General features: G+C 35.2%; 2 protein-coding genes across 3 annotated transcripts; one reads left to right on the top strand and one right to left on the bottom strand.

Annotated features, from left to right (window-relative positions):
* The first annotated feature begins 21,684 nt into the window (after positions 1–21,684).
* Positions 21,685–39,457, top strand: LOC129870242 (DExH-box ATP-dependent RNA helicase DExH10-like). Of its 2 annotated transcripts, none has more exons than XM_055944943.1 (16): positions 21,685–22,773; positions 22,852–23,166; positions 23,275–23,379; positions 23,462–23,530; positions 27,086–27,253; positions 27,333–27,404; positions 27,487–27,603; positions 28,879–29,103; positions 29,238–29,396; positions 34,017–34,106; positions 34,248–34,340; positions 34,698–34,851; positions 35,449–35,597; positions 35,670–35,765; positions 37,099–37,191; positions 38,994–39,457. In XM_055944943.1, the coding sequence occupies exons 1-16, from the start codon at positions 21,847–21,849 to the stop codon at positions 39,084–39,086; spliced, it is 2,925 nt and encodes a 974-aa protein (XP_055800918.1). In that variant the 5' UTR covers positions 21,685–21,846; the 3' UTR covers positions 39,087–39,457. The 2 variants fall into 2 exon arrangements, with proteins under 2 accessions (XP_055800918.1, XP_055800916.1); XM_055944941.1 differs by having other exon boundaries at positions 38,976–39,457.
* Positions 39,458–56,141: 16,684 nt separating this feature from the next.
* Positions 56,142–59,415, bottom strand: LOC129871670 (FCS-Like Zinc finger 14-like). Its single transcript, XM_055946629.1, has 2 exons — positions 58,737–59,415; positions 56,142–56,424 (listed from the first exon to the last, which is right to left on the bottom strand). The coding sequence occupies exons 1-2, from the start codon at positions 59,234–59,236 to the stop codon at positions 56,265–56,267; spliced, it is 660 nt and encodes a 219-aa protein (XP_055802604.1). The 5' UTR covers positions 59,237–59,415; the 3' UTR covers positions 56,142–56,264.
* Positions 59,416–72,089: the final 12,674 nt, after the last annotated feature.

Raw genomic sequence — 72,089 nt, 5'->3', positions numbered from 1 at the left:
ACTCCTTGGACACCAAGCTTGAGACACCAGAAATAAACTTGCTCATTCTAGCTCTTAGGTCGGAGACCATGAAGGGAGCATACTTTGACAACTTAGTGAATTTGAGAGCATACTCCCTCACGCTCATACTTCCTTGACGGAGGGCTATAAACTCTTGGATTTTGGCCTCCCTTAGCTCCAATGGGAAGAAGCGGTCTAGGAAGGCACCTTTGAACTCTTCCCATCCTATCGACCCTATTTCTTTATCCCTCTCAACAATTCATTGTTCGTACCACACTCAAGCCACACCTTTGAGTTGATAGGCCACTAGCTCGGCCTTCTCATTTGGTGGCACACCCATGATAGCCACAATCCGGTACACCTCATTAATGAACTCCATAGGGTCCTCATCTAGTTTAGAACCATCGAACTCGGGTGGATTCATCCTTTGGAAATCCCAAATCCTAGAGGCTGGATTTTGCATTTGGGGAGGAGGAACACCTATATTCCCTTGGTTAGCTACGACTTGGGCTAACAAAGTAATAACACTGCGAAATTCAGCATGGGTTACCCCGTCCTCATGATGTTGGACATTAGGAATCAGAGGAGTTTGGTCCTCATCACCAACCCTTGCTCTTCAAGGTGGTCTTCCACGAGTCATTATCTAGAGAACACAAAATGGGTCATTAGTTAAAGGAAAGCTTAGGACACTCTAAGGCACGACATGAATTTGAAAGAAGTGAAAACTTTCCTAAACGCCTCATAGTCTCTTATTCATAATTGTGGCGTGCTTCACAACTATGAAAAAGACCCTATTCAACGCGGTATGTTGGACTCCAAGGATCATTCAAAACCTCGGGCTCTGATACCAAGTTTGTCACGACCCAAGCCTAGGGCCTAGACGTGACATGGCGAATGAGAAACCCGAAAGTATCTCAAGCAAGCCTCTTAGCATTCTTTTAGCCTTTCATAGGTAATGATGATAAATAAACAAGCGGAAATCATAATAAATCTTCAACTTACATATGTCCAACAATACCTCTAACTATTTGATTTAACGGGGCTAAGACAAGTCCCTAGCTCACCCTCAATCATAATAGAAGAAATTTCATAGTAAAACGTCTTAACATATCATAAGTTAGAAATATAAAGGAGTATTGTTCCCGGAACATGGGAACTCACCAAAAGTAGTCTTCAAACGAAGTCTCAACTAGCCACGTGGAGGAGAACGAGGAGGAGCACTGATCCCTATATGGTGATATCATGTAGGCAAAAGAGTATGCGTTAGTACTTTGAATGTACTAAGTATGTAAGAATGCATGAACATTGAGGAAACATTAAAACATTTATGTAATATGGAATATAATTTAATGTATGCATAATAAATCATATATATATCCTTTAAAACATTCATTTTGTGAGAAATTAACCATAACCGACATTTAAGACCATGCGAGCTATTACATGGAATCCAACATAACCCCCTATGTTGGCCGGGGAGACTACTTGCCAGGTAGAACTCCGTCAACTTCATTCATTTCTTTAACTTTAACTTTAAGGGCTATTTATGGATCCATTAGCCTAAGCCTACAAGGGCTCCTATGTTGGCACATAGTTAATGAGACAAGGGGTTGCTACTAGGATTCCCTTACCGAATCCCACCTCAATGCCTCATTCGGTGCTAAGTCAATCTCACGGAATAGTTTAATACTTCAAAATATCCATAGCATATAACTTGAGAATTCAAACATCATATTCGGTAGAATAGCTCATTAAAACATTTGATAATTCAAATATGCAAGAATTGTCCTTATTGCATAAAGAATCCATCATTCATATCATTTCATCATTCTTTCATTTCATAAGACTCCCTTTTTGATCATAGATATTGCTTTCATAAACATTTATTTGGAGTCAAAGCTTTCAAGTCAAACTTTATTAAAAATATAGTAAAATTAGGTGGGTTCGAATCACTTCAACTTGCAAATATGTATGTAAATAAATATACATAAATACTTTGAAATCCATTAATTAAAAATCATGCTTTAAACAACCCACCATGAGTTTCAAGAATATTTAAATAGATAAATAGAGGAATTACTTGTAAACCATCAATTCATACATATGAAATTATATTGCATCAAAATAGAACAATAATCATTAGTTTTACCATGATTCATACTATTAAGTAAAATTAAGTATTACCATAAGAAAATATTACTTGAAATCAAGAGACTTAATTGAAAGAGTTTTTAGACTACATGGGTGGAAGAACCCATGGATAAATACACACATAACTTAGAGTAGAGCTTAAAGAAAATAAATATAATTTATCATATAATCAAAACAATTTAGACATGAGAGTGGAAGGAATACTCTCATTAAAGCCTTACATACCTGGAAACCGAAGCTTTAGTTGGTACCGAAAGAGTTAATAAACACTCTTGAGTCCTAGCTTCTCTCCTCGCCGGAACAATTTGTGTACTACCCGGAGTATATGAATCACCGGAATAGTATTTCTTCACTACTAAGAACTAAAACTATATTTGAGAATGTGTAAAGAAGTGTATAGAGAGAAGATTTGCTTGAGAAAGCTTGATGAATAAAATGAGGAAATAAGGTGGGTATTTATAGGTGAGAAAGAGGGACCTAACAATAAATAAAATAATTATAAATAAAAAATCTGAAAATTTAGTAGAATATATTGATGTCATGGATGATGTTAAATGGAGGACAATTTATGTCATTAGTGATGTCAAATGTATCTACATCTTTCTATGGTAGGTGAAATGAGTTATCTTTGACAGAATACTCTTTTTGGGAGCTGCGTTTGAATAAGATAAATTCCTTATTAGGATTTGGTGTCTTCATAAGAATTGTCGATATGGAAGTCTAGTTTCATATCGTTCAAGAATCAACCAATTTGGATAAACCTACAGTGAGATATGAATTTTCTTCTATAAATACTCATTTCTGTCACAGCATCCTACCTTACAAAAATTAATTTATTTGACCTACTTAACATCCGAATCTTAAAATATGGTCTTCATAAAAGTTGTAGGTAATGATCTTGTGGTTACTTTCAAATTTGAATCACTCAATTTGGATATTCCTATGAAAAGTTATTACCAAAATACAGAGGTTGTATCATGTTTAGACAAAAAATTGAAACATCGTATATAACGTTTTTAGGGGATGTTACAGTCAAGTCCTATCATTTCAGGACAATAAAATGGGAAACATCCGACTTTAACGGTTCGATCCCATGGGAAGCATCCGACTTTAACGGTTCCATCCCTACCTACGTTGGCGGCGTAGTTTCTGGGGTTCGAGTATGGACTGTACTCTCACCCGCCTCGGTGCTCGATACTCCTCCCATGACTCCATGCTCATAAAACTCCTCCAATCATCTCAAACAAGCCCTCACGGCTGGTTTCATGTGGTACATTGCCACCTCATCAACTCTGTTCTCATTTCAACTCAATTAACTCATAATGACAAGTCTTATTTAGGACCTTGTCCACTCATCAATTTCATCCTCAAATCAACTCAATCAAGCCTCATTGGACCTTCTTTCAAATCGACTCATATCCAATCATCAAACTCTTCTCTTTAAAAATTTATACAATCTCAACTCAATGAATGCAGAAAATATTATGTACATTAAAATATAATTTCAACTCCTCAACTCAAACTCAAAATAGATACTTTAATGTAAAAAAATACACAACTCATTTAAAGGCTCCTCATACTCAACTCATACTTAAACTCCTTTCTAAATCAAAGATGAAACTAATAATTCTTTAGACTCAAAATAGTGTATAAGTAGTTTATGCAAAAAGGTTCACAAATAATTTATTTAAAACTCCTCCTCAAAAGATCATTTATTTTCAAAATATTTCTAAGACTCCAATCAACTCAAATTATGCACATCACATACCATAAAATCACATTAGACTCCAATCCACTTCATCACATAACATCCTCATCAATATACCCCTTCGTCAACCATTCTACATATATTAAATAAGCACCATTCACATCATCACTCACATCGTCATCAAAACATCATCATCACATCATCATCATATATTATCATTTACATCATCATCAAACATTATCATCACATCATTGTCAAGTATCATCATCACATCAATCATCAAACATCTACTCCAAAATCCTTATTCTTGCCCTATGTTCATTTTATAGAAGCAAAGGGACATTCTTAACTAATCAATTCATTCTTTTTATTTCAATCAATACATATATATACACACAACTATCCATCTCAACCTCAAGACATTTATGACAAGAAATCTCATCTTGGGTTCATGTGAATGAAACATGAACCCATACTCTCAACAAAACTCAACTCAAGAATATCGTCAATACCTATAAATCTATATACAAAGATACATTTGTAGTTAATAATATGAAAAATAACTATTTAGCAACTCAAGTCATTAAAATCATCAATCAACCATTTGTATCTAAAAATATTCCATAGTTTAGGGAAAACTTTCAAGAAAACCTTTCTAGAAGGTGCAACTCTTTCACAACTCCTAACCAACACATCTATGGGCATATGAAAGAACTCAATCCATATTTTAGGCTACCCTTACATACCTTAGTGAAGACTTGAAGAAAACCTTGTGGTTGGGCCTTTAATGGAGGACTCAAATCTTGAAGCTCTTGGACTCTTTTTGTTGGAAATGGAGAAGAAGAAGAAGAAGAAGAAGAAGAGAGAGAGAGAAGCTCCTAGGGCTTTTTAGAGAGAGAGTGAGGCTGAAAAATGTGTTCCCAAAAGACCAAGGGTAACATATATATAATTTGGGTAAGTTCCCAAATTGCCCCTCCTCAAAAGTTCTGAAAAATAGGCAAAAACGCACCTGGCGCGATAGTGGCGCGTCGCGCCATTGCAGCGCCAAGACAATTATGCCTAAAACTTGCAGACCTCGCAGTGGCGCGCCGCGCCAAAGACCGAACTACTAAGGCATGTTTCTGGCGCGATAGTGGCGCGTCGCGCCCTTACAGCGCCAAGGCCAAAATTTCTGGTTTCTGGAAAATTGGCCTAAAAAACCCTGCATAACTTTTAGCGGCGCGTCGCGCCAGGGGCCAAACTACTGAGGCATGTTCTTGGCGCGATAGTGGTGCATCGCGCCACTACGGCGCCAAGCCTAGATTTCCAGTAGTTGAACCCTAGGCCTGAAAATCTCGATTGTGCTCGCTCATCTTAGGATCGCCATATCTTTCGACTTCGAACTCCAAAATTTACATTCTTGATGGCGTTGGAAAGAAGACTCGACGACCATTAATTTAATAGGTCATGGGCTACCCAGATCGTCATATATCAAAAGATAGGGTTGTTAGAAGTCTACCCCTCATGCAAACTCTTCCTCAAACTTAGCCACGATGAACCTTTTGGCTTGATTTGGTCCTAGGGGTCCTTCATGACCCCACATCACCTCTAACGCTCTTTAATTACTTAGGAACTCATCCTAACTCATGTAAAAAATTTCAAGTCCTCCGGTCCGAGTCTACACTCACGTGAAGAAATGTTTGAATTTTAGCGAAAAAAATTTCGGGACGTCACATAAGAGGTAAAGCTAGTATGGTAATAACTTATAAAATATTAAATGATAATACTAGAACAGATGCATAAAAGTTACCTAACAAAAAATGAATTAATTAATAGGATGTAAGGTAAAAAGTTATTTAGTAAATTCGATTGTAAATCAGAATATTAGCAAGTCAAAATGTACCTAGAAAGTATAGAGTGGACAACATTCACTTACCCTGAGGGACATTTTGAATGGTTAGCTATGTCTTTTGGTTTAAAAACAGCGCCTCCTATATTTCAAAGAAAAATGGATGATATGGACGGAGACTATAAAAATTTTGTATTAGTTTACGTAAATGATATTTTAGTATTTAGTCAAAATATTCAAGAACATTTAGAACAATAAAACAAATTTTAGATTATTTGTTAAATATGGAATAATAATTAGCAAAAAGATGAGTAACTTTAGGAGATGGAAAGATAAAACTTCAGCCACACATAGCAAAAAAGGTATTAGATATGCCAGATAAGTTAGATAATACAAAAGATTTATAAAAATTTCTAGGCCTTGTTAATTATGCAAGAAATTTTATTCAAGATCTAGAAAAGATAGCAGACCTCTTGTATGCGAAGACAGAAAGTAAAGGATAGAAGCACTTCAATATGGAAGACATCAAATTAAACCAACAAATTAAAGAAAAGATTAAGAATATACCGAATCTAAAGATACCATTAGAATCTGGTTATTTAATTGTCAAAACAGATGGAAGTAGGTTAGGATGAGGAGCTATTTTAAAAGCTAGACCTAATAAATATAGCCATAAGAATAAAGAAAAGATTTGTGCCTATCAAAGTGGACAATACAAAGAAAAAGGAAATATGAGTAGTATAATACATAGGTATTAGCAATAACATACAGACTAAATAGTTTTAAATTATATATTTTAAATAAAGATGGAGTATTAGTAAGAACAGACTGTGAAGCCATAGTTAAGTTCCACCAAAAAATAAATAATAAAGCTAGTAGTAAGAGACGGTGGCTTAATTTCATGGATATCATATCCATATATAATAATATTATTTTTGAATATGTAAAAGGAAAAGATAATGATCTATAGAGCAACTAATTAGATTACAAATTAAAACTAATTAATATAACATCTGTTTCAGCATGAGACCAACTGGCCAACTGCAATAGACAAAAGCAAGGGCATAGCCCCAGCTCCAGACTCATACGCTCAGACATTATTAGGTAATATAAATTTTAGACACAAAGTTCAGTAGAAATGATGGAACGAATTCATTTTGGTAAGTATAATTTAATTTCTTATTCTCAATGTAACTTGTCATTTAGAATACTACTAGACTGTACCTTGGATAAATCTCAGAAATGCTTAGTAGACAATTTATGGATAGCATATAATAAAAAAGACACTAAACATTTTATTGTTGCAACAAATGCACTATACCAATATTTTTTAGACAAAAGTAGAGAAAATAAATTTAAATATTATGTGGTCATACATGGAAAGACTAATGGTGTTTTCAGACATGGATTGAAATAGTAGACTCTATAAATGGGGTAAAAATCCACTTTTTAAAAGTTTTAATAATTTTAATGAAGCTTTAAATTACGCCAGAGGAATCCCTGGGCCAAATTATTATATCTCTCCAACCCTCACACAAAGTCCAAACCAAATTTTCCAATACAATATCCAAAAAGATACAAACAAAATATTTTTTTGTGATCACTGTTCATCCATGACCAAGGCTTTCAAAAGAATTAATGCTAGAAATGAGGTCCTCCTTCAAGAGAATGCCAGACTAATAGAACAAGTAAAGAAACTCAAGAGCAAGTTCACCTCTCAGACAGATGCTAGCACTCAAACTCCAGAATCGAGTTTTCCATCTCAAGACAAAATGGATGAGAATGGTGTGCATTCCCCACTGAATGCTAAGAAATCCACTATATCGGATATAGATGCAGCTAGTCCGGCTCAAACAATAGCCAGTAAAGACTTATCAAATCCATTAATGACTGTCACTTTGCCAAAAAGTGAGGATGAAGGATGTTCTTTATCAAGAAGAAGATTACCCAAATCTTTATTTCAAAAGGATATTTCTAGGAAAAGTATAGTTTCAAAAAAGAAAAAAAATGAAAAAATAGAGTCCATAATAAAACAGACTTAGAACAATTTTTTTCAGAATCAAGAACAAGACAAGCATGTTGTTAGTAAATATAGTCCAAGTCGTAGTGCAGAAAGATTGGTGCAAAACACATACGAAGTTAATAGTCCAAACAGAACTCCAAGTTCACGAGAAGATGAGCCCTATGGAGACCATTCCTATTATCAAGACACTCAAGATCCGTATGAAGATGATGATTCAGAAATAAGTTTTGATTCCATTGCGTTACATAACTTGGATACCTAAAACGGACGAAATGAGTGAGAAGAACCAAAGAACAAGATAAGAAGATAAGATAGAATATGTGGCAGAATTACTACCAAATATTATGTAAATAATAGTGTGCCATGTGGGTATGCCCACATTTATCCTGCAAGTGTGCTTATTTTATCACTACCCTCCAAAAGGAAAAAACTGTTTGAGTACGCGTCTGTCAGTCAAAAGAAAGATGTTAATAATGTATGTGATGATGGGGTTCATTGCGCACCTGACTTGCATTATTAAAGAATCTTATCTTAGTTTGTCGGCCATTTATCTTTGTACCACGTTGCTTGTTTAAGACCATTAAATCTATTATCTTATGCATATATAAGAGATAGTTGTGTGTGCGAGAGAACCAGAGCTTTGAGGAAAAAAAAACAACCAACCCTCAACATTATTAAAGAATCTTATCTTAGTTTGTCGGCCATTTATCTTTGTACCACGTTGCTTGTTTAAGACCATTAAATCTATTATCTTATGCATATATAAGAGATAGTTGTGTGTGCGAGAGAACCAGAGCTTTGAGGAAAAAAAAACCAACCAACCCTCAACATATTCCCTTTCTCTTTCCTTTAATGTTAAATACTCCTACACAAAAACTAATTATCCTTGGTATGTAATCAAGCTTGTATAAATAAGTGTGTTTTAATAAATATCAAGTTTTTGCAAGTTCTTCGGGGGTTCCCGAAAGGAAAACCTCTCTCGGTTGAATCATGTAAGTATTTATGATTTCTTATACCCAAATTTCCCTCAAAAATACTTTATTACCTTCATATATGTAAATAATTATATTCATATGTAAATTTTTGTTGTTTTGTTTTTAAAGCTTTACCCTTAGTACATGGTTAACCTCTTAACTTCTTAATAACAACGATGAATTAACCTGTAAATTTCTAGGACCCTGGCCTTGAAAGTTTGCTTAAATAACAAAGGACATATTTTTTGCCAGACAGATATTGGGAGTGTGGTTAAAGACGAAGTTGTTAAGAACATAGGTTAAGAGAGACAGATGAACGGGGTAAGATTATAAAAAAGTAAAAACGGAGAAATCTAGGATAAACATTTAAGGACAAACATGGTAAGACTAAATGAGAGAGGAAGTACTGAGTAGGATTTACAACATATTTGATTAAAAATATTTATTGTATCTAAATAAATTTCAATTGATATCAGAGCGAGAAGTTTTTGGGAAAACTTAAAACAATAAAAAATTCATGAAAAGACACCCGACATATCACGATATAAGATCTAGATATTGAACTTTGTGCCAAGAATATAAATCAAAATAGACCGCTATAAAATTATAAAATAAGTTAGAAGAATATTCTAAAATAGTTGAAACAGTATATAGCTTAGATAAAAAGTATAATCACTTTAGGAAAGAAAGAGTTGTAAACCCAGAACTTCTAAGTACTTTAAAGTGGAAACTACATAGTTGTCAGAGTGACATAGAACATTGTAATAGACGAATAAAATTTATACAAGAATGTATTAAACAAAAAGCTTTTCTGTTAGGATAAATTAATGCAAAATCAACATTTATTTCAATGAGTAAAATGAGTACATCAGTGGCTTCAATAAGAATTACATCACAAATCGAAATTAAAGAAAATAGAGAGTAATCTAAGACAACTTTATTCATCTCTAGAAGAATATACATCTACACAACTAAAAATATATTAACAACGAGAATTAGATAATATTGAAAGAGACATAAGCTATTCTAATATTAGAATTAGGCGTTACCAAAACATACTTCAGACAGTTCCGTTAGGCTAATATCATTTATGCCTCTTGAATACATAAATAGAATAAGATTAAGATATAGTTGGTTTTACGATGAAATACAATATAGATCTGAGCTTAGAAAATCGTTAAAACGTTTGAAAGAACATTTCATCTAGATAGAAGAACAACTGAGTAAAGATATATTTACAACTTCATTTACACAATGTCTTACAAGACATCAAACTAACCTAATTAAAGCAATTAACAATATTGAGTTAGACGTAGGATATTGTACTAATAGAATAAATTACTACAAAAAGATTTGTAAGATTACAAGTCCTCTAGGATAATATTACAAAATAAATTCTCTATAACACCTTGAATATTTAGATCTAAGAATTCACCCTGAAAATAAATATAGATCATTACATGAAAATAGTATCATAAGGTGTAATTTCGCAAGAAGAGAACATATATTACATTCTGAAGACAAACAATACAATATTTTAGAAAACTTAATAATAAATTTCAGTGATAAAGTTCAACAACAAGATAAAACCACAATAAGACTCTTAGAAGCAATAGAAGCTACTCAAAATAAGCAGAAAAAGGTGCAAGATAGATTAGAACAAAACTTTGATTTCTTAAAATCTCAAGAATTAGAAATAGATAGAAAGTTTCAACATTTAAATACAAAGTTTAAATTAGAAAAAAATACCCACAAAAATTGAAATTGAAAAAGTAATTAAGAAAATAACAGAAAAGCCTAAAGAATTAGAAATTAAAAAAACTCAAGTAGTAATAAAAATCATAGAACAAGTACAAGTAATAACTACTGATATAAGTGAATTAAAAAAAATAATTCAAAGACTAGAACAAATTTCACTTTCATGAGTGAAGAAGACATATATTACAAAAAATTATTAGAATATACAACAAAATTTCACACCGAACCAGAAGGATTTTCAAAATATATTCCGTCAAATCAAACAGATAAGGTCATACTAAAACAAAATAATACAATAATAGCTTTACTAATAGAATTAAATATACAACAACAACAACAACAAACCCAGTATATTCTCATAATGTGGGGTCTGGGGAGGGTAGAGTGTACGCAGACCTAACCCCCACCTTGAAAGGTAGGGCGGTTGTTTCCGAAAGACCCTCGACTTTAAGAGAGGACAAGATAAAAGGTCAGATAGGAGCAAATATATAGAAAATAAGATGAAAACAGAAATAGCAAAAGGGAAAGTCGTGGTAGAGTGGTACGGGAAGAAAGAGGCATAACTACAATAAATAAATAAATAAGATAAGATAAGATATATAAGACAGTCAAAGTACAACGGCGCCACAACTATAAACAACAATACAATGTAGAAATCAAAAGGCAATAAACAATGGACAGAACTACAACTACTATGGAGCAAAAGATGAATCACTTAGCCTTTAATCCTAATCTGGGTCCTCCACGAAGGAAGTTATAGTGCGCTAATGCGCCTACTAGTAGGGTAGGGTAACGCGACTATGTACTAGCCTTCTACCCGAATGCGGGTCCTCCACACACTCCTATCTAAGGTCATGTCCTCGGTAAGCTGTAACTGCGCCATGTCTTGTCTAATCACCTCTCCCCAATATTTCTTCGGCCTACCCCTACCTCTTCTGAAGCCATCCATGGCCAACCTCTCACACCTCCTCACTGGGGCATCCGTGTCTCTCCTCTATAGAATTAAATATAAAGATAGATAAACTAATTAAAGAAAAATAATTTGAAAATCAGCTACCTAAGAATACAGAAATAGATGAATTAATTACTCAATTAAAGAAAGTTGAAATAACCCCACAAAAAGATAGACAAAAAATAACTCAAAAACCACAAAAATGGACTTTCTTTCAAATAGATCAAAAAGACCCATCGAAGAAGACAGACCAAGAGTAAGTTTTTCAGACAATAGAATTGTAAATAATATTATTTCTAGAATATTATCAAGGAGACACTCTGATGAAGAGAAAAGTCAAAAATTAAATGAAATAATAGATATAGACAAGATTTACACATTTTCCAGCAGAATCAATTAAAATTGTTAAATCCAAAGACATTATATAATGTAAAATATTTTTTTCGAGACAATCAATTATACAAAAACTATAGAGAAGAAGAGATATCGGCAATAGAAAAGAACTTTTCAACCCTAAATTTAGTAAACCTTGAATTCCTAAAAGCAATAAGAAATTCAAAAATGATGTTAATGCATATAGGCTAATAGTCATAGGGATTAAAGGACTAACTAGAAAGAACTTAGGATCTAAATTTTTAATAGTACTATATGATGATAGATGGTCAGACCTAAAGAAATCTATAATTGATTTAACAGAAGTAGATATGACTAATAATGGAGAAATATTTTATATTAGCCTAGACTTCTTAACAAATCTAAAAGAATTTGGAAAAAATATTAAAATAGGAATTCAGACTAACTGATATGAAGAAATGAATAATGGGAATAATTTATTAATGTGTGTAGGTTTTATAGGAAAAATGACTCTAAGTAGTAATACAAAGTTTAAACTCCAAGTAAACAATGTAGTTGAGGTAATGGGAAACAAAGGAATAAAATTAATAAACCAATAAAAATAAATCCAGAAGAATATGTAGGATTAGAATGGAATTTAGACAAATTTAGCAAACCAAAAGTGTTTACATCAGAAGCTCATTTAATGTATACTAGTTCAAAAGGAGAAATAGCATTCAGATTTACCGACTATACCTATACAAGTTAAAAAGAATTAGATGATAATGAGACAGAAAACACTATAGAAATAGAACAAGAAGAATTAATGAATATAGAAATAATACAAGAAGGGTATGAAGTTGACAATGCCATAGAAGAAGCAAAAAGATTATACGAAGAAAATAATTATAATTATATATATATATATATATATATATAATATGAAACTAAAAACTTTACTTCTTTGGAAGTTTCTCAAACCAACAACCATTACAATGAGCCTCGTGATGATATAATGTCTTGACCACATTACCAGATCCATCATATACCTTACCAGAGAATAGGATAACAACTCAACTTATGAATCCATCTAGATAATAAGTTCTCTTTTGGGATTGAAGATAGGAGTCGCTCGAACTAACGGCACGATCATATAGACACTGACAGCGCAGGTTATGAGATTTGAGTTATCTTAACTCGTAGGCGAATTGTCCTCAATAATTCTCCCAAAATATGCATTAATGTTCATATAATAACTATGAGTAAAATACTCAAAATATTTCTCTTAAGTTTCATTGAACCTTACTCTGACTGGCTCAAAGTCTTTCTTAAATTCTTTATACTTTCTTTAAAACGTAAACATACTTCTCTAATACTAGTAAATGAATTCATTTATAATTATTCATGTTCCTCAACCACGTTCTCAAAATAAAAGTAATGCATAATGCTTTTAACTTACTCAAACTCTGAAAAATCATGCAAAATAATTAGTAATGCAAAAGCTTCACAATTCAAATAATGCACTTGGGACACTCAATACTCTTCTTTTACTCATGATTTTGAAATGCTCTTTCTTTAATTGAAACTATGCATAACATGAAGTAATGTAATAACTCAATCATGGTTCATGTGAAAATAAGCAATAACTATAATTCAAGGATCAAAAATATATAATTAAACACAATCCCAATAAACGTACATCAAAACTCAATGAAAAGGAGCATGACTCATTTGAAATACTCAATATAAATTGGGTTAAAACCATAACATAACTTCGTACTGATTGAAATTAGATGTAGGGCGTGAGGACGAACTTAGTCCAATATTATGATTAGTCTTACATATATGGAAGAATAATGTTCTTGAAGAAACTTGAAGAACTCGATAAATTCCCTTTAACCCTTGCTTCTCCTCTTGGAACCTTACACTAAGTCTTGAGAGTGATTTTGAGGAGGAAAGGGTTGAATGACACTGATAAGAGACTTAATGAGGTCCCAAAACATCGAGGCTTGGACCGGAAAAGATGAAAAAAGACCAAAATACCCTATATTAAAACTATTAAAGTTGTATATGATGGGTCATCTTTGGTACGTAGAAGCTTCTACGAGCTGTAGAAACCCTCTCATGGGAGCTGAACGGAAGCTGGGGGTTTCTGAGGTTTGGGTTCATGGACCTTTCTACGGGTTGTAGTCCTTCTATGGCTTGTCCTACCAAGTGGTAGAAGAAGTTCTGAGGAAGAGGTTTCGGTACATTGGGTCTACGGTACCTTCTAAGATCCGTAGACCCTTCTACAAGTCGTAGGAGGCCCTCATCCTTTACCCTTGGATTTCCAAGTATCAGGACTTGGTCTATAAGTCAGTTCTACAGTCTATATAAGCTTTTACGATTCCTAGAGTTGGTCCGTAGACTTCAAACCCTAAGACGGTGACTAAGGTTAAATTCATGAGCCCATTTATGGTCCGTAGAAACTTCTATGGGCCATAGGTAGCATCCATAGGAGGTCACCTGAATTAAAACTTAACTTTTTCTCTTGGCTTTCTGGACTGATCTAAGTTAGAATATTGGGGTTTACAACATCTCCCCCTTGGGATCATTCGTACTTGAATGATGACCAAGCTAATAATTTATACAAGGCACGAATGCAATGCAAGAAATAAAACACTCAAACACATGAATAGATACTAAATCAGATGGGGGGAAAGTATTACCTTTAACATCAATAACAGGAGGAACGAATAGATTAGGTATCAAGCTTTCATATCTTCTTCGGCTTCTATGTAGCCTCTTCAACAAACTGATTCCTCCATAAAACCTTTAGTAATGCAACCTCTTTGGTCCTTAATTGGTGAATTGGACGATCAAGAATTTGAACCAAAATCTCCTCATAAGACAAACTACCTTTCACACTAATACTTTCTGTAGTGACAATGAGGGAAGGATCTCCTAGGCACTTCTTAAGTAGAGATGTTAAATACAGGATAGAAAACTGCTAACTCTAATGGTAGATCTAACTCATAAACCACATTACCAACTGTCTTTGAAATATGGTAGGGACCAATGTAATAGGGATTGAGGTTTTTTTCTTTCCAAACCTCATGACACCCTTCATGGGTGAAACTTTCAAATACACCAATCACTCACTTCAAACTCTAAATCTCTTTGCCTAGTATATGTGTAGGACTTGTGATGACTTTGCGTAATTTTCAACCTTTTTTGGATGATTTTCAACTTTTTCATAGCCTGATGAATCAAGTCTGGCCCTATCAACTCAGCTTCACCAACTTTGAACCAACCAATAGGAGATCTACACCTTCGCCCATAGACAACCTCATATGGATCCATTTGAATACTCAAATAGTAGCTATTATTATACGCAAACTCTATGAGCGGCAAGTATTTATCCTAATTACCTTTAAAATAAATAATGCATGCCATAAATATGCCCTCTAAAGTCTGAATCGTATACTCTATCTGGCCATATGCTTGAGGGTGAAAAGCGATACTAAGGTTCACCTTCAAACCTAGACCTTTCTGAAACAATTACCTCTATCTGAAATGATAGACAATAGAACTCTATAAAATCTGACTATCTCGGGGATATACAATCTGGCATAGTCCTTTGTTAAATCTATAGTTTTAACTGGCAAGAAATGAATTGATTTAGTCATCTGATCTACTATCATCCAAATTTAATTATGCTTTCAGCGAGATTGCGGTAAGTCTGTAATGAAATCCATGTTGATCATCTCCTATTTCCACTCAGGAAGCTCTATATTTTGAGCCACACCATTTGTTCTTTGGTGCTCAACTTTGACTTGTTGACTGTTCGGGCATTTAGAAACAAAATCTGCAATATCTCTCTTCATGCCACTCCACCAATAAAATTCTATCAAGTCATGGTACATTTTTGTGCAATCCGAATGAATTGAATATCTGGAGCTATGGGCCTCTGCCATGAACCTATCTCAAAGAACATCAATATTTAGAACACATAATCTACCTTGATATCTCAACACACCATCTCCCTCTTGAGCAAAAGCCATCACCTTCTACTTATGAACATCTTTCTTTAACTGAAGTAGGATAGGGTCTTGATCTTTCTTTTCCTTCACTTCCACCACTAGTGATAATTCAACCCCTGTCTGAATAATATCACCTCCTTCATCTTAGTCCACAAGTCAAACTCCCAAATGTGAAAATCAATACACTTCCTTAGTCAACTCCTTTTTTCCATCCATAACATGAGAAGTACTACCCATGGATAACCTACTAAGAGCATCAACAATAATATTAGCCTTACTTGAATAGTAGACAATGCTCATATCATAATTGTTGGGCAACTCAAGTCATCTCCTTTGCCTCATGTTTAGATTTTTCTGACATAAGATATATTGAAGACTCTTGTTGTCAGTAAAAACATCTACATGCATGCCATTGAGGTAGTGACATCATATCTTCAAAGAAAATACCACTGTCATCAACTCGAGGTCATGACTCAGGTAATTTCTCTCGTGGTTTTTAAGCTGTCTAAAGGCATATCCTATAACCTTACCTTTTTCATCAAAACACAACAAGGCCCAACTCTGGCCGTATCACAATAAACAATAAAACCATCTTTTCCCTCAGGTAGGTCAATATGGGCAATAGTCAACCAAGTTTTCAATTCCTAAAAACTTTTCTCACAAGCTTTAGACCATTGTAACTTAGCCTTTTTTTGGGTCAACTTAGTTAGTGAAGATGATAAAGATGATAATCCTTCCACAAACCTTTTGTAGTAACCAACCAAACCTAAGAAACACCCTATGTCAGTCAGAGATGTGGGTTTAGGCCAATTCTTTACTGCCTCAATCTTTTGCGAATCAACTCGGATATGCTCTCCAGATACAATATTGCCCAAGAACGCCATGGATGCTAACCAAAACTCATACTTCAAAAACTTAGCATATAACTCAACATCCTTAAGAGTCCGTAGAACAATTCTAAGATGGAAGGCATGCTCTTCCTCATTTCTAGAGTAGATCAAAATGTCTTCGATGAATACGATAATAAAATATCCAGGTACTGCTTAAATACTCAGTTCATGAGGTCCATAAATACTGTAGGAGCGTTAGTCAACCCAAAGGATCTAACAAAGAACTCATAGTGACTATAACGAGTTCTAAAAGTTGTCCTTGGGATATCACTTTCTCTCACCTTCAACTGATGATAGCTGGATCTGAGGTTTAATTGGAGAAACAAGTGGCACCCTAAAGTTGGTTGAACAAGTCATCAATTCAATAAAGGGGATATTTATTATTTATGGTGACCTTGTTTAACTGACGGTATTCGATACATTTCTTTAAGGGAACTATCTTTCTTTCACACAAATAGGACATAAATACTTTAAGGTGGAGAATAAAACCCTTATATAAGAGATCTTTTAACTCTTTCAACTCAACTGGAGTCATTCTATATGGCAAAATAGAGATAGGTTGCATATCAGGAAGGATGTCGATCTAAAGTCTATCTCCCCATCGGGAGGACTCTAGGTAAATCATCAAAAAAGACTTTAGGAAACTCATTCACAAATGGAATTGTGTCTCAACACTAGAGTCTCTAACACGGACTAGCCTTAAAGTAGGAAATAAAACAACCCTTAGGTGTTGCTAGGCTACCTTTCCACTCCAAGATTGACTTATTTGGAAATTGAAACTTGACTACTTGAATTCTACAATCAATTAAGATATAATAAGCGTGAAGCTAATCCATGTCTAGAATGATATCAAAATCCACCATGTCTAACCCGACTAAGTCAGCCATGGTGTCTTTATGATAAACCAAGATAGTGCAGTTTCGATAAACTCTCTTAGCAAGAGCAGACTCACTAACATGAGTAGATACGCTGAAAGGTTCGAGAAGGCTTTCGGGATTAATTCCAAACTTAATTGCTATATAAGGAGTCACAAAATACAAATTTGCACTAAATAAAGTAAGGCATAAATATCAAGGTTAAGACTTTAAGCATATCAGTGACAACATCTAGCAAGTTCTACTGGTCTTGGCGATTAGCCATAGCATAAGACAGTTTGAATCTCTGCCTGCTCCTGAAGTAATACCCCTTTGGGCCACTCTACCTGATGGTGATACTGATGAATATTGGACATTATTGATCCTATTACTCTGGTTCCATATCAGATAATCCTTCAAGAAGTGACCCATCTGACCATACTTGTATAAATCATTTGTGCTAATAAGGCACTCTCTCGGATGGGGCCTACAATATTTATTACAAGGTAGGTATTGACAAGACCCTTGTGCCACGCTACCATGGGACTAAGAACCCTGATCTTTGAAGTTTTGGATGTGCTGGTACCTCTGATTATTTCTGTTATTCTGCGTTGGTGCACTTGCTGGCGATGGCATATGACTAGAAGACCTCTTATGGAAGAACGACCTATTGTCGTTACCATTTTTCTGGTGATTAGGCTCATGTCCTGCCGACTTTTCCTTCTTGTTCTAATGTTCCTCCCTATACTTCTTCTTATCCTCCTCAACCTGTTATGCATAAACCATAAGCCTGGAGATATCCATGGCTGAAATCAGCAAAGCGGCCTAACACTCTTTTTTCACAGACCAGAGACAAATTTTCTCATCTTAGAATTCATATCTGGAACCATCTCTGGAGCATATCTGGGTAGCTAAATGAAATTGAGATTGTACTACTTTATTGTTAACCCTTCCTACTTCAAATTCACAAACTCTTCCACCTTCACCTCCCTTAGTTCTTGGGGAAAGAAATAGTTCAAGAATGCCTACTCAAAATCATCCTAAATATCTGGTTCAACATCCTCACCACGACTTTCCTCCTACTGATTATACCAAACATTAGCTACATCCTTGAGCTGGCAAGAGACAAGTTCAATTCCATCAATCTCGGTAGCATGCATAGCCTTAAGAATTTTCCACATCTCAGCAATGAAGTTCTGGGGATCTTCCTCTACCTTGGACCCTGTGAACGCTGGTGGATTCATCCTCAAGATATCTCTAATCCTCATAGGAGCTGAAGATTCTTGGAAACTGGAACTAGAGACTGGTGTGCGCTGATGGCCTGACTGAGCAGCCATCTACTAAGTGAGCATCAGAATCACTCCTTTAAATTTTGCCTCAGAGGTGTGGGAAGTCTGAGTAACATGCATCTTTGGAACCCCTGTAGTGCTAACAGGCACATCTTGAGTTCCATTATCATTGCCTTGACCGGCTACACGAGCTTCATTCCTACTTTGCATGCTTGAAGGTGGAGACATAATAGTAGCTGGGACCTTAATACTAGCGATATTCCTCTAACTGACGGTACACTTTGAAGGCATGACCTGTAAGCGCATAATGTATGAGTTAGAATGAACTTTTTCAGAGTTAAACTTTATACACGAATCTGGAGTATGAAAGAAGTGAGAAAATTCCTAATGTACTGTAGTCTCCCCATTATAGATGTGACGCCCTTCACATTGATAAGAAGGACTCTACTAGACATTGCTTCATATACATCCTAAGACACTTGAACTCTGTGCTCTAATACCAAGTTTGCCATGCCCTGAGTCTACACTCTAGGCATGGTCGACACTCAAAAATCATTGTTGGTCCCAAGTGAACTCTTGGCCTAGTTGACTACTTGGCGGAAGACTAATCTTAATAGTAGAAATGTTTAAAAGGATGAGCATTTAAAATACTTAAATGTAAACTCATGCATGTTTGAAATAATCTCTAAATAAAATGAAAGTAATGTTTATGACACAGTCTGGAAAGGCTGGATAATCTCAACTCTATTTATGAAGCCTCTAATAACTATGAGTAGATGCCGGGACAAACTCATAGCTACCTCAAAAGAACTACTAATACTAAAATAAATAACTGTGAAAGAATCCTCCGAAAGCAAGGAGGTCTCACCAAAAGCTAATGTGATCACAATAGAGCGCCTATTGATAATCTCAAACACCTGTATCTGCATCATAAAATAATGCAGTGTCGAAAATTGTTAGTACATGGAATATACGACATGTAAAATGGCTGAATGAAACAACAATGAACTAAAACAAAACACTAATAATAACTTGACTAAAATGTAGAGCATGAATGTAAAGTAAAACATGTAAAAATTTCACAATTGAGATGATGCAATATATATATATATATAAACTCTGAAACTAAATACTTTACTTTTTGGGGAGTTTCTCTAATCGACAATCATCACCATAAGCCTTGTGATGATACAATGTCTTCCCCATGTTTCCATAGTAGAGGACAACAACTCAACTAATGGATCCATCTAGATAACAAGTCCTCTTTTGGGACTGAAGAGAGGAGTCACCCGAACTAACAACACGATCCTATATATATTCTCTCATTACTAGTAAATGCGTTCATTTAGAATTATTCATGTTCCTCAAACTCGTTCTGAAAATAAAAGTAATGAATAATGCTTTCACTTACTCTAACTCTGAAAATTATGCAAAATAGTTAGTAAGGCAAAGCTTTACAATTCAAATAATGCACTTAGGACATTTAGCAAATACGTTCATTTAGAATTATTCATGTTCCTCAAAACTCTTCTCCACATGATTTTGAAATGCTCTTTCTTTAACTGAAATTATGCATAATATGAAGCAATGTAACAACTTAATCAGGTTCATGTGAAAATAAGCATGAACTACAATTCAAGGATCAGAAGTATTTAATTAAACACAATCCCAATAAACGTACATAAAACTCAATGAAAAGAAGCATGACTCATTCGAAAAACTCAATACAAACTCGGTTAAAATCCTAACTTAACCTCTTACTATTGAATTTAGACGTAAGGCGTGATAACACACTTAGTCCAACACTATGAGTAGCCTTACATATCTGGAATAATACTGTTCTTGAAGAAACTTGAAGAACTCGATGAATGCTCTTGAACCCTACCTTTTCTCCTGTTGGAACCTCTAAATCTTGAGAGTGATTTTGAGGAGGAAAGGGTTGAATGACAATGATAAGAGACTTAATTAGGTCCCAAAACGTCGAGACTTGGATTGAGAATGGGTGGAAAAAAACCAAAATACCTTTGATTAAAACTGTTAAAGTCGCCTACGAGGTGTCATCTACCGTCCGTGGAAGCTTCTACTGGCCGTAAAAACCCTCTTGTGGGAGCTGACGGGAAGCTGGGGTTTTCTAAGGTTTGGGTTTATGGACCCTTCTGCGGGTCGTCCTGGCAAGTCGTAGAAGGAGTTTTGAAGGTGGGGTTTCAGGAGCTTGGGTCTAGGGGACCTTCTATGGGTTGTAGGAGGCCCTCGTCCTGCACCCTTGGTTTTCCAAGTCTCAATACTTGGTCTACGAGTCATGTCTATGGTCCGTAAAAGCTTTTATGGTCCATAGAGTTGGTCGATAGACTTCAACCCCAAAGATAGTGACTAAGATTCGACTCTATGAGCCTACCTACGGTCCGTGGAAGCTTCTACTGGCCATAGGTAGCATCCGTAGAAGGTCACCTGAAGCGAAACATAACTTTTTCTCTGGGTTTCAGGATTGATCTAAGTTAGAACATTTTAGGCATTGCAATTGTATTATTGGGTAAATTAATAAATCATTAACACATTAATAATTTATTATTTTACCCCAACATAAATATTAAATATTAATATCAGTACCTTATTGGTTAATCCCTAGTCAATGGTATTGTTGGAACGGTCATTCACCTTAGTCTTTCAATTGAAGTAGACAACAAGAATAAGATATTAATATTAATATTTAATATTTATATAGGGATAAAATAATAAATTATTATTATCTTAATGAGTTATCAATTTATCTAATAATCTAATATTAATAAATCAATATCGAATCAATAACCAGATAATTTTTGGAGTAGAATTAACACCCGTACATTTAGCTGTCTCAGCAAGCTACAAAAATATAGAATATGTAAAATGCCCCCTTTACAAAATAAGAAATAAATTGTTCTTCTCCCCCTTGTATACAGCAGCAAAGAAAAATATGAAATCATGACCAGAGTAGCCGATTCAAATTGATATTCGGGGGACTCAATTTGCTAAACACTGTGTGTTTTTACTTCTTTTGTGCTTGTAGAGGGGTTAAAAGTTGAAAATGGTGGAGTCCCCCACATTGAAACGGAAACTAGAGGAGGAGAATGAAGCAGAATCTGCTTCCAAAAGGTCAAGAACTTGCCTGCACGAGGTAGCAGTTCCCAATTGTTACACTTCAACCAATGATGAATCACTTCATGGGACCCTTTCGAATCCTGTTTATAATGGTAAAATGGCCAAAATTTATCCATTTAAGCTTGACCCATTTCAGGAAATCTCAGTAGCGTGTTTGGAGCGAAAGGAATCAGTTCTTGTATCTGCACATACTTCTGCTGGTAAAACTGCAGTTGCAGAATATGCAATTGCTATGTCCTTTAGGGATAAACAAAGGGTAATCTATACTTCACCTTTGAAAGCTTTGAGCAATCAGAAGTACAGAGAGTTGAGCGAAGAGTTTTCTGATGTGGGTTTATTGACAGGAGATGTTACAATTTCACCAAATGCAACTTGTTTGGTGATGACAACTGAAGTTCTCAGAGCTATGCTCTATGCGGGTTCTGAGGTATTGAAAGAGGTTGCTTGGGTTATATTTGATGAAATACATTACATGAAACATCGTGAGAGAGGGGTTGTTTGGGAAGAGAGTATTATATTCTTGCCACCAGCTATTAAGATGGTTTTTCTTTCAGCAACAATGTCAAATCCTATGGAGTTTGCTGAATGGATTTGTTATATTCATAAGCAGCCTTGTCATGTGGTTTACACTGATTTCCGACCTACCCCTTTGCAGCATTATGCGTTCCCTATGGGTGGTTCTGGATTGTATCTCGTTGTTGATGACAATGACCAGTTTAGGGAAGACAATTTCTTGAAATTACAAGACACTTTCACCAAGAAGAAGCCAGGGAGCTCCAATGCAAAGGCTAGTGGAAGAAGTGGAAAAGCTGGTTATGCTTGTGGTGTGTCCGACATCTACAAAATTGTCAAGGTATTCTCCAATGATTAGCTAAAATGGAGTGATACTTATCTTTCATATGAGTTAAGTGTTTATTTCTCGTTGTTTCAGATGATCATGGCACGGAAGTTTCAGCCTGTCATTATATTCAGTTTTAGTAGAATAGAATGTGAAGAACATGCAATGTGTATGACCAAACTTGATTTTAATACTGAAGAGGAAAAGGAAGCTGTGGAACAGGTATTCCATAGTGCAGTGGCGTGCTTGAGCGAGGAAGATAGGAACTTGCCAGCAATTGAATTGATGTTGCCACTGCTTCAGCGAGGGATTGCTGTTCATCACTCTGGTTTGCTTCCTGTTATCAAGGAACTTGTGGAACTTCTTTTCCAAGAAGGACTACTAAAGGCCCTTTTTGCCACGGAGACGGTAAGCTCGTTTCGTTGCATATCTTATTAGCTTTTTGTTGAATGTATCATTACAAGGTGTTGATAATCCTTCCCCTTTTGTCTTCCCTCCAAATAATTTTGTTAACAGTTTGCCATGGGACTAAACATGCCTGCAAAAACAGTAGTTTTTACCAGTGTAAAAAAATGGGATGGTGATAGTCATCGTTACATTGGATCTGGTGAGTATATACAGGTGAGTGTGAGTTTAAATATAACATAATATTAGCATCATTTGGTCTTCAGCTTTTGTTATAATTTGTCTCTCTTTCATGCAGATGAGTGGAAGAGCAGGACGTCGTGGCAAAGATGAGCGTGGTATTTGCATTATCATGATTGATGAGAAGGTGAGTTAATAGTAGTACTATTTGCTTAACAAACATCCTGTTAACTACCTGCTACTGCCTTCTTAAAATGTATGCTTCTTTTGTTCTACTATTTTTGATAAATCAAAATACTTTAGTTGATTTCACATCAAGATGGTGTCAGAGTCACTTTACAAAACTGAGGTTTTACATCTCATTTCTACAGAATTTAACTATCTATACAACCAAAAGATTATCCATTTCTGATAGTTTCAACAAAATATCCTTTTTTACTCCAAAAATACAAAAGGAACAACAAATAGCTTTTGTCTCTAGCTTCACGGTTGTCTTTCAATTCCTTCAAAATTCTACTATTTCTTTCTCTCCAAATCAATTGAAAGAGGTGAGATACAGTTTTTTATGCTTCTTTCCTTCTGGCATCCATCTTTCTCATTCTCCAGCTTGCCATAACTTCTGCAGAGTTCTAGGCATCGTCAAGAGTATGTTCTTTTTTAACATACCCATTGTAATCCCACAAGTGAGGTCTGGGGAATCATGCCGGCAAGGTTGCTGCCTCTTTTGAAACTTTGCAATGATAGCAATGCTCATGAAGTTTTCTGTGGCTTTTGAAGTCCACTATACCAAACCTTGATCTCACTTCATGTTTCCATATAAGTAAGTTAAATTAAAGTACAAGCTCAAACTCTGCATGTGCGGAGATTTACCAGTTTCTTCTGTTTCTTTGATAAAGTTTTCAGTCTGTTTTTTTATCAAAAAAGTGACTTTGTTAGTGAAACCAACATAAAGGTTTTGCTGACGATGTATAAAATACAACTTTCAGTGTAAGATACTCTTACACCAATACAAAAGACACTGTCTACTAACTACTACTTCCTCTGTTTCAAGTTATGCGTCTTACTCCTTTTTAGTTTGTTTAAAAAAGAATACCATTTTCCAGATTTAGCAACTCTTTAATCCCAACCTCCCACATGACATGTTTGAGAACACAAGATTTTATACACATGACACATCTTTAGTATAAAACGACAAGATTCACAAGTTTCCCTTACTCTTTTGAACTTTGTGCCTAGTATACTAAGACACATAAATGAAAAGAAGGGAGTACTACATAACTAACTGATGGAATTGAACATATTATCCGCTGGATAGCTGTACCAACTAGGTGCTGATGAATACACAAGTTACCTTTCTGCGAAAAAATTGAACATATTATCCACATCATGCACGTTGACCAATCTACACCAGGAAGCAAACATAACAATGCATCTTGAATTCAGTAAAGAATTACTTCTCTTTTTCTAGACCTCTCTTGTTCCTGCTAAGCCAGATTTTCCATCAGATACACACAAGAATTGTATCCCATATTTCTTGATAGTAGGGCTCAGACCTTTCCTTATCCAACAATATAGCGGCTCTCTGGAAGTATTTGGCGTTTGTCCTGCCAAAAATACTGAAAAGCAGATCCAATAGTGGTGAAGTCTCTGTAAAAGGGATAAATAAGTGTCTATATCTTCTTCCTCCCTTTCTTCAATATAACACCTGTTGCATAGGTTCCACCCTCTGCTCTGCAGGTTGCTTCATGTCAATGCAATTTAATTGGAGACTAACCAGCTGAAACAAGCCTATTTAGTTTTTCAAGACTTCCAAATCATCCTTGTTAAATAACAACAAATAAGCCTCAGTTGCAACAAGTTGGGGTCGGCTATATGTATACTCATTGACCATATTTCTCTATTAAATTCCTCTCAGGCAAAAATTATACAAAATAAAAATAAATAACAAGTACTAGAAGTTATCATATACTTTATACCCCTTTAAAAATCTCTGATAGGATTAAAAGACTCCTAGAAAGTATAAGACTTAAATGTAAAAATGTTAACATGATTTAAGTATATTCCCAGCTAATTGGTATCACTTGCATAAATTTTTTTCTTCCATTGTGCCCTATCTTTTGATAAGTTTACATGGACTTCAAGAGATTGTAGGCCTTTCTGATAACTCTCTTCCATGTGATTTTACGTCTACGTTGTCCCTTTTTAATACCTTTGCTCACCATGGTATCACACCTAAAGATTGATGCATCCGGTGGTTGATGTAGGACATGATCAAACAATCTCAAAAGATCTTTCATTTTATCCTCAATGTGCTACTTGCCCTTTTTGGGAAATGTAGTCATTTTTAATCTTGTATGACTGCACATCTTAGTATTCACATCTCTACGATACTGATCTTGTGCATGTGTTGGATTTTAGCAGCCTAACAATGACTCTCATATAATATTGTTGAGCTTATTTTGTTCTAGAGAATTTACCTCACTTTGGTAGGCATCCTTCTATTGCATAACATCCCCGTAACACTTAGCCATTTCAATCACACAATTTTGATTCTATGTGTAACATCTTAATCTATTGTTCCATTCTCCCATAAAGACGAGCCCAAATATCTAGATTGCTTACGTTTAGTCACTACAATCATGTGTAATTTCATCTCAACTTCACTTTTATTATGTCGACAAAAGTTGCAGTGCATATAATTCAGTTTTACTTCTTTTCATAAAACCCTTGTTCTTTATAGCGCTTCTTCATAATTCAAGCTTTTGGTTGACAACATTACTTGTTTCATCAATTACCAAAATATCGTCAGTAAATAGCATACACTATTACACCTTATCTTGTATTGTGTTGATTAGCTCATCCATAATTAGGGTAAACAAATACAAGCGAAATGCTGAATATTGGTGTAAACCCATGGTTATGGAAAACTCCTTCATATTTCCCACTAGTGTTTTCAGGTTAGTGACTATTCCTTCATACAAGTCCTATATGGTAATTAAATATGTATATATTATGGTTATCAAAATTAAAAATAAAAAGAAAAGAAAAAGAGTGACTCTTCTAAATCATTTCCCCCCAGGGCTTTGGTCTAGTGATTCTTACCTTAATAAAAAAGGGCTTTGATCTAGTGGTAAGAGCAAAAGGTATGATGCGTAGCACTCGTCGTTGTTTTGAATCCTGTTACAAACAAAAACTTGGTATTTAAGTGGAGAAGGGTAGAAAGGTGGGCCAATTACCTACCAAGTTTCGAACCGTGCACCACTGGCTCTTGGGGTTTTCTTTGATTATCAGGGAAAAGAAAGAGAAGAATTCCAAATCATGTTCTATTTCAAATCTACAAGCTGATATTACTAAAAACATTCCATCCTTTACCCAATCCAGTATAGAGTATTTTATACTAAGGTCTGAAGCTGGAAATATGTAACTCCTGCAGCAATTGAGTCAACCTTTCAAGCTCCCAGTCATTAAATTTTCTGTAAGTCAAATCTCGCTGTTGATTTGCTCTACACTGTGATATTGTAGATGGCTTGCTTCTAGTTAAGCAAAACAGATCTGGATATCTAAGGCAGGAGTCAATTCGTTTCTTCTTTTCACTTACTGCAGCTACAGTTAATTTGTGTTGCTTATTGCTGGATACACCTATGCTATGCATATGGCATACTCAACTAACTATACCTAGCGCAGTCTTATCTGATGGTGTTAGTTCTGTAGTGATAACTTACATACAGTGTGATGGTTTCAGATGGAGATGGATAACCTCAAGGACATGGTTTCGGGCAAACCAGATCCATTGGTCAGCTCTTTTAGGCTGAGTTACTACTCAATTTTGAATCTATTGAGCCGCACTGAAGGTCAATTTACCGCCGAGCATGTTATCAGAAACTCATTTCACCAGTTTCAGTATGAGAAGGTTCACCCTGAGAAAAATACCATTTTCTATGTCACTACTCTATATTCAATGATTGACAGTGATATTGTCTCTTTGTTAGGCTTTACCTGACATCGGGAAGAAGGTTTCCAAGTTGGAAGAAGAAGCTGCATTGCTTGATGCCTCAGGGGAGGTATATTGTTTGCTTTTCCTTTTATTCAATGACATATTTATTTATGCACTAGATCCTAAAATTGCATCTGTTCAATTTGTAGGCTGAGGTTGCAGGATATCATAAACTAAGGCTTGAGATAGCTCAATTTGAGAAAAAATTGATGGCTGAAATAACAAGGCCTGAAAGGGTTCTGTATTTTCTTCTTCCTGGTAGGCTGGTAAGTGGTTGTAAGCATCTATTCTATTGGTCTGTGAGTTCCGATTCAACCAGGATATGTTACTTAGCCCTTTTCTGACTCAATCTATGATTGGTTGACTTCCTTTTTCTTTTTCAGGCAATTCATTCATGCGCTGAACTTTGTTTAGTCTCTCGAAATATATTTTTTTGACATTTCTGTGCCTCCATTCTCTTTTTTAGTGTACATGACATTTCCTCTACTGCAGTATCCTGTCAAAATTTGAAATGAAATATGTAACTATGCTACTTACTATTTGTAGCTTGAACCTTCTGCATGGATTGACTCTTCTCCAATGAGAAATGAGCTAGAAGAACCTTGCATTGCCTTTTGTTACTACATTACAGACACATCCTAGAATATTATATCTGATAAAATCTCACCTTGTATAAAAAAAGAATATTTTATGAGATACCTTTAGGATATTCCGTAATAATCTGTATTTTAATTATAGAATACATTCCATGTTAGGCATAGCGAATGGCTACTCATTTACATAGCCAAAAACTCATATAAGTAGCCCTTTGTGTATGCTATTGATCAATCAAGTAATAGGAAGTTCTCTTGATTTTTTCCCTCACATTTACCTGCTGATTGGTAAATTGGTTTAATTGCTGCTCCTTTTACCTGTTAGAACATGATTTGGGACATTAGGAGGGTAAGGTAGAAGTTTAGAACATCTTATGTGTAGGTAAGGTTAAAAGTTTGTTATTAGTATTTATTTATTTGTATTTATTTGTTATCTATTCGTTATTTGTTTGTTGTTTTTCTCATAAAGCTTTTAATTTTCTATTCTTATCTAACATTTTTTATGCATTTATGCTTTTACTGAGCCGAGGGTCTCCAGGAAACAGCCGTCCTACCTTGGTAGGAGTAAGGTCTGCGTACATTCTACCCTCCCCAGACCCCATGTTGTGGGATTTCACTGGGTTGTTGTTGTTGTTGTTGTATATTTGATTATGTCTGAGTCATACACTCATACTGAAAAAAGAAACTGCACAAATAGATAGAGGAGTCCATTTCTCCTGATGAAATATCATTGCTGCTAGTTTGCGTTCATTCCCAACATAGTACAGATGGTGTATCACATGAATGGTAACTGTCCAGGCTAAAGTTGCTTCTATGGTATACTTTTTCGTTTTGCTGCTTGTGTCGACTGGAAATTCACTCACCTAATACCTGTTTTCGACAACTCCATTAGAGGGTTCATGTTTATTTGTTTGCATATACACTGAGCATATGCATTGTTAATGGCAGGTTAAGGTACGAGAAGGTGGAAAAGATTGGGGTTGGGGTGTTGTAGTCAATGTGGTGAAGAAGCCTCCAGCAGCATTGGGTTCTTTGCCTGCTACCCTCTCTGCTTCATGTGCTGCTGGCTATATTGTGGATACCTTACTTCATTGCTCTCTGGGTTCCAGTGAAAATGGTTCTCGACCAAAACCATGTCCTCCTCGTCCCGGGGAAAAGGGTGAAATGCATGTGGTGAGTACCTTATACTGCTGTGTTGTAGTTTTCCAATACTCATTTCATTGTACACAAGTGGATTAAGTTATGAGCATTAGTTGTATTTTTTAGTCTAAATGGCTGTTTTTGTGACACAACATTAAAATTTGTAGGTTCCTGTTCAGTTACCCTTAATTTCTTCTCTCAGCAAGCTTAGAATATCTGTTCCTTCTGATCTTCGGCCTTTGGAAGCGAGGCAGAGTATTTTACTTGCTGTACAGGAGCTTGAAAAACGGTTCCCTGAAGGCCTCCCAAAGCTCAACCCTGTAAAGGTATTTATTTTCACTTACTGGTTTTTTTCTGAATTTGGAATTTTCCATTTTAAAAAGTATCACGTCATTTATCATAAACAATGGTCGTCAATTAAGTGCCAAAACCTTGTTTCCGTTAGCATGAAGAGCAAAAACCTTAGGCCTAATGTTGGCAGAAGATTGCCATATTAAATGGCCATTTTCTCTTTCCTTGTTTGGGGGAATATTTATCTGACTACAGGCTATGTGTCAGGAACATTGCTAGTGATGTGTATGCAAAAACTGCGGGTCCAAAGCTTGAAATGAGGGTAGCTAATAGGAATATCTTTATAGAAGGTAAAATAATTTTATAAATTAGAACAGCACAAAGGATGTGCTATTGGGACTGTACAATATTGCTAAAGAACAAACAACAAAATTGTGTACTGTCTAATCTTGTAGGATTCTAATGTTGTAGAACTGTTTCAGCCTCATTTACATGTTCCACCCTACACAGATTAATTTGTTGGTGGAGCTCGCAGAATCTTCAATTTTTTTCTATTTCTTTGTTCAGACAGTTGTTGTGTGCCAGCACCTCAACAAATCATTTGTTAATCTTGGCATGACCCATAGCAATCCAAAAATACATAAAAAAAGCTGCCACAATTTCATAGTAACTTGGCACTGCAAAACCAAATTGCAGATGCTCTTGGACTGTTCCCACATAAAAACACTTGCTACATAGGTCAAAGCCTCTTTTTTTGGATACTCTCATGAGTCATGAATGAGACAAGCTTCTTTTCACACCATCCATGTAAAGCAAGCTACCTTGAATGAAGTTTTGGATCTCCAGATCTGTTTCCATGGCCCAGTACTTCATTCCCCTCTTTTGTTAAAAGTCTGTAGCATGATCTCACTGATGTTATCTTCTGTATTAGTTAGCTGCTGATATGTGTTTAAAAGACTGAAAAATCCAATCCTTTTCACCTCTCAATCATTGAAATTTCTTCTTTAGTTGATACTCCAAACCCCATCTACTCTATTTGCAGCCAATGAGATGCAATGTTTGAAGCCAACGTGAATAAATCTGGAAACAGAACTTTTCAGAGGTTCGAGTCCCATCCAATGCATAAATGTCAAAATCAAAGACTTGTAACATACCAGTCACCCCATCGGGAGAATCCTCTTCATCCTGTCGAGCCTGGAGAGCATAGAACCTGTTCTGGTGTGACCACCCGAACCAGTAGAAGCACTAGGCTGAGCCTGGCGATCAGAAGTAGTAGTCTGAGTCTTAGGATGACCACCTCTACCTCTAGTAGCAACTGAAGGACAATCTGCCACTTTGTGGCCCAACTTACCACAACCAAAACAAGCATCAGTACTGGCTAAGCACTTTCCTGAATGACTCTTGCCACACTTTTGGCAAGCGAGGATAGAAGATCCACTAGAACCATCTACTTGAGGTTTAGGGTTAGACAACCTATCCTTGTTGAACCTTTGACCCGAAGCATTGGATGAATGCGGACCGGAGAAATTTTGCTGAAACTGGGACCTTCCATTTCCATCGGACTTATGAGAAGAATCACCCAATCTTTGATGAGAATATCCACCACTATCTTGGCCACCCTTAGTTCAAGAGGGAGTAAACAATCAAGAAAGGCATCTTGAACTCTTCTCAATCTCCAAGACCCGCATCTCTAGCTCTTTCACCCTTTGATTGCTCATACCAAATTTGAGCTATACCCTTCAACTGATAAGTGACCAAGTCCGCCTTCTCCATCGGGCTAACTCCCGTGATGTCCACGATATTTTAGATACCCTCTTTGAACTCTTGTGGATCCTTGTTCACCTTAGAACCATGGAACTCTGGAGAGTTCATCTAAGTAAAGTCACGAACTCTACTAGCTGCTTTGGGTTAACGGGAGCAACAACTTCTCGGTTAGCTTGTGACGCCATAGCTTGGGCAAGCATTTGAAAAGCTGCTTGAAATTCCACATGTGAAACTTGTTCGGCTAGAGGGTCAATTGGAACTTGTGGAGCTAGTTGCTCCTCACCAACATTAGCATTAGCATTCCTTCGGATGTAAGCTCTTTGTAGATGCATGATTCTGTAATTGCAAAGAACAATCGTTAGAAGGATTGTTTAACTCTATCGCACGACTTAAGAATGATGAAAGAAGGAAAGTTTCCGAAACGCCTCATAGCCTCCTATTTATAGATGTGACACGCTTCACATCCATGAATAAGACTTTACTCGACGCGGCATGTCAGACACCCTAAGACTATTGAACCTTGTGCTCTGATACCAAATTTGTAACGACCCAAGCTAGGCCCTAGATGTGACATGACTATTGGACTCCAGCCAAGCCCTTAGCATACATAGCATAACAAAGAACAATATGAATTAAAGAATGACATAAATGCAGAAGATAACTTCCACATGGAAATCTCGAAATAAGGAGAATTCAAACATCATAGTCAACATAAGGAGCATACTTCTATAGTCTAGACATTCCTCTACTAAACTTTAGATGGGGGATAGGACAAGCCCTAGCTCACCAAACATTATGAAGTACATAAGTATTTGAACATAAAAGAAATGACATGACAGGTTCGCCCTTGAATCATGAGGACTCACCAAAATAGCTACTATGAGAAGATGGCCAAATTAGCCACGTGGAGGAGCAGGAGCGTCTTGACCGATATTATAAGACAATATAGACAAAAGTATGCGTTAGTATGGGAAATGTACTAAGTATGTGAGAAATATGCATGACATAAATAAACGAACATAATAGGCATGAACATTTGATGCATGACCAAGTAACTTGAAAAGCGTGAAGTAAAAACATGAAATTATAAGATAAGGTCAACACATCATAAAACATCATTTGAGAGCTTATAAGAGAAAACATAAGTCATTTTGTGTGATATGGACCGTAACCGACAATAAAACCATGTGAGCTATAACATGGAGTCCGGTATAACTCCTACACTGAAAAAGGAGAGGCTACTTGCCAAGGTAGACTCCGTATCATAACATCATGAGCTATATGTGAATCCACTAGCTAAAGTCTATAAAGACAACCTACGAGAGCAACATCGTTAGGGACAAGAGATTGCTGCTAGAGACTCCCTTACGAAGCCTCCACCTCAAAGTCCTCTGGTGCTAAGTCAAATCCCAACGGAATACATAAAAACCTCATAGCATAACATTTAGGAAAGACAATAATCATATACCAATCCATATTCATAAAATATCATAAGAGTAGCTCCTTAAATCATGATTTCATAACATGTTCATATAGACACTTACTTTTCTAAGCATCTAAATCATGATTTCATTCATATTATGAGAAAACCTATCACAATTCATTCATTCATACTTGAAAACATACTTGAAACATAATTCATAGCTTTTGTATATCATTTGTAAATCCTTCATAAAGTTCATGATCATAATTTCATAGTTCAATATGAAAATCATTGACATAATGCATGGGTCCATGTGAAATCAATTTAAAATCATGTATCATAGTAAATTCATGCATAAACATTAATTGAAGGCAATTGAGAAAGACCCATAAAGAATTGACATGAAACCGTCATTGAATTGGGTGAAATTGAATTGGAGAATTTGAGATCTTTTGGGACTCAATGGATGAATGAAATTCATTGGTGAATTCCCACATACCTTGGTAATCAAAGCCCTAATGCAGTGGAGATTGAACTTAACTTGAAGCTTGAACCCTAACTTGCCTTGAAGAAGAAGCTTTAGAGAGAAGATTTTGATTGGGAGAGTGTTTGAGAGAATGAGGGTCTTGGGGGTTTAGGAATCAGTTATAGTCCCTTAGTAAGGCTCACGACCAAGTCTAGGTCTTAAATAAATGGGAAGAAAACCCAAATGCCCCCGACCTTAATACTGTCGGGACACCTTCACAAAGCACTGTACCGTATAGCTTACCACGGACTGTATAGGCGTCCGTAGAGGTGAGGGTGAACTGGGTCTTGGGGAGGGTGACTTAGACGGAAGAGTCTACGGGCCGTGAAGGTCCCTACGTACCGTACAATGGGTCGTAAACTATCACCCCCAAGGTTTCTGAAGCTTCTCCCCAAATGAACCTTCCCCCAAATGAACCTTCCCCCCAAATGAACCTTCCTACGGCCCGTTAACATTCCCACGAGCCGTAAAGTTCCTCTCATACAACCCCTTTTGAGCCATTTCTGTGAAGGAGGTTCACGACAGGGTCTACGGTCCGTGAAACTTTATACGGATCGTACAACCGTCCATAAACGTTGCCTGGAAAACCCTTCTTGCTCAGTTCCCTTCCACGGACCGTGGAGCCTAATATGGTCCGTGAAGGACCTCGTAAAGAGTCCTAAAGCTGCAACTTCTGAGATTTCTCTTTTCCTTGACTTTCCAATTTCCGAGGTCTTACATGAGTCATCTCTTGTCTAATCACCTCTCTCCAATATGCTTTCGGCCTGACTCCTCCTCTCCTGGAACCATTCATAGCCAAAGATTCAAAAGGTTATTTAAGACCACAAGATTCACAAATCTTCTTGTAACCTTGCATCTTTTTGATGCTTTTCTAATATGATTTGATTACTTTACCAAAAATGGACAAGGGTTTGTTGCTTTTCCTAATTTTTAAATTTGTAGGACATGGGCATTGAAGATCCTGAAGTTGTTGATATGGTGAACCAGATTGAAGAGCTTGAGAAGAAGTTGTTTTCTTATCAACTGCATAAGGTTTGACAAGAAGTTTGGTTTTGAATGATCTGTTTATTCAGTGACGAGCTAAACTAGAGGCTTTTGCCATTTTTCTCTATGGATGATGGTTTAGTTATTGTCACTACTTTTACCATTTGCTGTTGCACACATGTGGGCCAGTCACAAAATGAACATCAGCTTAGGAGTTTCCAGAGGAAGGCTGAAGTGAACCATGAGATTCAACAGCTCAAGTCAAAAATGCATGATTCACAGGTAGATCTTCTATGTTGCTTGCGTATCGACACTAAGTTCTTTTTTTTTTCCTTTTATTTGTTTTTCTCTCTTCATTGATCTCTTAGATGTGCTAGGTTTAAGTTCTTCTCATCTAAAATACTAACATTACATATATCATGGCACACAATCATTAGCTTTCATTCTTCTTTGATTAGTGTATTTAATAATTATTACTTTTATGTTTTACTTATCCATATTATTAAGATTTGGTTTTGAGATTTTTCCTACGTTTTCAATTTTCAAGCAACTGTTCATTAGATTATTTAACAATTATAACACTTAATGCTGGATTTTCGCTATTTTATTTACTTATAACTAAATTTGGCAAATTTTCAGCTTCAAAAATTTCGGGATGAACTTAGGAACCGCTCCCAAGTCCTGAAAAGGCTGGGTCACATTGACGCTGATGGTGTTGTGCAGTTGAAGGGACAGGCAGCCTGCTTGATAGACACTGGAGACGAACTTCTTGTGTCTGAATTGATGTTTAATGGTAATGTAATTGTTGTTTGAAAACTGTGTGCAATACTAAATTCTTTGTTTATGTGGAAACAAATTGCTTTTATTTAAAAAAATGAGAGACAGGCTATTTTATTTTGAACTTTGAAGCATAAAATGGAAACTAGATCAACTTAAACCGAGTGTTATTGCATTTTAGAGATTTATATACAGTTCTGGTGTATTGCATGGATCTTAAACTTGATAGAACTCTGAAGCTTAAAATGAATTATTTTACTCGATTCTCTTGATAGAACTCTGAAGCTAAAAATGAATCATATAGAAGATCTGTATACAATTATGGTTGGTTGCTCTGGAACTTAAGCTTACAGACCTGCTGAAGCAAACAAAAAATGTGTTTTGTTCTTCTCTTTTATTTCTTTATAGCCTTATAGTATAGATCATCCCTACATTTGCTAACTCGATTTTGAATTCTCGGATTGCTGTAGCTTCTCCTTAGGCAATCAGGCTCTTTCAATGTTTAATTTCCAGTGGGACATGGCCAGGCTTTGGAAAATCTTGTGGAATTCCCTTGGTGGTGCAAAAAGAGTGGGTAGTTATATCTGATATTGTGAATAAATTTTGTGGCCAGGTACATTCAATGATCTTAATCATCATCAAGTTGCGGCTCTGGCAAGCTGCTTTATCCCAGGTGACAGATCAGAGGAAAAAATACAATTAAGAGATGAACTTGAAAAACCATTACAACAGTTACAAGATAGTGCAAGAAGAATAGCAGAGGTGAGTTGAAAGACGAATATGGCTTTCTTTATTTACATGTCAGAAGCATGGATAACACCAACAACTTTTCAGATACAACATGAATGCAAGCTGGAAATAAATGTCGATGAATATGTGGTGGCATCAGTTCGACCATTCTTAATGGATGTTATTTACTGTTGGTCAATGGTGAGTAAATTAGATATGTGTTTCATGTATATTTCCCACAATGATTCATGTTCCTTCCCAGCATGAGTATCGTAGATTTGTCTTGTTGAATGCTGTTAACATCATTATGCAAGATATTAAGAAGACACCATCTTGCTGCACCATTGCCTTTCAAGGTCTCCCTCTTTCTTTGTTGTTGGCCTCTCCTGATAGGTTGTGAAGGACCCCCTTAGAAGATCTGGAGGGGGATGGGAGGGGGGGGGGACCATTTACACCAAAAAGACTACCCAAAGATCCACAAAAATTGGTCCTCACAACCATTGCTTGCAAGTACTTCTGGGACTAGTGCTGTGCCATCAGAATAGTTGCCATACCCAGTTTATCCAGTGGGCATCTCGAGTAAACATGGGATACTGTTGGCTGTGGTTATGCTGTTACTCCTTGTGGTATTCTTGTTTTGTTTTTCTTTTTGCTCCAGGTTCAGGATCATGATTTACTTAAAAGACTTTCGTGATTGTTCAATTGCTAAAAGGGAAATACTTTTTTTTCTTTCTATGATTGTCATTTTCCATCCCTCCCAAATAGCTAATAGGTTGTCTTATACTGTTGGCGAGGAAAACCAGTCAGAAGGAAATGGTAATCATATACATGGAAGCAACCTTCAGTCTTAGTATGTGATGCATACTTAAGCTGTTCAATCTTCTAAGGCATCATTTTTTGCATTCGAGGTCCTTCTTTTCTTAAAATAAATGGTAATCACGCTAGTTTATCATATACATGGAAGCAACCTTCAGTCTTAGTATGTGATGGGTACTTAAGCTGTTCAATCTTCAAAGACATCATTTTTTGCATTCGAGGTCCTTCTTTTCTTAAAATAAATGAGTTTGCCAATTACCTGAAATTCCTTTTAGGGATAATTAAGGTAGATGGCCATTCGGTCATTTTAATTACCCAAAAAATGGTCATTCGGTGTATATTCATGTATACTCGGTGTATATTTCATGTATACAATGTATCATAATATATATTCAGTGTATAGCTCATGTATAAATAATCTATATTGTATAGTCAGTGTATACTTTCTATGACTTTTGCAAGCTATATTGTATAGTCACTGTATATTTCCTATGATTTTTGTCTATTTTTTATGTAAATAAAACATAGCTATATTTGTTGTAAACTAATTAGTTTATTGTATATATTTGAAATTGTCCCTTCCTTTTATAGAAACAAAAAGGTTTACGTTGAATCTTCCAAAGTTGACCCAGGTTCTTTCATTTCCCCAATGAAAAACTAAAGAAAGAAAACACTGGAGATTTCATCTTCCTTTAATCTGCATATTGCTTTCTTTTAGGGTGCATCTTTTGCGGAGGTTATACAAATGACAGACATCTTTGAAGGTAGCATCACACGACTGGCTAGAAGGCTTGATGAATTTTTGAACCAGGTAAATTCATTAGAACTTCAGTTTTGTTCGTGAATAATTCGAGATAATCAGTCAGTGGTGGTAAATGAGCGAGCTGAATTGGATTTCAATCTTCGCAATAAGTATGGGTAAAAAGTGGATTGGCTGAGATATGAATTGGGTAAAATAATTCTAACCCGCTTTATTCTCTTTTGAGTGCTCAGAGTGTGTTCTTCTCAGAACAACTTTTTCGGACTCCTATGTGTGTTTAGATATAATATGCATTTAGTCCGATCCAAAAAAAGAAAAAGAAAACTATTACTATAAGTAAACAGTTCTATAGCTTTTGTCTCTGAATATCACAGCTACGAAGTTCATGCATATTCCAAGTAATAATAATATATTTAATTATTCACGAATATTTTTCTGTTGAGATAATAAGTATCGATTGTTAACTTAATTTTTTCCACAAAAACTAATGTAGGCGAGCTCATCCCAAATAACCCCGTTATCTTTTGTAATTTATCTACTCATACTTATTATAGTAGCAGATCATTTAAATAAAAACAATCTACATAATATAAATAGTTTTTACCGTAAGTAATAGGTTAACTCGATCTACTACAGTACAAAATATTTATATGAAGTTGATAAGATATTATGACAAATTGAAATTACACTATATATACGAAAGTTATACACTAGGTATCCCCAACTTAAACTCTTACCACAAGCCTCAACTTTGTCCCGATTTATGTAGTGGTGTTTAAATTTCGAGTGTCAAACAAGTTCTTTAATTATATTTTCTTGTATGTATTTTAAATGCTTTTAACTATTAATCATTATGATTTGTAGTACTTTTTACGTAGTTTTCAGATATGTAAATTTTATTTTAGATAATTTAAGAATTCTATATCCTAATTTACGATAAAAGATTAAGAAGTTTGACACTTGAAATTTGAATTATGACACCTAAATTGGGACGTAGGAAGTATTATAACCCGTAAAAATCAAGCTCGCTCTTCAATTTTAAGAGAGTAGCAATAGTTAGTAACCTCCTCTTTTTTTGAATAGTATTCCTTTCGTTCCATTTTTAACGTCATTTTAATTCTTTTAACGTCTATTAAGATAATAATAAATATAAGATGTAATTTACTAAATTATTCTTATTTAATAAAGTTAGATTAATTAGTTCCTTTTAAATTTTGTACATTCTTCTTTAATATTAAAACTATAATTAGAAATAATAGTCAATTTTAGTCTTGAATAATTATTTCATGATAATTTGTTTTGAATTGAAAGGTTAGTTAAAATGAGACAAAAGAGCAGATACATATTTACAAGTTGTTTGTGGCTATTACTGTAAAAGAATTTCACCTTGAAGCAACATGATTTGTAAGTTATAACATATTTATCATAATCACATGTTGACTTTCAATTAGCTGAACATCAGTAATCATCAATTCAACATATGAGGTTATGATGAATGGCTCAGCAATTGGATACCATATTTTTATGAGTTAAACATAGATTGAAGTTCATATTTACCTAACTAAAATATAAGTGATCCAATTCATTAGAATGTGGATTAAATTTTATAAATATGGGGTGAAATTGCTGGCTCTAGTATCAGTGTTCATTGCTATCCACTTGGTGCATCAGGAGAGCACTTCCATAGGACTTGATTTTCTTTTAGTTATACCTGGGTCTGTACTTCCTTTTGTGATAATATACTATGTTTTGAAATATGAGTTTCCTTTGTCATACAAAACAGCTACACCATTTGTTTACATTATAGAGTCAACTTTTGTGTTGGCATCATACAGTTGAAAGCTGCTGCACAGGCTGTTGGAGAAGTAGATTTAGAGAACAAATTTGGTGCAGCAAGTGACAGTATTCGGCGAGGGATAATGTTTGCAAATTCTCTCTACCTCTAGGAGTTCTTGTACAAGTAGATCAGTGCTGGATAGATTGATCAAGCTGTGTAGTCTCACTCATTCCCTGTAATGAGACTACACAAATTCTTCATTTATTCTTTCCTAATTTTTCTGTTGTAAATAATATGTGGATGTCCTATGGCTCACATATACTGTAGTACGTCTACATTTTCAAGTTTGAAGTGAGACACCAAAAATATAGAAAGAAAAGTTACTACTCTCTCTTCTTGCTATTTGAGTTTTAGTATACTGTCTTTATTTTATAATACGTTATTTGAGTAGAGTTGATTCAGTTCTTCATAAAAACCAACATGTCGTCGGTTCACCTATTGTTCCAGTGAAGAAAATAAAAATCATCGGGTTGTTGTTAAGTTTCTATGTATCTCCTCCTTTGCTACTTTAGTTTGTGTTCTCATGTGTAAATACTTTTGGGTATATATCTTATCCCTTGAACATAATTTTCCTTTGGGGTAAAATGATAGTATTGATTTATTATGGGAAAGATTTAATAATGATTTAGTTAAAGGAACAATTTTAGTTTGGAGAAATTAGTATTGTATTTTTTAGTACAAAAGGCTATGCTTGTCCTTATCACACGGTGATACTGATAGTGGAGAGGATTTCTCAAAGTTGGGACAATATAGTCATTGCATGAGAGGAAATCATAACTTGTGGGACTGTTTTACTCTTAACTACAAGTCTCGGGTTCGAGTCCTGAATATGAAGAAAATTCTGTTGGAAGTGCCACTCCAAAATAGACCCTGCAGTTCGCGATTCGAAATTAGTCGAGGTCCAATGCAGGCTCTGGACTAGTGGGAACCTAAAAAGAAGAGAGGATGAAATCATAACTTCTTTATTATACTAATGACAATTTTAACGGATTATAAGTTTTACTTCCTATAACTGATTACGCACATCTCTAACACCTTGTTCGGAAGGTTGTTACCCATTGTATTGTATTGTATCGTTATTATAGATATAAATTTAGGGGTGTACATGGACCGGGTTGGTTCGGATTTTTTACAAATCAAACCAAACCATTTGTGTCGGGTTATTAAATCTATAAACCAAACCAAACCAATAAAAGTCGGGTTTTTCGATATTAATTCTTTTTGGATTTTTCGAGTTTTTCGAGTTTTTCGGGGTTTTCCGCGTTTCTCGGATTTTTCATAGTATCTAATAAAAAGCACAGAGCAGTGCTTCTTAAAAAGAGTTCTAGTACAATATATCAACATATAAGATGGAGACAGAACATTGTTTGAAGTTTTAACTTTATAATATAACTTTATAAGATGAGCTTAGTTCAAATCTAAATGTAAGAAAGAAAACAAAAATTATGATAAATTTTTAAAAAATAATTATAAATTACATTTTAATAAATATTTTTATGTATAACATAATTTAAAAGAAGTATATCTATAATCGGGTAGGTTTGGGTTCGGTTTGACTTTTTTTAGTTAAAACCAAACCAACCCTATAATGGTCGGGTTTTTTTTTCCAAACACTAAATCAAGTCAAACCAAACCACTAGTCGGTTTTTTTTTCCAGGTTTGGTTCGATTTGTCGGTTTGGTGCGGTTTATCGGTTTGCCCTGTACAACCCTAGATATAATGTTTGTTTTGATTGTTACTTAAAATATATTGTATTGTATTGTTAAATTCCATTGTTACGTCACAATGAAAACCCCCATTTTATGTAACAACCAATTTAGTGTGATCCCATTTTTATCTAATTTCGCTTTCCAATTATGTTCTTACTTAATATTTCATAATACAATTTTACCTTTTACCCTATATTATTTAATTTCACCAATCCTCCTACCCAACAACTAATTCTACGTACTTGCTTCTCCTTTTAGGGTAGGTTTGCTCCTTCCTCTTCTTTTTTTTTTAAAGTCATGTAGCTTCCTCTTCTATATTATTTTATCTCTTTCAACATGTTGTCTTTAGTAATACAATTTTATATGGTTTTTTTCCTGATTTCTACATTATTCCCAAGTTACAGGTAATTTCTTTTTGTTCATAATCTTTTTTTTAAAAAAAACTTTTTATTATTCTACCATTGTTTCAAGTTGAAAGTTCTTATTGTTTGCATAATAATTATAAATTTACTTACTATCTTGTTTTTTTTTTTTTTTGCTAGAACGTTTTTTGTTATTTGCTTTGTTTTTTCATGCTTTTATTAAATTATCTGAGTGAGTTGTTTTTTGAAGGAAAAAAAAGGAATTAACGTAACATTGCCTAATTACAATTTGTATGCTCTTGTAATATAATTAACTAAATTTTAAGTGTTTGTACTTTTGTCATTTTTTCTGGTACAAGAAGACAAGTATTATGATATAAAGAAAAGTACCGTGGTACCAAAAAAGATATATATATTCACTGTTACAAGTACTTTGGTAACTGTATTATGTACAAAATTTTATATATTTTGTATAATTCATGGTTTCAAATTGTTTGTTGAGGTACTATCTATGCTTTTTAGTGATTGTATTGGGGCATTTTGGTGTAAGGCTTTAAAGGAGATATCATGTATGTACGTAGTTTATAAATGTATATATATCGTGGGTAGTTCTTATACAAATTTATTTTTGTATGTATAATTTAATTGGTTGATAGATCCTCCTTAATCTATTATAGATGGTTGATGAAAATAATCGAGATAGTAGTCAAATATTGGGCCAACTGAGCTCTTTAGCTTCATATGCTGCTCTCTTAGTAGTAATTTGATTTTGGACTTATGCATGTGAAATCGAAGGTGATCAACGTACGATCACACATGATATACGACTTGAGAGAGAGTTATTAAGTCATCGATTTTCCACTGAACTTTGTCGTAGTATTTTAAGAATGACCCCTTCAACATTTCTTGGTCTATGTGAGATGTTAATTAGAGAAGGAGGTCTTAGACCAACACTTCGAGCTACAGTTGAGGAGCAAGTTGCAAAAACACTTTACTTGTTAGCACATAATGTGAAAAATCGTGAGCTATCTTTATCTTTCGATGATTTGGACACTCAGTCATCATTTTCATATTGTCCTACAGCTATCTTGGGGTTATATGAAGAATTTATTCAACAACCTGATGGCTCTCAAGTTTCTTTTGAAATTGCTAGCAACCAAAGATTCTACTCATATGTTAAGGTAAACATAATTATAATAATTATTTCAATTTTAGCTAATGTTAAAACTATTTACATTTTAATTGATAATTATAATATCAGGATTGTATTGGTGCAATTGATGAAACACACATACGTGTTAAAGTTTCACAAAGTGAAGCACCAAAATATCGTGGGAGAAAAGATTATCCAACATAAAATGTACTAGCTGCATGCACATTTGGTTTAAAATTCACATACGTATTAGCTGGATGGGAAGGTACAACATCTGATTCAAGAATCATGAAAGAAATACTAAATAGACAAGATCCACTAAATTTTTTTGAAGGTAAATATTATATATATTTATCTAGGCGTAGGTACATGTAATGAACAAATAATTGAATCTTTTATTTATTTATGTTTAGAAAAATTCTACCTTGTTGATGCTGGACTCATGTTGAGAAGTGGGCTTATTACGCCTTATCGGGGAGAGCGATATCATTTGAAAGAGTATTCAAGAAATCCATCCCGAAATCCTCGTGAATTATTTAATTTGCAACACGCTTCTTTGCGTAATGCTATTGAACGAGCATTTAGAGTTCTTAAAAAGAGAGATTTCCTATAATTTCTAGCTCAACAGAGTCATCATATGGTGTTAAAACTCAAAAGCTTATTATATTTTCATGTTGTATTTTGCACAATTATTTAAGAGGAGTAGATCCAAACAATGACTTACTTGCTCAAGTTGATGCGGAGCTTATAAATAATAATGATGTGCATGAAGAAGTTCTTGAATCCTAGGGAGAGCAATGAAGAATTTAGAAGAGGAGAGTTGATTCGAGATGTCACAGCAGTTGCCATGTGGAATAATTATCAAAGCTAATTTTCTAGGAGAAAATTTTATGTGTCACATTTATTTATTTTATTTTATTTGAAAGTAATTTTGTGAATTATTGTTTCAATTATAAACATCACGGGTAGTACATTTCGCTTTATATTATAATTCTTTAATATTGTGTGATGACATCTCTTATTTAGCTCTTATGATATTTATTTTAATTTTGTAATTTTCAAGATGGCGAAAAAATCGAAGGCATTCACTTCAAGTGATATACATATTTCAGATAATTATCTTTGCATTTGGTCACATTCTATGGATGATGCATTAATGGATGCATTTTGTCGTGAGCATGATCTTGAAAACATGGTTGGTGGATCTTTCACTATACACACACTGGATAACATATTGAGGGAGCTACGATCAAAATTTTCTGATAAAATTATTAATAAGGAGAGAATTCATAATCAATTAAGAACAATTAAAAAATAATTCAGCAGATACTATGATACATTTCAAATGAGAATGAGTGAATTTGCATGGGATCCCATCACAAATATGTAGGATGCTGAACCTAAAGTATGAGATCAACTAATTCAGGTTTAGCAGGTAAGTCATAGTTCAGATTCAGCATGGGTAATAAATATGAATATACCTGAATTAATTGATCCAATACTTCAGGTTTAGCATCCCACATATTTGTGATGGGATCCCATGCAAATTCACTCATCCCCATTTGAAATGTATCATATTATTTGCTGAATTGTTTTTAATTGTTCTCATCCGATTGTGAATTCTCTCCTTATTAATAATTTTATCGGGAAATTATGATTGTAGCTCCCTCAATATGTTATCCAATGCGTGTGTAGTGAAAGATCCACCAACCCTGTTTTTAAGATCATGCTCACGACAAAATGCATCAATTAATGTATCGTCTATAAAATGTGCCCAAATACAAAGAGAATTTTCTAAAATATTTATATCACTTGAAGTGAATGCCTTGATTTTTACGCCATCTTGATAACTACAAAATTAAAATAAATATCATAATAGTTAAATAAGAGAATGTCATTACACAATATTAAAGAATTATAATATAGAGTGAAATGCACTACACGTGATGTTTATTATTGAAATAATAGTTCACAAAATTACTTTCAAATTACATAAGATAAATAAATATAAGACATAAATATTTATCCTAGAAAATTAGTTTTGATAATTATTCCACATGGCTGCTGCTATGCCATCTCGAATCAACTCTCCTCTTCTAAATTCTTCATTGCTCTCCTTAGGATTCGGAACTTCTTCATGCACATCATTATTATTTATAAGCTCCGTATCAACTTAAGCAAGTTATAAGTCATCGTTTGGGTTTACTCCTCTTAAATAATTGTGCAAAATATGACATGCAAATTTTATGATAAGTTTTTGAGTTTTAACACCATATGATGACTTTGTTGAGCTAGAAATTATAGAAAATCTCTTTTTAAGAACTCTAAATGCCCGTTCAATAGCATTACAAAAGCGTGTCAAAAATTAAATAATTCACGAGGATTTCAGGGTGAAATTTTTGTATACTCTTTCAAATGATATCACTCTCCCCAATAGCATTTTCCTAAACATAAATAAATAAAACAATTCAATTATTTGTTCATTACATGTACCTACGCCTAGATAAATATATGTAATATTTACCTTCAAGAATCTTTAGTGGATCTTGTCTATTTAGTGCTTCTTTCATGATTATTGAATCACATGATGTACCTTCCCATCCAGCTAATACGTATGTGAATTTTAAACCAAATGTGCATGCAGCTAGTACATTTTGTGTTGGATAATCTTTTCTCTCACGATATTTAGGTGCTTCACTTTGTGAAACCTTAACACGTATGTGTGTTCCATCAATTGAACCAATACAATCCTGATATTATAATTATCAATTAAAATGTAAATAGTTTTAGCATTAGCTAAAATTTAAATAATTATTATAATTATATTTACCTTAACATATGAGTAGAATCTTTGGTTGCTAGCAATTTCAAAAGAAACTTGGGAGCCAGTAGGTTGTTGAATAAATTTTTCATATAACCCCAAGATAGCTGTAGGACAATATGAAAATGATGACTGAGTGTCCAAATCATCGAAAGATAAAGATAGCTCACGATTTTTCACATTATGTGCTAACAAGTAAAGTGTTTTTGCAACTTGCTCCTCAACTGTAGCTCGAAGTGTTGGTCTAAGACCTCCTTCTCTAATTAACATCTCACGTAGACCAGGAAATGTTGAAGGGGTCATTCTTAAAATACTACGACAAAGTTCAGTGGAAAATCGATGACTTAATAACTCTCTCTCAAGTCGTATATCATGTGTGATCGTACGTTGATCACCTTCGATTTCACATGCATAAGTCCAAAATCAAATTACTACTAAGAGAGCAGCATATGAAGCTAAAGAGCTCAGTTGGCCCAATATTTGACTACTATCTCGATTATTTTGATCAGCCATCTATAATAAATTAAGAAAGATCCATCAACCAATTAAATTATACATACAAAAATAAATTTATTTAAAAATTACCCACGATATATATACATTTATAAACTACGTATATACATGATATCTCCTTTTAAGCCTTACACCAAAATGCCCCAATACAATCACTAAAAGGCATAGATAGTACCTCAACAAACAATTTGAAATAATGAATTATAGAAAGTATATAAAATTTTGTACATAATATAGTTAGCAAAGTACTTGTAACAGTGAATATATAGTACTTGTAACAATTATATATATAATTTCTTTTGTTGTACCATAGTACTTTTTTTTATATCATAGAAAGTGATCATTGACTATTGTTAATACAGAAAATAAAGCATAAACACAAAAAATTACTAACACAATAGTACTTTTCTTTATATCATAGTACTTGTCTTCTTGTACCAGAAAAAAGGGGCAAAAGAACAAACACTTAAAATTTAGATAGTTATATTATAAGAGCATACAAATTGTAATTAGACAATGTTACGCTAATTCTTTTTTTTCCTTCAAAAAACAACTAACTCAGATAATTTAACAAAAGCATGAAAAAACAAAGCGAATAACCAAAAACAATCTAGCAATAAAATAAAAAGTAAATTTATAATTATTATGCAAACAATAAGAACTTTCAACTTGAAACAATGGTAGAATAATAAAAAGTTTTTTTTTAAAAAAGATTATGAACAAAAAAGCAAGTACCTATAACTTGGGAATAATGTAGAAATATGGTAAAAAAAAAACATATAAAATTGCATTACTAATGATAATATGTTGAAAGAGATAAAATAATATAGAAGAGGAAGCTACATGACTTTAAAAAAAAAGAAGAGGAAGGAGCAAACCTACCCTAAAAGGAGAAGCAAGTACGTAGAATTAGTTGTTGTGTAGGAGGATTGGTGAAATTAAATAATATAGGATAAAAGATAAAATTGTATTATGAAATGTTAAGTAAGAACATAATTGGAAAGAGAAATTAGATAACAATGGGATCACACTAAATTGATTGTTACATAAAATGGGGGTTTTCATTGTGACGTAACAATGGAATTTAACAATACAATATAATACATTGTATTTATGATAACGATACAATACAATAGTACCTTAGGTAACAACCTTCCAAACAAGGTGTAATGAATAAAAGGAGCTTCTTTACCAAGTTAATCATTTCTCATAAAGATGTGCCAATTTTCTTCCTATATTTATCAACAACCTTGAGTCTTGACACTGCTAAATTTTCTCGAAACAGTCATGAGCTTGTTTCATGTCTATTTGTACCATGATCTTGTCTATTTTTTTTTCTCTTTTTTTTATTTTTAAATTTTACAAGGTGTGGAAATGTAACACTCCGGAAATTTTTTCGCAAAGACTCAAATATTTCATCACGTGTGTGTAGATTTGAACCGAAGGACTTATAATTTTATATATGGGTTAGGAGCAATTCCTAAGTATTTGAAGTGTGTTAGATGTGTTTATGGGTAATAAGGGATCTCTAACACCAAACCGAGTCCAAAGAATTCCAATCGATTAAGTTTTCGGATGAGTTAGTATAAGAGTCAACTTCAAACGAGCATATCTCCTAGAATATTATGAACTGGGTGTCCCATGACCTATCAAATTAAAGTTCTTTGAGTCTTCTTTCCAACTCCACCAAATTTTGCATTTTTTAGAGTTCAGAGTCAAAAGTTATGACCCTTTTACTACAGACTAGTACTGCAGGAATTTCAGGCCTGGACTCTAACTGCAGAAAATTTAGGCTTGGCGCTCCAGTGGTGCCCGGCGCCACTATAGCGCCAGAAAACAGCCTCAGTAGTTTGTTCCTTGGCGCGACGCGCCACTATTAGGTGTGCAGGGTTTTAAGCCCATTTTGGCTTGGCGCTGCAGTGGCGCGACGCGCCACTACAGCGCCAGTAAGATTTTTGCCCAGTTTTTCAGATTTTGAAGAGGAACAACTTGGGAATTTTCCCTAAACATATATACCCTAACATAGAATATTTTGGGATCATTTTTTTCAGCCTTCTCACCTCCCAAAAATCCTAATCTTCATCCCCTCTTCTCTTCCAAACATCTTCAACAAGATTTGCCCTCAAAAGCTCAAGGATTCAAGCTTCCAATTGAAGACCCAACAACAAGGTTTCTTCAAAATCTACTCTAAGGTATGTAAGGCTAACCTAAAATATGGATTGAGTTTTTCCATATGCCCATAGATGTGATGGATGAAAGTTGTGAAATATTCGAACCTTCTATGAATGTTTCTTGAATATTTTTTGTATATAAATCCATATATTAATAATGTTCTTGAGTTGAGTTTGTTGAGATTATGGATTCATGTATTCATTCACATGAAACCAAGATGAGATTTTCTTTTTGGTCATAATTTGTCTTGAGGTTGAGATTGATGGTTTTTTATGTATAATAAAAACAATATTATTTTTCATAGTGAAATGAGGTATTCTTTTACATGAGTTGATAAAAATTGATTTTTAGTTATATGAGAATTTTGGGATAGTTATGAATGTGAAGGGCATAAAAAGAAATGAAACCTTGGTAGAGTTAGAATGTCCTTTTGTCTCTATAAATTGAACATACAATTAAATAAGGATTTTGGAGTAGATGTTTGATGATGATGATGTGATGATGATGTTTGTTGATGATGTGAATGATGATGTTTGATGATGATATTTGACGATGATGTGAATGAAGAAGTTATGTTGATGAGGATGTTGTGTGATGAAGTGGATTGGAGTCTAATGTGATTATGTGATATGTGATTTGCATAATTTGATTTGATTGGAGTCTTATGAACATTTTGAAAATAAATGATCTTTTGAGAAGGAGTTTTAAATAAATAATTTGTGAACATTTTTGCATAAACTATTTATACACTATTTTAAGTTTAAAGAGTGATTATTTTCATTCTTGATTTAGAAAGAGTTTAAGCATAAATGGAGTTTGAAAAAGTCTCTTAAATTCTCATTTTTGAACATGAGTATTTTGAGTATAAATGAGTTGAGCATTTTTACTTTAAGATGTCGATTTTTGAGATTGAGTTGAGATTGTATCAATTTTAAAGAGAAGAGTTTGATGATTTGAGATGAGTCGATTTGAAAGAAGGTCCAATGAGGCCAGATTTGATTTGAGTTTTGAAAAGAGTCCAATGAGACTAAATGAGTTGATTTGAAAGAGTCCAATGAGACTAAATGAATATTTTGAGTATTTTACTCACTTGATAAATATGAGCATATTGAGTCTTGGGAGGAGTATCGAGCACCAAATTGGGTAAGAGTATAGTCCATACTCGATCCAATAAACTACGTCGCCAAACGTAGGAGAGGATTGAACCGTTAAAGTCGGATGTTTCCTAAATTATTGTCCTGACATGATAGGACTTGATTGGTTATGGATCCATAATTATTGATTCGTTCTTACCCTGGCAAGGTATGAACGGACGTGGCAACAACGTCGGCTTGTTGTACTATCACTCGCTCATATGGTGATAGTTGCCGGTTAGAGAAACTCCCAATTGAATGGATTGTGCTTGATATGATTGGTTTGATTGTGATTGTAGATGATTGAGTTGAATTGTAAAACATTGCATAACTTAATTTGCATATCTATTGAATTGAGTCCTTTGAATTTATGGTGGAGTTGATTGCATATGCTTGGATTGGATTGAATCAAAATATACATGGTTGGATTGAATTGGATGATTTGTGATTGGATTGTGTATGATTGAATCGGATTAGGCGATATGTGATGGATTGGATTAAATGATATGTGATCGGATAGTGTACGATTGGATTGGATTGGATCGAATTGTATGTGATTTGATTGAACTGTATTGTACATGATTGGATTGGATTGTATAGTATATGATTGGTCTTTGTCTAAAAATTGTATTCTTACTTTAGACTTATGACACTTTGATTGAGTCTCTCTTATCTTTCTGATTTGAGATATTTGAACCAACATTGTTCTTCCTTGAGGTATGTTTCATTCTGCCATATTACATACTCGTACATTCCATGTACTGACGTCCATTTGATCATGATGCAGAGACAGGTTTAAGAGATCGTCAATAGGAGCACCATTAAGGATTTATACACACTCAGCGTATTGGTGAGTCTTTTTCCTACATTCGGAGGACACCGCTCATGTCATTTTTGCGTCGAGTTAGCTCTTTTCATTTTGATTTGAGGTAGCCATGAACATGTCATTGGCACCAATTAGATAGTAGTGATAGAGGCTTCATAGACTAGATAGTGATGGGTCGATTGAGTATTTTCTTTCTTTGAATTATTCTTTTCAAACTATTTTTAACGACATAGATTGGAGTTCTATTTGTTGGCCTATGACCTTTATTCTTTGAGTTAGATTGATGATTTGAGTTGCCCACTAAATTATTTCTTTATTCTAAACTTTCGCTGGTTGATTGATATTGAATGGATGTGTGATTGTACCAAGTGATTCGCTTGGGGACCATCAATGGTCTTCGAGTGCCGGTCACGTCTAGGGTACCCTCTCAGGGTGTGACAGGAAAGAAGACCTGTGATGTTATTATCATAATAGCTCTTTTTTATATTCATCACTAGTTCAAAAAGATGTACAATCATCGATATGATAATATTTTCATAGGCTTACAATCATCAATAGGATTGTACAGGGCAAACCGATAAACCGTACCAAACCGACAAATCGAATCAAATCGAAAAAAAAACCCGACTAGTGGTTTGGTTGGACTTTGTTTGGTGTTTGAAAAAAAACCCCGATCATTATAGGGTTGGTTTGGTTTTAACTAAAAAAAGTCAAACCGAACCCAAACCGATCCGATTATAGATATACTACTTTTAAATTATGTTATACATAAAAATATTTATTAAAATGTAATTTATAAATATTTTTTAAAATTTTTTCATAATTTTTGTTTTGTTTCTTACATTTAGATTTGGACTTAAGAAGTTCATCTAAATAATATATAAAAAAAGCTTATCTTATAAAGTTATATTATAAAGTTAAAACTTCAAACAGTGTTCTGCCTCCATCTTATATGTTGATATTTTGTACTAGAACTCTTTTTAAGAAGCACTGTCCTGTGCTTTTTATTAGATACTATGAAAAATCTGAGAAACCCAAAAAATCTGAAAAAATCCGAAAAACCTGAGAAAAATTAATATCGAAAAACCCGACTTTTATTGGTTTGGTTTGGTTTATAGATTTAATAACCCGACATAAATGATTTGGTTTGGTTTGTAAAAAATCCGAACCAACCCGGTCCATGTACACTCCTAATCATCAATATGATAATATTTTCATAGTCTTGTTGAAATTACAATTAAAGATATGTTAGAATTGTTTTCCTATATCATATGTTTGTCTTGGTTTGCTTTTGAAGTAATAATATCTTAAAGGAGGTTTTAAGCTATCATTATTTGATATATTTAAGATAGGTTTAGATGATTGTGTTCTATTCAAGTGACAAATTAATTGAGAGGAAATATTCAGAATATTCTGAAAATGTGTTAAGACATCAACTTATGTCCTGGTGTACGATGATAATAAGATGTTGGGTTCAAGTCTCATCAATTTAAGGCCTAAGACGCCTTAATATGGAGAAGACGTTGGGTTTAAGTCATAATATACCATACTAATGATATAATGATGACTTAAGACAAAAAATGTATTTTTGACTAAAAGTCATGAAATTTCTCTCATTCGTTTGCTCCATTCCATGGTGTGAATATGATAGCAGTGCATAATAAGTCTGAGAAAACAATGGTTGAATATATGAATATGAACATGGAGAGACAAAATAATAATAGTCATCAATTGTGGTAATTATAAAATGAAGAATATTATGGGTTCTTAAAATGCTCCTTCAAAAGTAAAGGTACTTTTGCCATCAATTTGGTATAAAATGTATATACTGGACACGTGATACTAATGTCAAGGTAAGACAATGAGCTTCTAATGAAGATTCGTATATATAATTATAGTTCATTTCTTGAAAAAAATGTGATTTTGTGATAAGCATTGTGAATGTTCGCCCGTTCTTGAACGTGAACGTGTGAAGATGTGATAAAATTTATGGATAAGGACATGTTCATGTATAGTTAGAATGCCACAACTCACTTCCATAAGAGTTTGAGAAAAATAAAATAAAATTATTTTGACATACTTTAAGTACGTCACAAATATGGTGGTCTTATCATGTATTATCGAAGGGTAAAAATAAAAAATAAATCTTATCTATAAAGATTTTGACCATGATCATAACGACAATAATTTTCTCGCTAAAAAGGAGATTTTCACCATACAAATGGTGTTATGGAATATGTGGTAGTACTATGAGAGCTCTGGAAGAGCTAATATGTTACTAGCCAGAGGAATGAAATTATTTATAATATTAGGATTGTAATATGTTTAAATTTTTTTATTGAGATTTAAAGGCATTGGTCAAAACTATATTATATTGAGATAGCATATTATGAGAAGATTCAGAGCCCGTTTGGATTGGCTTACAAGTTACTTTTAAGTTGTTTTCAGCTTTCTTGAGTGCCTGATTGACCAACTAAAATTCATTTTGTGCTTAAAATAAGCTCCCAATAAATAATTGGATTTGTTTGGATGAACTTAATTTAAGCAACTTATAAGTTGAAAACACCTTATAAGTAAAAAAAAAAAAGTTGGGTTGCACCTACTTTTTTAAAAAACTTATAAGCAGTTTTCAACTTATAAGTTACTTGAAATAAGTCCATCCAAACAGGCTCTCAATATCTTCATTTTACTACAATCGAAGCAGGTTAAAAATATTTATGTGAAATGTTACCCCCATTTTTTGTCTTTTTGTAGTACAAAATATGAGCATGATCATGATAGAATCACATGCGATAGTAAATTAGAAGTTCACATAAATAAATATCAGTTGGCATGATTGGTTGGCCATTCCAGTTCAATTGTAATGTGAAAATGAAAAAGGTTCAAAAATGTCCTTAACATATTAGAAATGGTTAAAAATGCCCTCCTTCCACTTATTGGATCAAAAATGTCTTTAACGTATAAAAATGGTTCAAAAATGCCCTCCTTCCACCTATTGGATCAAAAATGTCCTTAACCTATTAGAAATAGTTCAAATTTGCCCTTCTTCTACCTAAAAGTATGTTTATCAACTATTAAATACTATTTAATATGCCTGCATTTCATGCGATCTTAATATATTTTATCAATAAATATAATATTTTTATAACATCAAAATGTTTCTAAAAATTCTCTTTAGCCTTCAAATTTGAATAAATTAAAACCCAACTTTTTAATTCATTTTACTACTATTAGCATTTTAGTTATATATTTTTCCATTGTCTAACAATTTGTCTTTTAAAACTACTAAAATTTTTGTATTAATTATGTTAACTAATACTGTATTTACCATCAGGAAAAAAATTCAACAAAAATTATCTTTTTATAGGCATACATAATGAAATTTCCCTTATCCGTGACTAAGACAATGTTTTTATACGACATACATTCGAGTTAATTCACACGTTAGTTCATATATTTTATTTAAAGTAAATACTTCTATTAGGTAAGACAAACAAACAAGAAATTATCAAAAAAAAATTACAAAATAATTTTTTTTAAAATAGTTGTCAATTATTGTTAAAAAAATTATAAACATATATAATTAGAATTAGTAAATTTTTGAGTCATTTCTAATATGTTAAGGGAATTTTTTATCTTATAGGTAGAGGTTTGGACAAATTTGAACAATTTCTAATAGGTTAAGGGTATTTTTGATCCAATAGGTGGAAGGAGGACATTTTTGAACCATTTCGAATACGTTAAGGGCATTTTTGACTCAATAGGTGGAAGAAAGGGCAAATTTGATCCAATAGGGAGAAGGAGGTCATTTCTGAACCATTTCTAATACGTTAAGGGCATTTTTGAACCTTTTTCCATGTAAAAATAATTAAGAATTTATGTGATTATTTGTAGAAGAAATAAAAAGTTCTTAGCAAATTTTCGTTGTGGCTTGTTCTCACGATCACATTAAATTGGTTATTACATAATGTTACTTTTCATTAATTGTTACATAATAATTAATTTAACAATATGATGTAATAAAATTTAAGTAACAATCAAACAAACTTTCGGAAGTAACATACGATACCACACAATAGGTAACAACTAACCAAACAAATTGTAAGGGAATAGTGTGCACTATTCCTGTCCATGTGGCTAATGCACCAATATGGCTATACCTTTTAGGTGGAGAAATTGGTTTACCAGTTACCTTGCTCAAAATATCTTAGTCCAAATAAGGTTCTCTAGTTAAATGATTATTTTCTATCTAATGGTTGATTTGGTTTATTAAGGACAGTTTTGTCTTTATTCATACTTATACATGTATTAATAATTCATGTATAAGTTATACATAAGCTAAAAAACTATCAAACAAGGAATTAAATAATACCATAAACAATGCATGTAATACATCCTACCAAACATCTCCTAAGTGAATTAACAACGTTGAAGTGATATAGATTTTTAGAGACTTGGAGCTTATTTTAAGCCCTAAATGGGTTAGATTGAAATGAATTGATGTTAACGGGGAATTGCTATAGATTAAGGACATTTTAAAATGGTTAGAGTTTACATTGGCAACTGAAAGACTAAGTTGAGTCTCTTTTGGGGTTTCCAAACGTATGAGCTTTTAAATAATAAGACTATTTCATTAGTGGAGAGCGAAGACGATCGAGTGGATGTAAGTCGCTCCATGGTTTACAAGATTACAAAACATTATATGTGATATTTGTGTAATAATCTAGCCCTTTAAATTTAGTTTTACTCTCCATTTTACAATTTGATACTTGTACAAGTCCAGATTGATCATTTAGGACTTGTTAGTGTAAAATATCAATATGAAAAGTTGAAGAGCAAGGCGCTGGGCAAATTTCTTCGCCTCTGGTTGATCACGATTGTGCTAAAAGTTGTGTGTGATCGAGATTGAGTTATCTTGATTATGAATTATGATTGGTGTATGTTGAGATCGTCCGGCTAAGTTTGATGAGTACATTGAGATTGTTTGTACGTACCATATGTGGAGACCGTTTGTGTGTCACCCATAGGTCACACTCCCGATTACCTCCGTGGAGTTAACTAGTGTGTACGCAGGGTGTAAGAGGCATCGAGTTTGAGACTGTTATGATAAGACTCTGCATCACATATGACTCTAGTTTATGCATATCATCCATATATGATGATGGACAAAATATGTACGTGGATATCATTTATATATCTGTGAAACTTGATCTTAAATATCATAGTATTATTACATGTTGATTTCGTATTTTACCTGTTGTTTGAATAACTTCATTTTATCTGTTGTTGATCATTATGAATAAGATAGGTTAATAATAAGTTTTCTAAAAAGGCATCACTACTTTTTTAGGTTGATCTAATGATATTTACGAGGTACGCATCGTATTGTACTTATTCTACACTTGTGTAGATTCAGACGTGAGTACTAGAGGGCATGCAGAGGTATCTCCGAAATTGCTACTCGGAGTTTCAGGGGAGCTGCTGGCTAATCCGCAATACATACCGGATGCTGATTCTACCTTTTTTTTTTGTCTTCCCATTACTAGACAGTATATCCTTCTAGACTTGCGTATTTATTTTTTGTTATTAGATGCTCTTGACTCAAATCGATCACCAGTTCTTTCGGGTGTTTTAGTTATATTTTTGTGTATTTGATATATTCAGATTTGAGACTTGAGAGGACGTTCTCACACATCGAACCACCAATCATCTGCTTGGTGTAGAAGTGGAAGGGACTGCATGTTAGGCTAGTGCTGAATGAAGATTTAATGTTTACTGTATTCGTTTTCTTATTCGATTAGGCACCGTGATAGTGCATCGGATATGAATCTTTAAATGGACGGACTACCTGGTATGATCAGGAGGAAGATATTTCGATCACTTAAACGTTGACAACTTCCCCTAATCACTTCTCTAGGAGAGTCATTTGTGCCAAACGCAAAATGGATCAACATGGACGTCTATTTTAGCTAAGGTAGACAGTGTTGGCACAGATGAAAATGAGGCTGAGGCTGTACTATGTCTATTCGTCTTCACTACAACTCAATGACGGGAAAAGCAAGCAGGTTGGTGAACATAATGACATAGTTGCTGCAGTTAGAACTATGAATCACAAAGACTTCTAACACTGCTTGGTTTAAACAGGTTGGATATGGCTAAGATTGTCAGCTTCACTTGTTAACCAAATAGCGGTTGCTAAAACACCAAGCGAACTGGCCAACAAAAGGTAAGCTAATCTATACGTACGAACCCTAGGGAAGAAATCAACGAGTATTCACCTTTTGCAGAACACCTTTATATGAACATCCAGCAAGTTAACTACATATAGAGATTTCAATTTTGTATAAATTTGTATATTTAAATATGTGTGTGGCCTTTAGATATAAAAATTGTGACGTATATTCTCACTGGGGTTAAGCAAACTAAGAAACTCTCTCCCTCTTAATAGGTTCTAACAAAACTTCAGCACCTCTGGCAAGCAGAACAACATTCCATTAACAATGTTTGCCTTGTCAAAATTGAACATATTTAGATCTTCTGATGTCGTTGATACCAAATCTTATTGAGTTAGCTTCCCAGACCTGTATCAACCACTTACTTATGCGACAGCAACACCACCGGAAAACTGCATTGGACCAGAGCAAGGGGAGGCAGAGTACTCGGGGGATTTCATGGCTACAGAACCACACTTGTCTTTATGTTCATCGATTGAGATTTGCTTCAAACGGCACTCTGAGCTACAAAATGCCTTCTCTCCTCTGCATGAGCATCACACAGGAAAAGAGGTGATATCAGTAAACCTGTACTTCATTCCTCAAGCTTGACAACAGGGATAATAGGTATTTTCCCACCAAAAAATATATATGTCCTACTCTATACCTCAAATTCTACAAATCAAAGCTACACACCACTGTGCTTATACAACAAGATATACTGCAGTACATGGAGGAAACAGCCAAAATATTATGAACAAATAAAAACCATTTGGTACTTTCCTACCTAAAGCCGCTTGCGTCATAAACTTTAAAATTATACTAACGAGAGATGGTCCCAACTAGGAAAACTTTATATCGCAACAAAAACAAGAAGTGTCTAAATAGAATGACTGAAATTTAAAGCAAAGAAATAGGATATATTAACTGACAATGCAAAAATATCAATATCTGCCACAAGCCACACGAAAACTACAGTATATGATGAGAAATAACTCTGCAAATGTTTCAAAGAAGCTAATTAAAGAAATCACACTTATATTAAAACCCCGATGGACTTGGTTCGTATGAATGATTACTATAACAAAGTCATACAAGCACAACATCAGCAGTTCACTTGAGAAAATTTCGAGCGACTGACAACAAAGAAAAAATAACTGTGTAAATTAAGCACAATGTATTAATCTAAAACTTGTCAAAGAATTTATTCCCCTTGCTTCAGGATATGCATGTTAAACAAGTAGAATATGAGAAGTACATGTCCAATATTATGTAAAAGTTGGAAGAAGCTACCAAAGGTCTAAGTCCGATGGTAATTAAAAAAAAACAAGAACAGTAAATAATGTAAAAACCAGAATGCAAACGGAGGAGGAAAAACTACTACTAGTTAAGCATTCAAGGTTACTGCACCCTACATGGACATGACTATTTCGTGGAGTTTGAAGAAACTGGTTAGCCACACTGACAGCAAACAAAATATTTGATCGTGTGATTGTAAGATAATTGAGCCTCCCAAGCAATTTCCAACAATGACGGGTCCTCTAAAGGCTTCCCTTTTTCCGAGGACAATCTATTGCTTAGGTCCTCTAAAGGCTTCCCTCTTTCCGAGGACAATCTATTGCTTAGGTCTATAAGAGTATCAGCAATTTGCAATAAAATGAAGATAGATCATTGCTACCCAACTGACTTAGAGCATCTCCTTTTGAAAACTGTCTAAATCCAGAAGGGAATGACATTTTCCTCAACCAATAGAACTAAGCAGATAGAAAATTCTGACATTCACAAATTTCAGATCAGATTCACGTAGATGGCAGATCGCCCCTTAAAGAACAGATGGACTTGCATCAACATGTTCCCAGTTGCAATACATGCATCATATTAAGAAATTAAAAAGGAAAGTAAATGTCAAAGGATAATCATGATTCTCTAAGGAAAAAACGAGCTAACAAACACAAAAGTTAGAGGGGCCACACAGTTATATTTTAAACTTCAGCAATATGAATTGAATGAATCAGTCTCAGACCATAGATCTCAACCATCACAACAACAATAACAAATCATTCAGATTTTATTTTAACTGATGCAATTTCAACCGATCAGATAAAAGAATATGAGTTACATTTTGGAAGTAAACAAAAATACTATCCACATTGAGTCACAAACCCAATGTGATCGACATCATAACTGATAGGACTCCAGGACACTCACTCCTATTGGGTTAAGCAAACTACTTCACGATGATCTAGTCTTACTAATGAGATTTCGTCAAGTAAACACGTTATCAAATGAATTTTCATTTCAATTGAAATGATATAAAAGGAAATAAAAGTATTATATGCTCTAAGGTTGACTTGAATACAAAGTTTCTTTTTCTTTTTTTATTACAAGGGAACCTGCAACCGCTACCCTTTAGGTGCGCACATGGTAAACGCCGCTCCTATGCAATAGCTTGCAAACTACATAGGAAAGGTAAACCGCACTAGACAAGTCCCATGTGACGAGCTTGACCCAGAAGGCCAACCCCCTGCTGTCGCAGGCAAGGGGTTTTGAACTTGAGACTTCCATTATGGAAGTCCCAAGCCAAACCATCTGAGCCACACACAAAGGATTGAATATAGAGCTTCTTAAGCAGGTCGATTTAGAGCAGGCGGATGAGTCTAGTTTCTCAAAGATAATCAAAGTACAAAACTATGATGTTGGAGCATTACCAATTTCATAAAATGGGAATTTAATGAAATGTTAATCCACAGTTAAAGACTTCAAATCACAGAATCAAGAACAGGCCAAGAACAATGATAAGATAAACAACAAAAAATGTACAGCCAAAATTAATAGCTCAACGAAGAGTTGCAATGAACCTGTAAATGAAAATGTCCAACCCCTGAAGCTGCTTATGGCATAAAGAACAAGTATTGAGGAAATCTGCGGACCTAAAAGCTTCAGGAGGAGCATTGGCAGCAGCAGTAGCAGTTTTATGATACCCATTTCCTAGGAATTGGTCATCAAAATATTCCATTTTCTTAAACAAATTGGTACCCACATGAGAAATCACACGAGTATACTCTTCACACATCTCCATTTCCTCAATGGTAGGTTGTTTCTTTATCTTAGTATTACAATTATTACTCACAATTAGTATTGGGTTCGAAGTTGATCTTGGGGAAATAAGAATTGGAGGTTTATTACAATTCTGAGGATTATTGGACATGGCGGCCACAATTCCAAGGCCAACAACACCATTTGGGTCTTCAAACTTGTTAGGAGATTTGGTGGATTTAGGTGAGTTAATGTTATCAGTGGGGGCAAAAACGGAAAGATCGATGGATAATATCTTCTTATAGCCCCTCACTTCAGCCATTTTTTTCCCGAAAGGAACAAAGAGAGACGCCTGGTCTCTCTCTGTTCCTGAATTTGGAATTGAGGTTTTGTTTTTGCAGATTGAGAGAAAAGAAGGTTTAGAGAGAGATGGGTTGGGAAGAAAATCACAGTTTTCTCCCCTTTCGGATTATCTCTCAAAGAGAAACTCCTTTGGTTTTCAGGAGAACGGAAAAATATAAAACATCCCCACCCCTACCCCACCCCCTCCAAAAATTCTTAACTTCATCATTTGATTAAAAATAAATCGAATTGACAAAATTTTTGGACGATCTGATTGGTTTTAAATTTTCAAAAAATGATAATTTTGGTTTGATTTTGTTTTTAATAAAAAATTGAAAAAGAAACACAAATCTATTATACCCCAACTTACAAATGCAATGGACACTCAATGCCACACTTGACCCAGTTGTAAAATTAACTAGTGTATATTAGTTTAAAAATAAGTTTATGACCGACAAGGTCCCCGTCAATAAAACCTGCAATCAACTCAGCTAATCCCAACAAATTCACATAGAATAGAAACTAAATTATTTGAGGGTCGTCGATGCTATCATGATATATATATTAAGTAATGATATGCGGACAGTTAAGGCCACCATGATATCTAAAAACATACAAACTGAACACATATAATCATATACGATTAAGGTCAACAGGTTGCTATGTTAAAAGGGCAAAACAATAAGGCCAACACCACTGACAATGCATATCTATACAACCCAAAGTATGCAAGCCTTTAAGAATAATCCATTATATGCCAAGATGGGTCCCCTACCTACTGGTCAACTCAACATGACAAACACTATCAAGTCTCTAGATTTGGCAAATCTGGAAGAAGGGGAGCTGAGTAATCTGCTAGAACTCGGCTACACAACTGATGAGATCTATGTACTTGTTGCAGGAAAGAATGCAATGCCCCCCAAGCAATGCGTCATCAGTACGAAATAATGTACCAAGTAGCTCTACAAGCTTCAAAATGGCGTTTCTAGACATTTTATAGCTCTCTTACAAGCTAAGGTTAACCCCATAGGCAATCTACGCTTTCAATGACCTTTCTAGGCAACAAATAAAGGGACATTTATATGTATATGTCTCAAAATCTTAATCCCAAATACTAACAGCTGACGAGATAGTCACTGTAGGCATCATACAATCTTCTAATTAATCAACAAGTAAGGTGGCTTTCTAAGCGACTTGCACAATAATATGTATTCCATATCAAAGTATAAGGTCGCTAACAAATAGGTGAACACCTAGTAGGTCACCACCATGAATCAATAGGCAACCACAATACTACTTACCTGAAGGTAAAACTACAACTCTATTTCTTTAGATCTATAGACTATAGGCATCAAGGTACACTAAAGGCAAGCTAGGTACGTAGTTTATAGGCGTTGCAATCACATAACATACCTTAACAAGTCATAATAACTATGTGATGAAGAAACTTGCCAAAAAATTTTAGCCTTAAGATACCTTTTTGTTGAATTTATGCTAAATATTACCTCTATCTACACTCCTATGACGTTACAACAAGGAGTAATCTGAAACACCAGCTAAGGATAAGAATTACTATGATAATTTGACAATTGGTATGAATTTTTGCCATAAATTATTATTCAGAGCGTAAGATAGCTATAAACCGATAATAAATAATTTTTTCCTCGCTACACTCGCCCCAAACACATCCACAAACTCAAAACGCATCCAACCCCTGCTGCCACAATTTTAATGGAGCTACGTCGCATGATCCATGGAGAATATATCAAAACGAGGAGCTCGTGATGTAGAGCAATTTTTGTCAGTGAACCAAGACAAGATCATGAACATATAAGGAGCTTTATAATATTTTTCTCTGATTTTTGTGGGTTTCTTATGAACTAGAAGTAAACAGAAATGAAGAAGAAGCTTCTTTATAAGCTTGCACTGACTTATGGGCCCTACTTCTCGCCTTCACTGTGCAGTATGAATATATCTCTATTATGAAATTGTATCGACAAACGGTTTGACGCGTTGGAAAGTAGACTCGTAGACCTTCGATTTTTATAGATTGTGGGCCACTCAATTCTTTATAGATTGGGAGAAAAATTTCAAGACATTTGACACAAAATTATGAAAGTAATTTGCAATAACTTTTGCCAACTTTTATTTTATAATTTGTTTGACTTCAAAACTTGAAGTACAATCATTAAAAGAATTTAAATATATCTTACCACATACTTTAAAAGTTATTTATCACCCTTCTTCTTGCCTCGAAGGTACGAGTTTATTTAAACATTCCGAAAGAGTGGGTGTTACATCGAATGGACAAATTATAAAATTTTTATACTTATATATATACACAATATATTAATTTTTATGAAATAGTTTTAAATATCTTATATTTTTCATCAAACATTTTTGTTTTAGGCTTGTAATTGTGCTATCAGTTCCAGAGTAAAGCATGCCTGATTTGTGTTTAAGTAGATTTGACTAATTCATACCAATGATTATTCTAATTTTCTTGAACATCTACAAGTTTCATTTGCAGATTTATGCTAGGCTCTAATTTGTCTGTATTTTTTTAAAAGCATATCGAAATGAAATTCATGAAGTTTAATAACAAGTTTTTTCTTCCATAAGGATTAGCCATTTTTTCTTGTGCCATAAGTAGGGGTGTACATGGATCGGGTTGGTTCGGATTTTCTACAAACCAAATCAAACCATTTGTGTCGGGTTATTAAATCTATAAACCAAACCAAACTAATAAAAGTCGGGTTTTTCGATATCAATTTTTCTCGGATTTTTCAGGTTTTTTCGGGTTTCTTGGGTTTTTCATAGTATCTAATAAAAAGCACGGAGCAGTGCTTCTTAAAAAGAGTTCTAGTACAAAATATCAACATATAAGATGGAGGCAGAACATTGTTTGAAGGTTTAACTTTATAATATAACTTTATAAGATGGATTTTTTTGTAATTATTTAGATGGGCTTCTCAAGTTCAAATCAAAATGTAAGAAAGAAAACAAAAATTATGAAAAATTTTAAAAAAATATTTATAAATTATATTTTAATAAATATTTTTATGTATAACATAATTTAAAAGTAGTATATCTATAATCGGGTCGGTTTGGATTCGGTTTGACTTTTTTTAGTTAAAACCAAACCAACCCTATAATGATCGGTTTTTTTTTCCAAACACCAAACCAAGTCAAACCAAACCACTAGTCGGGTTTTTTTTCCGGTTTGGTTCGGTTTGTCGATTTGGTGCGGTTTATCAATTTGTCCTGTACAGCCCTAGCCATAAGGATGATAAAGTTTAAAAATCTTTAGCTTTGTAGTATTCTAGTTTACACAAAATTATCATATACTCGATGCATTCACATTAAAAGCCTCTACTTCTAATTTAGACGATGCATAGTTAAATATATTTAATTATATTTAAAGTGGAAGGAAATAATGTGGCCTATGCTATGTCGGTGTAGAGCAAATACAAGGAGGAGAGGAAGACGAATACGACAAGGTATATGGAGACAAAAAGAGCGCGAAGTTAGTTGTTACGATAATAAAAAATGGAAACTTTTGAATGCTTATATATTGATCTAGGGGATAAAGATGGGGATAAAAGGTTATACAGGCTTGCCATGGAGAGGGAAAGAAGGCTCGTGACCTGGATCAAGTGAAGTACATAAAAAACGATGACGGCAAAGTTCTAGTAGAGGAGGCACACATTAGACAAAGATGGTAAATATACTTCCACAGACTCTTGAATGGAAAATTAGACATGGATATTTTATTGGGTGATTTAGGGAACTCAAAAAGTCAGTGAGATTTTTGATGCGGTAGATGTTTTAGTGTTGAGGAAGTTTAGGATGATATGTTTAATATGAGTTTGGGTAGAGTGACTGGACCTGATGAAATTCCGATAGAGTTTTGGAAGAGCACAGACAATGTATGTTTGGAGTGGTTGACTGGCTACTTAATTTCATTTTCAGCAGGGCTAAAATTTCCAATGAATGAAGGTAGAGTAGAATGATTTTATTGTGAAAGAATTCAAGTGATATCCAGAACTGCAATAATTACAAAGATGTTAAGCTGCTAAGTCACAACATGAAAGTTTAAGAGAAAGTGGGGGAGATGAGAGTGAGGAGGGATATTGTCACGCCCAAACTCGAGGGGTGCAACTGGCACCTAATGCCAAAATTTAGATCTAAGTCGATCCTACTGAAATATTTGCTAATGGCGTATAGCAGCCACATAGTCAAGAAAACAAACAAGTATATCTAGGATAAAAATAAGCACTCAGCCAGATGAGCACATGTCAATAGCTCTATAAAGAAATAAGGTACTCCCAATAATTCATTTAAAGCAATAACCATCGAATACACAATACTTGCTTGGGCCGTTGAGACCACCATGATATCTAGAAAAGGATAAATCAATATGGATTGACAAAGTTTCCATGATCTCTATACAAAAGTTGAAAATTAGTATATATGTCAAATAACTATCAAACTTCATCCAACCAACCAACAAGCCCAACATGACCAATAACGTGACTATACAATCCAACACACTAGTTTGCATGCCTTTATAAATATATTACTTAGACGGAATATGGTCCTGACCTACCCAAAATCTATAGACAGCAAAATAGACAAACGTCTAAGATTCTAACAATCCCTGGACGAAAGGAGTCAAAATCAACTGAATAGGCGGCTGTGCTACTCAGTAAGTTTGTCTAATCGTCACTCAGGACCTTCATGCATGAATGCAGTAGCCCCAAGCAAGGGGCGTTAATACAAAATAATATACCGAGTATATAAGACATAACTAAAAGATGAAACTAAAGTATAAGTACTGAATGAAAAGAGCGGGAGTAAAACAAAATTATAATGCCTTATATTCTTGCAATAAGATAACATATAAACACATAGAGAACAATAACTTGTCTTGGCCCCCATAAGCCTGACAGATACAAATACCACACAATCAATATAGTTCTTATTGAGCATAATTAATCGCTAAATATCCATATTTCCCCCTTACCTGGACCTAGTGATAATCTAATTTAAACCGTCCGGATGTACATGTTCTATAACTCAACACAACTCTTTAAGATCGGAGGTACAATATAAGTGTTGATCCGTAGATACAACCTACCCGACTCATAGGCACGGTCTACCCAGCACGTAGACACAGTACATCAGTCAGTTGGTAAGCTCGAAAACCCTGCAATGTTAGTATATGTTGAGGCTAAAACAAATTCGTAGGTGGTAGCCAGATAATAATAATATCATAACTATAGAAAGTGATCACAAATGACTAAACATAATCATAACATGTTATTCTAGGCCTTTAAGTCATGAATAGAGTCCTACTTATAGATACTATATCATGTTGTGGTAGCCAACTCAATATGACAATGCTATCAGTCGTATAATGACAATATACAAGCCATAGAAACCTTAGGATATTAGGATCATGACATAAGAAGAATTATAGTCTTACAGACCTTTTAATAGAAGCCCCAAATGTGTCTTTATAAAACTTGACCAGCCAAAGATAATGCAACAAATGCGAGAATCAATAAGGTTGCAAAAATGAGCCATAACTAATCGATAAGGCATTAAAGTCGTTATTACTACTAGCCCACTTTAACCCAACAAACAATATCACAATCTCTAAACAACTAGCAACTAATAACAATAAGGAGAAATGATCAACATCTCACAAGAGCGGCAAGCTTCCAAGGTAATATAACAAGGCACACTTCACGTCGTTTCAATCAATAACCTCCGTACATGACACCTAAAAGTGGTACACCAATCTACAATACCCCTATCACCTTAATACCACCAACATATACATCAAAATAGCTCACAACAATACAATAACTAGGTTTCCATAACTACGACACTCCAACAACGCCTTATGGTTCAAAAATCAACAAAATGACATAAAAATATAAAAATATTGTAATGACCCTCTAGGTAATTTTCCTAATACTATGTACATTTCATCGTTTAGAGAATTTTTATAGCAAACCCAGGTCATTTATGACCTGCTAGCATCGGTAACGCAGTCACCTGATTGCTCATTTGGATTTTTAGAACCGTTTCCCTATTTTGGAGCTTTTATAACTTGCAGAGTTGACTTTGGTCATAAATTCAGAAAAACAACCTCAAAATAGCTTTCTAATAATTTCATTAGCTCCATAATGGCCAAATTAGGCTAAGAGCATGGTCGACACGAGTATCGAGATAATTAGAAATTTTGATTGTGCCATTGTTTTTAGAATGTCGAATTTGGTATGATAGCATATCTCGTTTGCATGTACAGGATTTCAAACGAATTCCCCGCACTCCATCGGAATTTTTGAACTTGAGAAAACTCATCTTTTCAGCTGATATCCGGTGCAAGAGAAGTTCTCCACGATCATGGGCCCTTGCCCGCATTGGCGGAGGTCTAAGAAATTATTCTCCGCATTCGCGGGGCCATGGCCGCGTTCACGGAGGTATGCCTTTATTGCCTCCACATTCGCTGGGCCTTGGCCGCATTTGCGGAGGTGTAACTCTTTTGCCTCTGTGTTTACGGGCTTATGGAGGTCCCTCTAAGTTTTATTTAACTTGCGCACGAGTGTCCTGGCTGGGTTTATGGGGTCCATTTGGGTGTAGTTAGTTGTGATTCTTTTAGATAGTACTCCTTTCTCTTTAGATACTTATTATGACCCCTATTTAGACTGATTCCTTTGTTTCTTAATGTTTTTTTCTTTTCTGCTTAGTCGGTCGATGATGCCTACTGGATACCTGTTATCTTGATACTCATACTATACTTTGCATATCTTTTTGTGATGTAGGATCGAGCACCAGCTACCATCGCGCATAGATCCAGCCTGTTGCTGTCAGCTTCGAAGACTAGGGTGAGCACTTGAATTTTTGGGATCATTTCTAGCTCCTTCAATATGGATTGCCTGCCTTGTGCCTTTTTGAGACTAACTAATTATTGTATATATTTTCGGTCCACTTTTGAGACTTGTACTTGCATTTTATTTTGTAGTAACTCTATACTTGTGACCTCTAGGTTCTGGAAGAGATCTTTAGTTGTATATATCAGGTTTTGGTTTTGCTTTCTCTTATTTATTCTGGTTATTTTGGAATTTTCCATTCTTGATTAGTTTCTGTCTTCAAACCCATTACTTATCATTTCGAGTTTATGAGTTGACTTACCTACTGATGGGTTATAGTAGGTGCTATCATGACTTGCGAAATCGGGTCGTGACAAGTTGGGATCAGAGACACAGGTTCATTGGTCTCACTTGTACAGAGCTACGTCTAGTAGAGTCTCGCAGATGGGTGCAGAGACGTCTGTAACTTATCTTCGAGATGCTACAAGATTTCATTAGGAACGTTCTCTATATTATATCATTTTATGCAGTTTTGTGTCAATTGGTTTCCTAATATCTCATTTGTTCCACTCTTTCTAGGAGATGGTTCATATGCGCGGTGCCACTAATGGTGATGACCCACCTTGGTCGGGCAGGCCTAGAGGTTGGCATTGTGGCATAGGCAGGGGAGAAACACTAGCTCTTGATTGAGAGATAGTTTTGGAGCATGTAGAGGAGTATCCAAATGCCCATATTCCTCCTTAGTTGGAGGGACCACCTCCAGCAGCACAACCTCCAGTCGCAACAGTTATGACCCTAATACTACAACCAGCGACTGCCCAGCTCCTCATGGATATCGGGGTTATACCATAGGCCCCAGATCAAGCGGTGTATATACTAGTACTGTGGGATATGCCCGTTCGGCCAACACCTGAGGTTCAGCCGCCACCACCACCTGTTGAACCCCTTCTCCGCAGTTTTAGAGGGTGCCATATCACTACAAGAGAAGAAGATGTTGGGGGTCTTTAAGAGGCTGTCATTGCTGACATTTTCTGGAGCCATTGGTGAGGATGCCATAGAGTTTTTGACTACCTGTCAGGAGCAACTCCACTTCTTGGTTGTGATGTCTAGAGGCACCAACTTCACTGCTCACCAATTTCATTGATCAGCCCGATAGTGGTGACACTCTTACTTACAGACAAGGCCAGCTAGGTTACTATTGTTGATATAAGCCTAGTTCTCAGAGGCCTTTCTGGCTCGATACATTCCAAGAGCATTAGGGAATAACTCTGGGATCAATTTACTCGATTGGAGCAAGGTCAGATGATGATTTTTGAGTACAAGGCCAGATTTTACTATAATTCCTGGCATGTAACTATAATTCTACCTATTGAGGAGGAGCAGGTATGATATTTCATGCGCGGATTGAGGCCTTATCTGAGGTTGGGGATTGAGAACTTGGTTTTTGTGGGCTGCTCTTTTTTAGATGTGGTGGATCATGCTTGCACCATAGAGATCATTCATCGCTAGGCCTAAGGGAGAAGCGATAAGAAACCCAAGCATCAAGGCAGCTACAGTGGGTCGTATCTAGGGGCCATGATAGTTATGACAGGCGCCGCCAGTGGTTCCAGTAGGATAGGTACCAACAGGGTCAATCCAGTCGATTGGTTCAAGATGCCCTACCAGCAGCTAAGGATGGTCAGCCCTATTTGGGGGTTCCACCGTATGGTAGAGCTCAAGTAGATCGGGTCCACTTCCTTCCTACCACATATGAGTTATCACAAGACGATCAGCTTCAGTTATTTTTATTGAGGCTCACTAGAGCACTGGGCTAGAGAGTGCCCCAGCCGAACTAAACCATTGGTAGTAGTACCACCTTCACCCGAAGATAGAGATCGGGGTCAGGGCTGCGGCGATAGCCAGTAGGGTATTCGAGAAAGTCCCTGTGGAGGCAGGTCAGGTGGCAGGGTAGGTGGTCCTAAGGAGGCCGACAGGGCCATTTCTCTATTGCTCCACGTATTCTTATGTGTCTATATATTTTAATCTCTATATGGGTATTGTTTATGGGTCACTTGAGGTATCATTGCATGTTTTGACCCCGGTAGGAGATTCTTTAGTAGTGAATTAGGTTTGTATATCCCGTGTGGTAGCTATTTAGGGGCACGAGACCCGGACAAATCTTATTTTACTTGATATACTGGACTTTGATGTTATTCTGGGCATGGATTAGCTATCCCCTCATCATGCAATTTTTGACTGTTATGCTAAGACAGTTGCATTAGCATGCCTGGCATTCCCCCGATCTTGTGGTGGGGTGCTTATAGTCATTCACTGACTGAGATCATATCCTTTATGTGAGCTCGACGTCTAGTTGTGTCCAAGTGTTTGGGGTACTTAGAATATGTATGTGATGTGTCCAGTGATGCCCCTTCTGTCAATTAAGTTCCTGTGGTTTGAGAGTTTAGTGATGTCTTTCCTATTGACCTACCTGACCTACCCCTAGAGAGAGATATTGACTTTGCCATAGATTTAGAGCTAGGCACTAAGCCTATTTCTATACCACCTTACCATATGGCCCCCACAGAGATCAAAGAGCTGAGTGTGCAGCTTGAAGACCTCCTAGGTAAGGACTTTATTCACCCTAGTGTGTCACCATAGGGTGCACCCATCCTATTTGTTAAGAAGAGGATGAGACTATGCAGATGTGTGTTAATTATAGGCAATTGAACAAGGTGAGGTGAAAAATTGTTACCCTATACCTCATATCGATGATCTGTTCGACCAGCTTTAGGGTGCAACCATATTTGTTAAGATTGACTTGAGGTCTGGTTACCACCAGTTGCGTATTAGAGTTGCCGACATTCCTAAGACTGCTTTTTGGACTCGGTATGACTACTATGAGTTCCTTGTGATGTCTTTTGGGCTTACTAATTCCCCCATAGCTTTTATAGACTTTATGAATCGAGTATTCAGGCCTTATCTTGACTCTTTCATAATTGTATTTATCGATGATATACTGGTGTACTCGCGGAGTAGAGAGGAGCCCCCACAACATTTGAAGGTTATGCTCCAGACTTTGAGAGATCAGCAACTTTATGCTAAATTCTCAAATTATGAGTTTTAATTGGAGTCTATGGAATTTTTGGGACAAGTGATGTCCAAGGAAGGTATCATGGTAGATCCGATGAAGATTAAGGCTACCCGTGGTTGGGTTAGGCCCATATCTGTTACAGAGATTCAGAGCTTCATCGGATTAACTAGCTATTATAGGCGATTCATCGAGGGTTTCTCTGCCATTGCATCCCCATTGACCCATTTGACCCATCAGGATGTGCCCTTTGTGTAGTCCGAGGAGTGTGAGTTAAGCTTTTAGAAGCTCAAGGAATTTCTCACCACCGCCCCTATTTTGACTCTTCCAATTGAGGGTGAGAGTTTTTTGGTATATTGTGATGCTTTAGGTATGGGTGTTGGGTATATTCTGATGCAGCAAGGTCGAGTTATTGCTTATGTTTCTTGATAGTTGAGAGTGCACAAGCGCAATTACCCCACTCATGAGTTAGAGTTGGCGGTGGTAGTTTTCGCGCTCAAGATGTGAAGTCACTATCTTTATGGGGTCCATTGTGAATATATATGGATCACCGCAGTCTATAGTACATTATGAGTTAGAGGGACCTTAATTCTAGACAGCAGCACTAGATTGAGCTATTAGAAAATTATGACATCTCTATTCTCTACCATTCGAGCAAGATGAATGTAGTAGTGGACTCCTTGAGCCAAAAAGTAGGGAGTATGGGTAGTCTAGCTTACTTACCTGCTGTGGAGCGACCCCTAGCCTTGGACATCCAGTCTTTGGCTAATAGGATGGTTAGGTTGGACATCTTAGCTTCTAGATTGATTTTGGATTTTGTGGAAGATCAATCATCTCTGTTGGATCTGATTCTTGGCCGAAAGTTTGAGGATGGACCATTGGTAGAGCTTCGGTAGTTAGTATTGCGAGATGAGGGTGGCTAGGATTTTATAGATTCAGATGAGGTACTACAATTTGATGGTCGCCTTTGTGTTTCTAGAGTTGGAGACTTTATTCAGTTGATCATTCACGTAGCCCATGATTCTAGGTACTCTATTTATTCGGGCACCGTGGAGATGTATCGAGATTTGAGGCAGCATTACTGGTGGTATGGCATGAGGAGAGATATAGCTGAGTATATAGCCTGTTGCTTGAGTTGCGACCTAGTTAATGCTGAGCATCATCCGCCTGGTGGAGTGTTTTAGAGATTACCTATTCCCGAGTGGAAATGAGAGTATGTCACCATAGACATCATAATGGGATTGCCACAGGCACCCTAAGGTAATGATGTTATTTGGGTCATCATTGATCGATTGACCAAGTCAGCACACTTTCTTCCAGTGCTATCTACTTTCATTATAGAGCGTCTATATCGGATCTATATTCAGGAGGTGGTCCATCTTCATGGGGTACCGATGTCTATTATATCACATAGAGGGTCTCAATTTACTTCCAATTTCTAGAGAATCTTTTAAAGAGATTTGGGCACCCGGGTTGATCTTAGCATAACATTTCATCCACAAACCGATGGTCAGTTAGAAGGTACTATTTAAATTTTGGAGGATATACTGCGAGTTTGTGTATTATAGTTTGAGGGTCATTGGGAGTAATACTTGGCTTTGGCGGAGTTTGCGTACAATAACAACTACCACTCTAGTATTCAGATGGCACTGTTTGAGGCCTTATATGGTAGGCGTTGTTGCACTCTAGTTGGTTGGTTTGAGTCTTCAAAGCCTGGGCCGCCAGTACTGATTTACTTCAGGATACCGTAGCTAGGGTCTGGGTGATTTAGGATAGGCTCAGGACAACGCAAAGTAGGCATCAAAGTTATACTGATCGTAGATATCTACCCTTGCACTTTGAGGTTGGAGATCGGGTGTTCTTGCGGGTGTCGCCCTTGAAGGGTATGATAAGATTCGGCAGGCGGGGCAAGCTTAGCCCCAAGTATATCAGGCCTTTTGATATTTTGAGAAGGGTTGGCGAGGTTGCTTATGAGCTGGCCTTGCCTTTAGAATTTTAGCTATACACCTTATTTTCCATGTTCTTATGCTATGCCGGTACATCCCAAATGAGTCCCACATGCTCTAGTATGATTCAGTTGAGTTGGATGATCGCCTGACTTTTGTTGAGGAGCCGGTTGTTATTCTAAGCAAAGATGTTCGCCAACTTCATTCTAGGTCTATCCTTGTAGTTAAGGTCCAATTGCGCCATCATGCTATTAAGGAGGCTACCTGGTAGACCGAGCAGGAGATGCGGGAGTAGTTCCCTAGCTCTTTTTAGCCTCCAGGTATATCCTTGTCTTTAGTTTCGCGGATGAAAGTTCTTTTAGTAGTGGATGTTGTAATAACCCTCTGGGTCATTTTTCTAATATTGCATCTATTTAGTTATTTAGCGTATTCCTATAGTGACCCCAAGTTATATATGACCTGCTGGCTCCGGTAGCACAATCGCCTGGTTGTTCTTTTGGATTTTAGACCTGTTTCCCTATTTTGGAGCTTTTATAACTTAGGAAAGCGACCTTAGAATAGAATTCTGATGATTCTATCAGCTCCAGAATAACCAAATTAGGCTAGAAGCATGACCGACATGAGTGCCGAGGCAGTGTACGAAATTGATGCCATTTGGCGCTTTTGTCTTTGAAATTTTACCTATGGTTGACTTTGGTCAATATTTTTAGAAAATGCACTTGGCTGAAAATTCTGACAGAGCAGTTAGCTCTAAAATGTCGAGTTTGATATAGAACGACCCTTCATTCAAATCCTGAGGCTTCCGGTCTAATCCCGAGGCCCATTGTGGAATTTGGCTCAAAATGTCCTTTGGGTGTGGGTAACTACCTCGTATGGAAATTTTGACGACGCCATTGAATCCAGAACATCGAATTTGGATGGGTAGCATATATCGTT

Source organism: Solanum dulcamara, chromosome 10 (assembly GCF_947179165.1).
Source record: "Solanum dulcamara chromosome 10, daSolDulc1.2, whole genome shotgun sequence".
NCBI classification, from domain to species: domain Eukaryota; kingdom Viridiplantae; phylum Streptophyta; class Magnoliopsida; order Solanales; family Solanaceae; genus Solanum; species Solanum dulcamara.
This window is presented reverse-complemented; position numbering and strand designations above follow the sequence as displayed.

Excerpts from the sequence above, each read along its gene's own strand:
- LOC129870242 (XM_055944941.1), top strand. The coding sequence starts at position 21,847 with ATGGTGGAGTCCCCCACATTGAAACGGAAACTAGAGGAGGAGAATGAA. Across the intron at positions 23,380-23,461 it reads GATCTGGTGAGTATATACAG|ATGAGTGGAAGAGCAGGACG; the intron begins GTGAGTGTGAGT and ends TCTTTCATGCAG. Across the intron at positions 27,254-27,332 it reads ACCAGTTTCAGTATGAGAAG|GCTTTACCTGACATCGGGAA; the intron begins GTTCACCCTGAG and ends TCTCTTTGTTAG.
- LOC129871670 (XM_055946629.1), bottom strand. The coding sequence starts at position 59,236 with ATGGCTGAAGTGAGGGGCTATAAGAAGATATTATCCATCGATCTTTCC. Across the intron at positions 56,425-58,736 it reads TTGGACATTTTCATTTACAG|AGGAGAGAAGGCATTTTGTA; the intron begins GTTCATTGCAAC and ends ATGCTCATGCAG.